The sequence below is a fragment of the Polypterus senegalus genome, chromosome 12 (assembly GCF_016835505.1).
Source record: "Polypterus senegalus isolate Bchr_013 chromosome 12, ASM1683550v1, whole genome shotgun sequence".
In the NCBI taxonomy this organism is placed as follows: domain Eukaryota; kingdom Metazoa; phylum Chordata; class Cladistia; order Polypteriformes; family Polypteridae; genus Polypterus; species Polypterus senegalus.
In genome coordinates this window covers 152,251,992-152,324,080 of record NC_053165.1, presented here as the reverse complement: position 1 = coordinate 152,324,080, position 72,089 = coordinate 152,251,992, and the positions used below count along the sequence as shown (strand labels likewise).

The 72,089-nt window shown below is 42.3% G+C and overlaps 1 protein-coding gene across 6 annotated transcripts in view; it reads right to left on the bottom strand.

Annotated features, from left to right (window-relative positions):
* Window positions 1-1,941, bottom strand: part of sema6dl (sema domain, transmembrane domain (TM), and cytoplasmic domain, (semaphorin) 6D, like) — a 476,052-nt gene extending 474,111 nt beyond the window's left edge. For 4 of the 6 annotated variants that reach the window (XM_039770332.1, XM_039770338.1, XM_039770333.1 and 1 more), the window contains exon 1: window positions 1,692-1,941. The gene's annotated coding sequence lies outside the window, so the exon portion shown is untranslated. The remainder of the gene's footprint in view (window positions 1-1,691) is intronic. The other 2 variants (XM_039770337.1, XM_039770339.1) reach the window with 2 other exon arrangements.
* Window positions 1,942-72,089: the final 70,148 nt, after the last annotated feature.

The following is a 72,089-nucleotide window of genomic DNA, read 5'->3' as shown; positions in this document are numbered from 1 at the left end:
GAAGTTGAGACAAACAAAGATACCGAAGACAGGCGTAGGAGGGCCGCAAATTATCGAGCAATGTTGGTTCTCTAAATACTAATGAGGTAACGACCCGAGTCGCCTTCAAACACGGGAAGTATTCACAAATGTATTCGCAAATGAATACAAATGATGTTTTCAGAGTGTGTAATGAGGGTCTGTCTCCTATTGGTGGTAGCCAAAAAGCGAACAGGAGGTGAGAACGGTGCCACAACATGGAAGAATGTGAGAAGCAGGCATCACAGGAAAACGTTGGAGAGGGGAAGCACTGGGCAATGGAGGTTGATACACACATGGACACCACAAAAAAGAGGTAGGAGGAATGCTGAAAGTATCTGTAGGACCAGAGATATGAAATAGTTTAAAATGAATTACCTGTAAGCGGATCTAGTAGATCAACAGAAATTAATAATAACAAATACAAGTTAGAAGCAATCTAACACATGCAAAAGGTATCAATGAATAAAATGGTAAAGAAATACACAAAACAGGTCAGCAGCAGGACCAAACTGCACCGGGTACTGCCGGGGGGATTGCATTCATTTCAAGTTTCCTCTGCTTCGGCCTCTGGATGGAGTCAGTAGGAAGTGGCGTCCATTTAAAGTTAAATCAGTCCAGCGCAGACTCTGGATGGACTTTGCGGAGGCAAGTATAGATGGGGCTGTCTGGTGTTACCCCGAAGCACCAAGAGGGGAAGCAGAAACTCGGCAGGCAGGCTTTAGTAAGGCACAGATAAATAACACGCAAGCCTTCACAAGAGGTCTGGATTAGATTTTATTTTCTTGATCCTTTATGCCGCTTCCTTTCCGGCAGCATCCGAGTGTTCTCTTTCTGAATGCAGCTCATTGTCAAGATACATCTTTATTACCCGGCTAAGCAGTGACACCTTGGCAAGCTGCTGTTGCTTTCCCGTTGATAAACTACCATGCCACGCTTTGCACAGATCGCCTTTTTCCAGCACACATCAGCTTTAAGGGTACAATAAATTATTCAGGCAGCTGATGGTCATTGTAATTAGACTCTATTGATAGACTGCCAACGTTCACGCCCAAAAGTCAATAGGACTAAGAAACCGGATACAAATATAGCCACACTGAATCAGAACTTAATAACTTTACGTCCACAAGAACAATGCCTGAATGCTAACCTGCAGGATTTGATTAGAGCTCCACCGCCAACTCGTATTGTTTTTGCCACCCTACTCCCCGAACATGTGCTGGCAATTTTCATTTGTGTCTTTATGCCTCTCTGGTCATTGCCTTATTAATTATTCAGCTCAGTAATTTTCATTTGTTTGCCTTTTTTGCAATGAACAAAAAGTATGGGAAACATGAGCTGTTTGGGTGATGCCCTCTGGATGGGCATTATAAAAAAAAATGACAATCACATAGATATGGTATATGCCAGTTATATCAACAGCAAGCAGGATGTCCTAGCTTTGCAACTTTTTTGGAGGGGTTGTATTGCACCTAACTATGAAAAAGCATTGCTTTCACCCCGATGATATAGTGCCTTTTTCCACACCACTTTCAGAAACAGACAAAATATGCCAACAGCAGCTTATATTATCATGTCAATGCAAAAATCCTGACAGCCGAGCCATTTATCTGCAGAATGATCCCCCCGCCAACCCGCCGACAAGCACCTTTATAGATGAATAAAATACTCACTTTGAAACGGCCCTCGGTGGGACACAAAAGGAAGCGACTGCCTGCTCCTTTTTTCCGACGTGCTCGGCCTCTCAGATCTCAGCGTAGATTTGCTGCACTTTCCTGAACGGGCTGCGAGCGATGCTGACTCCACTTTCTCCCGAAGCTCGAGTTGTTTTGGTGTTTGGAGGCGCTGCTCGGTAATGAGCGCCGGTGATTCAGACTCTGCCCATTTCCTCCAACTCCAGGGATTTGAATCCCCCGACCCAGCCTTAAATCTAACAAGAACCGACTGCTGTTAAGGAAAAAAAATAAATAAATACATGTAAAATAAAAGTCATGATGAGGCACAGATTTTCTTGTTACCTATTTTATTTTTCTCAGTGTATTAAAAGAAAAAAAATCAAAGCAGGCAATGGCTTCTAATATTCCAGATATCTCCATGAAGCTGCTGCTTATAATTAGATTGCTTGTTACTGTGAGTTGTTATATGGGGCAATCAGACCTGAGCCGCTGCCGCCGTCGCCACTGCCGTACCCGGCACCCGCTTTACATTTTCAATGGTGCAAGTGGAACTCGATATAAATGAAGCTGTCGAAGGAGAATTTTGCCAATTATGAGAATAAAAGCGGCAAGCAAACAGGTTGCAATTTTCCACACGCTGACAATTTGCTCTCAGCTTTATTAGACAACCCCTTGGAATCATGGCAAATGATTTACTAAAAAAAAAATGAGCAGGGGTGGGGGGGGTGGAGGACACGAGGTGTCATCTGTTTTTATTAGCAGCCTAAAAAGTACTGTGGCCTGTTGGGAGGTGTAAAAGCAATCCAAACTCCAAACACAACTACACACAAACACAATTCAGAAGAGCTCATCCACCTGACGCTAAGCATGGTCAGGCCTGGCCAGTACTTGGATGGGAGACCATCTAGGAAAAGCTTGGGCTGCTGCCAGAAGAGGTGTTGGTGAGGTCAGCCGGGCGCGCTTTTGTGGTCTGAATGTGGATCCCAATGCCCCATTTGCAGTGACGGGGGCACTGTGCTATAAATATGGCGCCGGCCTCCGGATGAGATGTAAAACTGAGGTCCTGACTCTCTGTGTCCATTGAAGATTTCAGGGCATCCTGCAGAAAGAGTAGGGTGTATTCCGATTTCCAGTCTAAATTGCCCTCCATGGCCTACTCATTCTGGACCCCTAATCATCCCCTGTCTCTAACTGGCTATCTGTCTCTTACCCCTTCACCACCTAACAACTAATGTGTGGTGAGCGTCATGGTGCCAAAATGGTGGCTGTCGCATCGTCCATTTGGCTGATACACATTAGTGGTGGTTGAAGTGGCACCCCACTCACAACAACATTTATTTCTATAGCACATTTTCATACAAATGATGTAGCTCAAAGTGAAAGTAAGGTCTGATGGCCAGGGAGGACAGAAAAAAACAAAAAAAAAACTCCAGACAGCTGGAGAAAAAAATCTGCAGGGGTTCCAAGGCCAGGAGACCACCCAGCCACCTCTAGGCATTCTACCTAACATAAATGACCTCGATCAGTCCTCATGGTTTTCAGGCTTCATATGGAAGAACTTGATGATGATGGTCATGTGGACCTCTAGCCTTCAACCCGTTAATGTAGGGAAAGCATGGTGCCCTGATCAGATGGTGGGGGTGAAGATCAGAACAGCAGAGAAAGTAGGGGTTAGTACAGATTTCGGAGCCACCATGAATCACTATGTAAAGTACTTTGAGTAGTGAGAGAGGTGCTATAGAAAGAATTATTATTATTATCATTTATTATTATTAGGATATGTAGTAGTAGTAGTAGTAGTACTATACTAGTATCTGAATCATTGAATGTTGGTGTTTCCCAAGCATTACAAGTGTGTTTGAACACTGATGAGGTTTGGGAATCCCATGTGCTGCTCACATCTCCTCCCTATTGGACCCTCAGCTCCTTCCAATGAAGGAGAAAACTGATAAACTGTAATGACCTGCAAATGTTGCCTCCCATGAAGGCAGGCAGCTTGGGACTGAGAGTAGGTTGAGATACTCCTCACTTGTCTACAATTCTCTCTGACAGGTCCCTGTGCTCAATTGGGGTGAGCGTCCAGGCACAAAAATGGCGGCCATCACATTATCCAGGTGGGTGCTACACTTTAGTGGTGGCTGAAGTGTCTCCCCACTGTCTATGGAAAGAGCTTTGAGTAGTGAGAAAAGCGCAATATAAATGTAAAGAATTGCTAAATCCAGTGCTTTTATTTACAATAACGTGTACCTTCTATAGGCATTCTTCCCTCGATGTCTGCAGAACTTTAAGGACCTTTCAAACTGGACTTGAAGTTATTTTGGAGGAATCAAGTGGACAGAACTGGGCAGGTTCGTTGAGCTGTTCTTGTCCACATTGTTCTAATGTTGTAATATCAACAGTCTCTCCCTTTTGCTCTTTCCTCTTTCTTCCACTCCTCCCAGTCAAGTGTTGTCCGTCTCCTCTCCCGACTCCAACAACAGGCCTAATGAAAACAGATACAAATATGGACACACTGAATCAGAACTTAATAACTTAGCGTCCACAAGAACAATGCTTGAATGCTAACCTGCAAGATTTGATTAGAGCTCCGCCGCCAACTCGTATTGTTTGTGACACCCTTCTCCCCGAACGTGTGCTGGCAACTTTCATTTGTGTCCTTATGTCTCTCTGGTCATTGCCTTTTTCACTCTTTGAGGGCTAATTATTCTTTTTCTTTCTATTTTGACCAAAGGCTGAATATTTTTTCCAAAAAACTCAGTTTTCTGAAAGGCACATGAAGCAATGGTTTCATAAAATGTAATCGACAGCCGGGAATCTTCTTAAGGGAAGAACTGGAGGAAGGAGCTTGCATGGGGCAGTACCTTCCCTGGGACGACAGAGGGCAGTACCCCTGGTTTGCTGCTGTACCAAGAGTTTTGAGCATGGAAATTTAACCCTGCTGGGGGGCCAGTGGCCACTGCCAGGGGCCTCTGCAGGAAGTACGCCTGGAAGGAGATCACGGGACACCTGAGGCACTTCTGGGTGCACTATAAAAGAAGCCGCCTCGCTCCATTTGAGGAGTCAGAGTTGGGAGGAAGAGGACAAAGCTTGAGGGAAGAGTGGAGGCGGAAGAGAGAGGAAAAGACAGAGAGAAGGCTAAATGCATTATTGTGTTACACTGTGCCGTGTACTGTGCATGGGTGGTAGGGAACCAAGGGAAAGTGTTTCCCACCTGTAAATACTGTAAAGTCTTGTGTGTGTTACTGGACTTGGGGCTGTGTCTGTTGTGTTGGGGAGCTGAAGAGCGTGAATCAACATAAAATATTTATGAATGACAAATGTCACTGTGTTTATGTTCCATGAGCCTCTACACCATGTGAATTCACATACCTATTACATAGCATATCCCTGCTAGGTATAATAGCGTTAGAAACAGCCAATGGCGTGCAGTGCTACATTACACTGCTGGCAGAATGTGTTACACTGGGGTTGAGCATCTCTTACTGCATACTGTGACCGCTGTCACCATTCGAAGGCTGCTGATAGCGGCCGCTGACCACTGCGCAGTTGTGTTTGCGTAGATGGCAGCAAGTGGAACAAAGTCGCAACACAAACTCTAAAGTGTAATCAAAAAGGCAGAGCAAAAGGTCACAAAAATCCAGTAATATCAAGAGAACAACAAATACAGGAGAACGCACCGCCAGCACAGGCGCATTCAATGAACCGCAAGGGACTATGGGTTTTCCTAAGTCTTTCAATGGCTGAGGGCAGTCAACTTGAAGTTGATGGGAAGGTGGTCCTGCTGTTTGGGGGACCAATCACAAAACACAAGGAGCAAAATAAAAGATACTTTGATACAAAGAAATTAATATAATTAGCAAAGTTATCATAAAACACAAACCTAATAGACATAAATGAGATTAGGGAACTCCTGGCTAAATCGCCCACCATGACCTGATTTCCTCTGGCCCCATAATCATAACTTGTCTCTTATTGACTAATCTTCATTTCCATGCTTGATTAGAAAAAAATCCTTGCCAATAGCAGACCTTATTTAATTTCATGACTTGTTAGGGATTCAACCCTGCAATGTCAGGTCATTCTTACATCACAGATTTTTTTCCTGTCTAAGGATAACATCCAAGTGATCAAAAGCCTAAAACAGATCAGGAATTTTTAGTCCTCTACTTTTTTCTTTTTGGCAAGTCATTTTTTTCTATCTATCTTATAGTGCCTTTTATGTCTATCTATCTATTATATAGTGCCTTTCATGTCTAGCTTTTATATAGTGCCTTTCATATCTACCTATCTATGTATTATATTGGGCCTTTCAATTCTGTCTATCCATCTATTATACAGTGCCTTTATTATCTATCTATCTATCTGTTATATAATGCCTTTCATGTCTGTCTATCTATCATAAGGAAGTAATGAAAGAAGTAATGAATGATGTGGGCATTTTGTCACGAATGTCACACATAATTGGGTACATAAAGATGAAGGCAGAGTGCTTTCCTTTATCCTTTTTTCGTCTACAGAGAATGGATCTTTAGAAATGAGCTTTATGTATTTATAGGTTGCAATGAATCATGCTAATAGCTTTTTATAGAAGTTCAATGAAATGTTGAGAGGGTCCTCTAAAATACATGGATCTGTGGACGGTCTTTCTCCAGAATTATCAATACTGTTAAAAAACAATCTGATTGCACTAATTGTGTTAAACTGATTTGTAAGCAGAAGACGTGTTCATTTTGTAACACTAGAAATAAATGAATGAAGTGGCCATTTTCCCAATAGAGGGTGATTTAAGAACAATGTGATGACACTGCGGTCTCGGAATCGGACATCTTGATACCTTCACAATGACTTTAATGAAACAAATAAACTTTCCTTTCATTTTTGTAGTTACATTTTTACTGGTGAGACTCACTGAAGGTGCCACACCAGTTGGGACAGTTCTCTCCCTGTTATCAGATCCCAGTCACCCCTGCTGTGGTCAGATGTAATATCATATTCAGGGGTGAAATGACAAGGCGATCACCTCAGCGGCATTTTGATTTGACATTTTTAGGACATGGTAATACTGTAGTGGCCAAGAATCTTACAGGTCCTCACTCAGTTACTTTCATGTTCGATGGTAACTTTTCCCCCATAGCTCAGTTATCATTGCTGTCCCGTGCAGTACAAGAGCAGGATAAGATGGCCAACAGGCTCAATGTGAATGCATGTCAAAGGTGCTCCATACCCTGAACACCAGCAGCGGGCTGTAAAGCAGTGTCTGACCAGCCATGATATTTATGTCTTGCTGAATGCTTCAGGATGCTGCACTGTTGTTTAATAAAGGCTTCCTGATGGACATCATGGACTTGCTTATTCCCACATCAGGAAAACAAAACACGACATGACAATAATCCATCAATTCTCCAGAACTGGGTTGCGGGGCAGCTGGAGCCTAGCCAAGCAAAGGGTGCAAAGCAGGAACAATATCAGGAGAGGGCATCAGTCCAGCACCATCTTTAGGGGATTGTTTACTCAGGCTAAGCCCCACCAAATATCAAGCCGAAGACCCCATCCCCAAACTATGTTGTTGGGCACATACTTACTTTATGGATTTCAGGGAGTTTATCACCATGTGGTGTCTCATTTGGACAAAAAAAGCCCAGAAAGTGAGCTCCACGCCAGACCTGACACGAGATTAATGAAGGCATAGCAGCCCTAGATGTTGCCCGTTTGCGCCATCGAGCGCTGCTTTAGTTGCATTTTCATTCTGTTCCTAAGGAGGCTAGCGAGTACAGATATAAACCCTTTACACATACTTTTAGGATGTACTGTACACTGGGGCAATTCAGGAGGACTGCAAAATGGCAAGTATTCTGTTATATAGGCTAGTAATCTTAACGTACATCACAGGAAAATTAATGGAAGGAATTATTAAGGAAAAGATTGAGCAACAAATGGCAAGAACAGGAGTTTTACTGAACAGTCAACATGGGTTCAGAAGAGGGAGATTGTGCTTCACTAACATGCTGGGATTCTATAAGGATCCAATAAAAGTATATGATCAAAGTGGAGCGTATGATATTATTTATCTGGACATTCAGAAAGCATTTCATATGGTGCCACACGAGAGTGTGGGCATCAAACTAAAAGAAATGGCAAAAGAAATGGCAGTTCAGGATATGGTGTGTAGATGGGTATACAATTGGCTCAGACACAGGAAGCAGAGGATGATGGTGTGAGAAACCTTAGCAGAACTGGGTGATGTTAAGAGTGGTGACCAGCAGGGGGAAGTGCTGGGGCTGCTGTTGTTTTTAATATTTATCAATGATTTAGATAGAAGTACAAATAACAAGCTGGTTAAGTGTGCAGATGATAACAAGCTAGGTGGACTGGCAGATAATCTGGAATTTGTTAAATCATCACAGAGGGACTTGGACAGCACACAGGCTTTGGGCGATTTGTGGCAGATGAAGTTTAATGTCAGTAAATGTAAAGTATTGCAAATAAGAAGTAAAAATGTAAGATTTGAATACACAATGGGAGGTCTGAAAATCGAGAGCACACCTTATGAGAAGAATTTAGGAGTCGTTGTGGACTCTAAGCTAGCAACCATCAAATAGTGTTCAGAAGCCATTAAGAAGGCTGACAGAGTGTCAGGTTATATGGCGCCTTGATGTGTGGAGTACAAGTCACAGGAGGCTCTGCTGAAGTTTTATAACACACTGGTGAGGCCTCATCTGGAGTACTGAGGGTGTAGTTTGGGTCTCCAGGCTACAAAAAGGACATAACAGCATAGGATAAAGTCCAGAGAAGAGCAACAAGGCTGATACAGGGCTACAGGGGGATGAGTTATGGAGGAAGATTTAAAGAGCTGAGCCTTTACAGTTTAAGGAAAAGATTAAGGGAATATTAATGAAGTGTTTAAAATTATGAAGGGAATCAGTTCACTGGATCAAAGCTGCAATTTTGAAATGATTTCATCAAGAACACAGGGGCACAGTTGGAAACTTTCACACAAACGTTAGGAAGTTTTTTTTCCACACAGAGAACCACAGACACGTGGAATAAGTGACCAAGTAGTGGCGTGGACAGTAGGACTTTAGGGACCTTTCCAAACTCGACTTGTTACTTTTTTTAGAGGAATTAGCTGGACAAGACTGATGAGCTTTGTTGGGCTGTATGGCCTGTTCTCGTCCAGGTTGTTCTCATGTTAATTAAACGGGGCAACCAACATTTATTTCAGATCCCATGTCATACCTCGAACAGCCACATCAGGGATGCTAAAGCCAGTGCTTAACTTGTGCTGGAGCAGCTCTAGCGTCTCTAATTTTGAGTCCTGTGAACCACAAGCTCCAAATCCGCTCCAAGATGGTAATCTTTTCCAGTCATCTGCAGCGGCAGACCTACATTTTTGGGTCCCTGAAGCTGGAGCTCTTATGAGGAACCCCTTCGCAAACCAGCAATGAGCTCTGGGTGCCCACTGTCATCTTCTTCAATGGGGTTGTTCCATGTCAGATCACCAAAATTTTTTTTAAAAATTGAACCTCTACATCTTGAGCATGGGAAAGGCACTATATATGTAAAATTATTATTATTATCTCAGATTTTGATTTCAATGGCTATACTGGATTATCTCACATGTCAGACACTGGTGTGAATAAAATGATCCTCTGCCTTACAGGTTTCAGGTTATGACGGGGATGAAAATTAAAGTCAGCCTCCATCCAGCCACCTGTTACTTCAGTTTAGGATTGTTGGTGGGCAGTAATTCAGGATCCCTCTCTGGATGGAACTCAAATTACAAATCCACACACAAATCCATTCCACACTTACCAGTCTGAGTCATGTGATTACAAATGGGTTGGGATTCAGCGGTGAAGAGAAGGCGCCTATCGAGGAAATCAAATGATGTCCACATTGACGTTAGCCTTATAAAAACAGGTTCTCATTTTTTTTTTTTTATTTTGCAGGCCTTTCATTTATTTTAAGAGTGAGTTGATTTCATATTGAATCAGCAAGAAGCAGGCCAAAGAAATAAAACAGGCTGCTCTGATCGATAGTGGTGTGGTGTTTTTTTCGGGAACGGTTTGATGTCGCTGTTAGACATTCACAGAACACAGCTGGCATAATATTGAATTGTAGTTACATTTTTCATTGCACTTGGGCTTCTTCAAATGTCGGCATTTGTTCCGGAGCAAGCTTACAACATTGAATAATGCTTACATATCAGGAATGAACGGGCCAGGACAGCCATGCATCTCCACCCTCCGTGAAAGTGGCAAAGCCTGATTCAGGAAAATGGATTGTAATTTCCGCCTTGTTGTTTAACTTCAGCACTTTTGGACAGATACTGAAATTCCACAGTTGTCTGCCAGTCTTATCCTATCCTAATTAACACTCCTGAGATGAAGCTGGACAGCATTTCTGGGGTTTTTATTTTATTTTCTCTAGGTGTATCAGTCAGGGTTGTAGTGTTACTTCTATTATTATGCAATGCGGCCTGCGCTTTACAAATGGCACTGGCTGACAGCCATTTATCATGTGTGAGGCTTCTAAAATGATGCGCATTCTGATAACCCGTCTTTCTTTAATGCAGGCAATTTTATGCAAAGTGCCTAACTTGACTATAATGGAGCTGGGTGTCATTTTAAAGTCTCTTGGAAAATTATCAGCTTATGAAGCGCATTTATTCATTTGTCTCTCACGTCGAGCAGAGTGTGCCACTACTATTATTTTCCTGCCCCCAGGCACACTGTAAGGTGTCACTGGCACTTCTATAATACGCCAATTTTCCTGAGGTTGTTTTACCCCGTCGATGCGACTGCTACCATTTAACGGGAGTCTCTTCAGAGGAAACAGGGGTGGTTAAGCTGCAGATACCTGCACAATTATCTCTTCCTTAGGGCAAAGTCTCCACTGAGCATGACGTTAAAATCTGGGGTGCTAATGATGGGTTTTCAGAGGATCACATCCGCACGACGTGGGCTTTATAGTGTGCCGGCGCAGGGTATGTTGACATGAAAGAATTTGCCGTTTACAGCTTCCAGCTGCCAAAAGTGGCCACTCGGAACTTAAGAATAACAGTGTTTAAGACCTCCTGCCTTTAAGACTATTCTGCACAAACGCATTCACCTGGATTGGGTTAGAAATGGTGTGGGAAGCTGGCTAAGGAACTGGACTGCAAAACACAAGGATGATGCTTTAATCCCTAATCTTCTCGAGAAAGTATTCAGATTATAAACACATGAGATGTTTTCTGTGGAAAGAAGCCATGTAAAACAAGGGAACGTGGGCCCAGATTAACCACATGTATCCAGCAGGGGGCGCTTGTTCCCTGGGATCATGTTCTTTATTGATGCAGAACAGACATGAGCCATACATATTCCTTTAGCCTGCTGTCAGAGGAGGGCCGCAATCATCATCTCTAATGCGAGCCAACCAATTCACCCCATTTACACTTCTGTTTCACGACTCGCTAAACCCACTTCAGGTCATAAGGTCGCTGAACTCTCGGTAACCTTATCTTACTGCCCTGTGCTGTACCCATCTGTTGGTTTATGACTAATTCTGATGTTTTAACTACTGTTAAAACTGTGTGGTAAATACATCTTAAAAGGTCTGTTTTGTTCTACGTCCATTAGGTTATTCTTCAGTTACTCTTGTTTATTGTATTATCTTACTGCCTGTACAAGCTTCCCTGCACCCAGACCCTCCACTGAGTCAAAGCAAAGTGGAAGAAGAATCAAAGGAAACACCAAAGAAACACACAAGGGTTGAAGATAACAAAATGTAAGCCTCCTGACCTTTCTATTTACACTCTGCTTGGTTCTCCTTACCATTACTGCCTTCTCTCCTCACTTCTGTCCTCTTTATCTATTGAGCCATGGACAATGGCTACCTCCTAACCCTTCCAAAGTAATGATTTTCAAGTGGTTAACCAAGAAGCATTCAGAAATCTTCTGGTACCCTTGAAGAACTTCCACTCGCAGCAACCAGGTTTCCTTTATGGCGTACCAAATCAAATACTCCTGATAACTGTAAGTGTTCTTTAGTGGCCTGGGGTACAATAAGAAGGGTGACAAACCTATCATTACCTGTCCCATCTTCACACCATCTATCTATCTATCAAATAGCACCTTTCATATCTATCTGTCTATCTATCCATCTGTTATATAGTGCCTTTCTATCCATCTATGTATCTGTCAGAAAAATTAGCACTCGTTGGAGTGCATCCCTTTAGTGGGCAAATTCAATATAAGTAAGTAAGCTCTAGCAGGTTGCTCTTGCTAGTAATGATGCCTCCTTCTAGGACACCATGGGGTTTTACGGCAGATGGACCAGAAAGGGCGACATGAAATGCCTTCACCAGGCAGCTTCTCAGCACTGCGGGAAAACGAGATGACGGAGTTTGTGGCAGTGCCCTCCTCTTGTCTCGGCAGGTTATTTCATACCTCGACTGAGCCTGCGAGGGGGTCCTCTGATGCGCATGCACGAGTCATCTGTCTATTATATAGCACCCTTCACATCCATCTTTCTATTATATATGTCCTTTAACTTCTATTTATCTATCTAGCTATCTGTCTATCTATCTATCTATTATATAGTGCCGTATTATAGCTAATTTATTAAATTTATGTGTGGAGTAAAAGGAATGTACTGGGGGAGTAGTGGTGGATTATGTAATAATAAACTTTATTTTTTATGAAATTGTGGATTATTTATTAACTGTGTCTGCGGTGGGTTGGCGCCCTGCCCGGGGTTTGTTTCCTGCCTTGCGCCCTGTGTTAGTAGGGATTGGCTCCGGCAGACCCTTGTGACCCTGTGGTTGGGATATAGCAGGTTGGATAACGGATGGATGGATTATTAACTGTGTATATTGATGTGTTGGTGTTTTCTATTACTAAGCACAATAAAGTTCATTTTAAACATTAATACCTATCTATCTACCTACCTACCATTGTGCCTGAGAGCACACACAGGTCTGCTGTGTTAACATAACAAAACCTGCTGCTACACATTTATGGATTTTCCTGCAACACGCACATTCTAAATGAAGTTCAATGAAACAAAGCCTAGTAATTGCGAAAATATTTCTCTGCTTTGTAAAGGTCAGCCCTTCCCTCGCGTATTGATGTTTCCTCCTACACACATAATTTTTTTAGGGCCTTAATATATGCCAGAATTTATAAGGGTACAATGATGATTTCCTGTCATGATGACAAAGGAAAGTTATTGTTAATTTTATGTATTTATTTATTTATTTGGTTGTTAGTTTATTAATCATCCTTCAGTGAATTCCAGCATGTTTTATTCCTCTGCCCAAAGAAATCTCACTGTGTCACGTTGTTCAACGAAGGTGCAGCCCCGCATGTTCATTTGACTTTGGCATCAACTAGAATAACGGCAGAGTGCTGCATTGAGTCTGTTCAAATTACCCATAAGCCACCATGAATGCGTTGTTTTGTGGCAGCCGTGGAATTTTCAAATTTCCTTTATTTTTGGATTTACCCTCGTGTGTAATTTCCTCAAACTTCTGCCTAACACTGTATCTAGCATCTTGAATCATAATTTCTTGTCAGTGAACTTCCCTTTTCAATGCAGTATTCGTCATGAGATGGCTTACTTCATAAATGTACCAGTATGGCTGTGCGTGCACTACATGAATGGTGTAAGTCGAGTGGGGTGAGGTGGTAGTTGCGGTTAATTCTGCAGACCTCATAATTTCAGAGGACAGAAAATCAAATGTCCGGGAGTTTTCTGTTTCCTCTTACAAAAAGATGTTGTGCAAACTCCACAGAGACACTGAGCAATCAAACACTAGCTCATATAATAAAGAAGCAACACAGCTGTGCCACTACGCTATGTATGAAACAGAATGCTTTTCACTTTTCGATATTTCACAAAATTGTAGTATGGCGCACTATTAATCTCTTCTAATGGAGGATAATTGGATTAAACGTCTCTGCTGACCTGGAGGCACCTGGGAATTCCTTGGGAGGAGCGCCTGACGCTGTTGCTAGGGGCAGAAAAGTCTGATCGGCCCTGTACAGGCCGTTACCACCGCGACCCTCACCAGGAGGAGAAGACGGAAGATGAGACGGAGATCAGGCTTTTTTTTTGTCTAACTAAGGATTTGTTGAGTCATGTGAAACAAAATATAAAGAAGCCAAGTTCGACCCTATCAATAAGCACAACAATTGTAGCCATTTTCCCATTTCCCTGTATAATGCAATTCAATTTATTCCTATAAAGGGTACTCCCTCTTATCAGCTTGGAATGTTCATTCATTTCAATTTACATTCACTTCGGCTGCATCATGTGCAAGAGAGCGACCAACTCTGGTTTGAGACCCCCTCAGCCCACACTTGTAATGTGGGAGGAAAGGGAAATATCTAGAGAAAGCATGAACTCAGAGGGAGCTGAGAATGACCAGACTAGAGCTGAAAATCCATCTCCAGAAACGTGTGAGACTGCAGCAGCTATGCTACCCATTTACAAATGTACAAATACGTTAGAACAGGCCATTACACCCAACAAATCCAATCCACCTAATTTACCTAAAATAACATCAAGTTGGGTCTCAAAGTCCTACCCTCTACCACACAACTTGGCTGCTCATTCCAAGTGTCTGTGATTCTCTATGTGAAGAAAAACTTTCTTACATTTGTGTGAAATTTAACTAGTGTCTGTTTGTCCTTCCTTATTCTTGTTTAACTCATTTTGAAGTCACCGTCTCAATCCAATTTTAAACACTTCAGTTGTGTCTCCTCTTAGTCTACATTTGTTGAAGATGCAATGGTTCAACTCATTCGTCTCTCCTCAGAGCTCAGACCTAGCAGTCCTGAATCAGCCTTGTTGCCTTATCTGTGGACTTTTTCCAGTGCTGTTAGGTCTTTTTTTATAACATGAAGATTAGTGTTGATTGGTGAAATTCGCCCAAAGCATCTGGGGGGTGAGTGCAGTTATGTGGTCACACTCCCAATCCGTAGTGGGGAAGCAGGAGCCGTGCCAGTAGGTAAAGATCTTCATTTACCAGGAGATCCACATCCCTACCCTCACCTATAGTTAAGAGCCTTGGGTAATGACTGAAAGGACGAGCTCATAGGCACAAGCAGCCGAAATGAGCCTTTTCCATAGGTTGTCTGGGCTCTCCCTTAGAGCCCAGGAGAGAAGCTGCTGACACAGATATGGACGCCTCCCAGATGTATTCCCGCACGGGACAGTTGGGAGGAGACCCTGGTGAAGACCCAGGGTCCATTGGGAGATGGCCTGGAAACGCTTTGGGATCCCACAGTGTGAGTTGACAATTGTGGCTGAGGAATGAGACATATGGGCCTCGCTACTAAGATTGTTGCCCTCATGAACCTGGTCTTGGATGGCCTATATAAAATGAGGCAAATTTTTTCACAGTGAGTTGGCTGGGTTTGCGGAGGTGTCATTTGCAAAATTCACCATGCAGTTGGCATAGACAAACGTTTTGTTCCAGTAGCCAATGAATGCTTTATGCGACTAGCATGACATCAGCAGCCATGTTGAACAGGGATGTCACTACCTGCCAGATTTGCATTGCACATGCCTACTGTAAGTACATTATTTTATTTGGGATACATTAGCTGACCATAATAAGAATACTGTTTTTACTCATGTACCATGCGCACCCTAATTTTTACAAAGAAAATCACGAAAATCGTTTTTCTCCGTGTATGACGCACGTTGTGATTGTATAGGAAGCATTTAGAGCACGTTTTTCACGAAAAGCCCTTCTGTTTTTGTTGCATGACAAAAGTTTTTCTTTCTTCCGTCGCCAATCTTGAACACATGACTCTGGAACACCGTACTTGTGACCTGCAGCCCGATTTCCTATCTAATCTGCTTCCAAAATCACTTTTAGTTTCTCTCCCGCCATGAAGGAGTGTAAACACTTGCTACTATCCATGCTGAATGACGACGCCAAACTGATTCAGAAACAAGAGCGAGAGCGCAAGCGAGAGAGAGAGCGAGTAAGAGAGAGAGAGAGAGAGAGTGTGAGCAAGTGAGTGAGAGAGAGAGCAAGCAAGTGAGCCCAAATGGAAGAAAGTAAAAATTACAGAAATACATTTCCTCGTGTATGATGCACACCTGATCTTCTAATGCTAATTTTCAGGAAAAAATGTGCGTGCGGTACATGCATAAATACAGTATTATGAAAAATGCTCCTTTGTTCTGCATAGATCCAGTACATAATGTGTCCTCACTTCTGGATTAGGCATGTTATGTTTCTCGCTATATAGCGAAGATTGGGTAGTGTCAGAGATTTTATGTCAGGGCAGCGTGGTGGTGCAGTGGTAAGCACTGCTGTTTCACAGACATATTTTTGGCCACAATAATTGGTCCAGCATAGTTGGCAGATGCTTCAATAACCCTCAGAGACACTAAACCTCCTGGGGCACAGACGTCTATGTCAATACGGTTATTCCAGAGTCACACTCAGTGTGATGTTTAATGAGCCAATTTATTGTATTAGCTCAAATAACTCCTGGGACTGTACTCTGTCATCTCATGGATAAAACAACATAAAACCATAAAAAATAATGAACATGTCTATGAAGTTTACCACTGTATGGTAACTCATCAGTATTCATGAGTGGGGTGGTGCCTTCAACCAAAACACATAATGGTGTGTAAACAAGAAACTGGCTAAAGAATTAGTTGATTTGCACAATAGTGATGAAAATATGAACTGACTTGGATATGGCTCTGTATGACCGAACTGCCATGATATGTCCAGTGAACTTGGTCACCTGAAGGTTCACCATGGTGTAAGTAGGTGTGTGATAAAAAGGCAAAATGATTGTGATCAAGTAGAATGGCAAGAAAGATGCGAGTCCTTAATCACGAGGGCTTTGAGCTGTGGTAGACCACAATAACACATGGGGCACATCTATCAAGCGGATAAGCTTCTACCATCTAAAGCTCAAGCAACAGAAAAAATATAAGAGAAGTGCACAGAGAAACAGGCTTCTAAGCAGGATGTTCATTTTCTGAGTTTTTCTTCGAGGTTGGGGGCAAAATTTTTTTTTTTAACTATTTGTGTTCTGAATTGAGTCTGGAGATGTTCATGTTCTGAGGTTCTACTGTATCTGATATTAGTTGCATTTAAGTATCAAAAATATAAGGAAATGCTGGATCTCTTCCCATTTTATATCCATCCATCCATCTATCCATTGTCGAAATCTTCTTATCCAGAGCAGGGTCAGAAGAAAACTGGAACTGATCCCAGTAAGCACTGAGCACAAGGCAGGAACAATCCCTGGACAGGACGAAAGTCCATTGCAGGAAATGCACACACACACACACACACACACACACACATTAGAGGCCAATTTCCCATCATCAATCCACCTAACCTGCATGGTGTTAGACTCTGGGAGGAAACCAGAGGGCCCAGTGGAAACGCATGTAAAAAAAGGATGAGAACATGCAAACTTCATGCAGGGAGCACTCAGAACAAGAACCCCAGTCTTCTTCTTACAAGGCAGCAGTGCTACCCCCATATTATAAAGAGCCCGAAAAAAATCTGAAATAATTCAGACTGCCTTCATTTTGTTTGTGAGTCTTATTACAGTCACCCAAAGTCTGGGATAAGCAAACTGCAACACAAGCAGACATCTTAGTGATTGTGTTTTTGATAAAGTGCAGTGTTCAATCATAACCTTTCATCCGATGGCCAAAAATCCCATTGAACTTTCTTCCGTTTGAATTCAGAGTCACTGCTGTGTCTTCGGCAGAGTCGTCCTGTGTGTGTTTATTCTCTTTGCCACTCTCCCATAAATGTGCGACTGGTAAAGTCTCCCAGATTCTGCCTGCACCCTTTCCTGTCTGAGACACTGTAGCTCATTGCTCCTTCAGGGTTCTCTCCTTCACATCTTTTGATGGCCTCCCTCATTCATCTTCTTCAGAGATTTTCAGCTCTGCCATACACTTTCCATTTCTCCTTGATTGATTTAACTGGATATTCTCTGACTTGGATATTTTCTTGTCTCCATTTCCTTGACTTGTGCATTTCATAGAGTGGCTCCGAGTGTTCTGCTGTCTTCATTGTGTAGGTTAGTCCACCATACTAACGCCCTACAAGTTGGGTCTTCCACATTCAGGTGCATTTTCATTTACAGTACATTTATTTGCTTAGTTGATGCTTTTATCCAAAGTGTCTTACAAAGGAGGACAGTCTAATCAAGAAAACATCAATCAGGGCGGTGACTGCTTGGAAAACAAGTGTTACAGGCCAAGGTGGCAAAACTGATCACCACAAGTGAAGACCTCAGAATGAAAATACAAGCAACTTACACTTCCTAGATTACAAAAACCAGCTAATGTCAGTTAGACATAAATTCACCAAACAAGAGGGTCTTCAAACATTTCTTAAACACATAGAGGGAGTCCAGAAGCTACAAGTGAGAAGAGTCCGCATACCCTGCAAATGTGACATCTCCAGACGCCATTCATCATCAGACCTGAGTGGTCAAGAAGGAGTACAGAACCTCACAAGAGTCTCCATATACAGTATATAGATACCACTGACTAGTCCATAACCAAGCTTCATTGATTTGAACTCCATATGTGCCATTACAGGAAGCCATTGCAGGGATCTGAAAAGAGAAGTGACATGGGTGCACCTCCGCTGGTTGAACACCAGACGTGTCCCTGCATTCTGAGTCATCTGCAGCAGCTTGGCGACACATGCTGGTGGCTCCTGCCAGCAAACACTCTAGAGGTGAAAAGGCCAAAACATGGACCAGGAGTTGTGTAGCATACTGTGTAAGAAATAGTCTGATCTTGCAGATGTTGTACAGAGTGGTTATCAATCACCACTGTAAGGCTGCGAACCAACTTGGATGGTGTTAGTGATATTGAACCAAAATGAACAAAGATGGGGTGCACTATAGATAGACGAGCTGGGATAACACGAAGGTCCATCTTTGCCAGGTTGAGCTAAGGATGGTGTTCTTTCATCCACTTTGCAATATCAGTGAGACATGCAGAGATTCTAGATGATTCCGAGTGGTCTGCTGGAGGGAATGACAAGAAGAGCTGTGTATCATCAGGGTAGCACTTATAGGACAGACAATGGCACAAGGTGACAGGGCCTAGTGAGGAGGCATATGGAGAGAAGAGCAGCAGGCCCAGCAGTGGTTCTTGGGGTCATATCTCTTTGCCATGACACATGGTAGGATTTACCAAAGAGGTGGGACTCACATCTGAGGCCAGTCCTAGCGAAGCCAATGTCAGAGAGGGTGGCCAGGTCATCTAATGGTTGAACTGTAGTGAAACCACTAACAGGTGACCTTCAGTGAATGATGATTTAACTTTTAAAACCAATGGGCTGTTCCTGTGATGATGTAGGGGTGTCATATTACACTTACAAGATCAGTTATTCTCTTTTTTGCATTTGTAAATTAATTTATATCACTTTCTATCAGTTTTCAGTTGAAATTTAAGGTTCTTACCCTGTTGATCAGTGTCAAAAAGCCATCTTAAATCCACTAGAATGCAAAAGCTTGCAAGCGGGGCACCCTTTTAACAGACATTTAGTAGACAGGAGCGTCCTACAGATGTGAGTCCAGAAGGGTGGAAAGTTTGCCAAGCTATTCTCAGTTCATTGAGTACTTTGGGTTGTCCTGCTGTTGTGCAGATCTCCCCTACATGGAATTTTATGAAAGGAAAACTCCATTTTGTGCATTTTGGCCTCTGCCTTATTCTTGATATTATTATTCTCGGGGTGGATTAAGATCGCCCCCTATTTGCCAGCTATCCGTCCATCCATTATTGCATGCATCTCCCTTAATCAACTTCAGGGTGGCCTAGTGCTTCAAGTCTTACCCCGACTGAAAGTCTTCATGAGAAGCGTGGCAGGTATCTGATGATGACGATTGTTCTCCTGGGTATCAAGTCCCGGTTCTCCTCCATATTGTTACATTCAGGTTCTTTTTATTAGCCTCATCCAGAGAATTTTCCTGTCATTTCTTGTCAAGATGAATGTGCCGTACATTCATTTGTGTGCATGTGTGAGCACATTTGAAAGAGAAAAAGAAAAAAAATAAATAAAAGACCCATTATTTTGCTCCTTGAGTAACTTTGTAAAATGAAAAAGCTTGAAAACCTTTTTTTCTTTCCTCCATGAAAAGTAATAAAGTTCCTATTTTCCTTGCCTAAAGGAATTACTCCGCTGTGTGCCACCAAGAGTGATGAAAAAGATGAGAGATGTCACCATTTGTAACCCGTGCCTTTCCAACTGGAGGAAAATGGGCCTGGCAGATTTGATGGATTTTGTTAGAAGCTGAAATTGATAGCAAATAAGAGAATATAAATGAGCGACCGTGAGATCTGTCCTTATTAATTAAACCGCGGCCAATATGTGGGCATTGTGGCTGAACAGCTGAGGCAGCAGGGACACGGGTTCAATCACCGCTACCGACTCGCCAAGTGAACCTGATCCGCCAGTGCTCATATGTTACACAAGGCCAAAAAAAAACACGGCAAAGATCCTTGGAGAAGCAGGCATTAATGAAAGGTGCTATACAAGTACGGCTAAAAAAAATAAAGCAGTCTGAAATAAAAGAAAGCATCCTAAGTAACAATCTCCCATTGAGTATACTGTAATGAGCCCCAAATTGGAAGGACAGAGGCCCATACTGGGTAGTGGTTCAGCCCAGTACCAAGCTCATTTATTGAACAACTGTGAGCAGGAAGAGCTGAACAAGAGTGGTGACTTCACCCTCTCACAGCCACGGGAAACAGCAAAATCAACCTGTGTGGATTAACAGCACTTAACAGTTGACCAGGGCAGGTCTTGCAAAGCAGACACTGACTTGTGGCAATGGTGGCACTCTATAGCAGTGCCCTATTTCAACTCACTGAGCTCTTCAAAATGACCCAACGTTTGTCAAAAGAGATGGCGCCGCTATGTTCTTGATTTTTACAATTTGCACTTCGATAACCCGAATATTCACAGAAAACATATTTCTAAAATGCCATGATTATCAGAGGTAGATTTCTCTGCCAATAACCCGAAGATGCGGCCATGTGAACCCAGAGATGGGTTACAGCCACACTACCTGCACTTCAGAAGAGGTGAGCCTGTTTGGGCCCAGCAAGCACTTGGATTTGGAAGACCATCTAGGACAGGGTGGGCAGTGTCTGTCCTGGAGGGCCACAGTGGCTGCAGGTTTTTGTTTCATCCAAGTTTCTTAATGCTTATTGCTGATGAAGCATTTACTGCTCAAGTGATGCTTCATTTTAGTGGTCTCGCATGCCAAGGTTCCCCACCCTTAATTGCTTATTTCAGTCTTAAACGGCTGCATTCACTGCTTCTAATGGCTCCTTATTAGCAGAAAGATGCAAATGACAAAGCAGCCAGCAGTTCTCCGTCTAACTTGTTTTACGTTGATTTATTTGACTGACACCTTTATCCAAAGTGACTTACAACTTTTGAGACACAATTTGTTACATTTCTAACTGGAGCACAGGCAGGTGAAGTGACTTGCTCAGGTTTGCATAGTGTCAATGACAGGATTTGAACCCACAACCTCAAGGTTTGAAGTCCGAAGCCTTAACCACTGCGCCACACTGCCTGCATTTCCACCTGTGTGGATTCATCATGCACTATTTGGATTAGTAAAACACTTGAGAGAAAAATGTGACAGAAAATAATCTGTTTTTAGCTTCAAATCATCATGATTATATCATTGGAAAGGAAAAAATCTAAGATATAAGAACCTAACATAAAATTAAATAAGGTCCAAGATTGGCAAGGATTGGTTTCTAATTAAGCAATCGGGTTGGAACAAAAATCTGCTGCCACTGCGGCCCTCCAGGGCCGACATTGCCCACCCCTGATCTAGGAAAAGCTTGGGTTGCTGCAGGAAGAGGTGTTGGTGAGGCCAGCAAGGGGAGCTCAAGTTGTGGTCTGAATGTGGATCCCAATTATACAGAACAGCGACGGGACACTGTGCTGTTAAAATGGCGCACCCATCGGATGAGACATAAAACCGAGGTCCCGACTCCCTGTGGTCATTAGAAATCTCTGGGCATCCTAGGTAAAGAGCAGGGTGAATCCCGATGTTCTGGCAAAAACTGCAATCCATGGCCTGGGCATTCTGACCTCCTAATCACCACCGTCTCTAACTGACTATTCCTGCCACTACTTCGTCACCTAACAGCTCATGTGTGGTGAGCGTACTGGCACAAAAATAGTGTCCGTCACCTCATCCAGGTGGATGCTGGACATTAGTGGTGATTGAAGTGGCTCCCCACTCACTATGTAAAAGCACTCTGAGAAGTGAGAAAAGTGTTATGCAAATATAAAGAATTACTATTATTATTATTACTGTTAAGGATGTTATAGTCTGCACATGTCTGTTGCACTCGGTCAGCACGCGCATGTACTTACTTCACACACACTTTTCAGCGGCCACAAAATACATTTCCAGAGGAAAACGTTCAGACAATCACATTACTCCTTCTCCTGGCTGAAATTACCTGTCTCGATATTTCGAAAATCGTTAAGAGTTATGTTGATGAGCAGAACGTGCAGTGCTAAACTCAACCACACAATCTCGAGAGCAACAGGGTGATGTGTTAAAAGTAATGTGCGTTAAGTAGTCGGATTACTTTTTAAAGTAACGACTAACCTAACGCATGTCTTACTTTACTGAAGTAAAAGTAGCTGCGCTGTTACTATTATTATTATTATTCAGCAGCACTGAATGTAAAGCATGAAGCACATGTACCGACAGGGCCGGATTAAGACGAAATTGGGCCTGATGCTGCAGCATAAAAAGTCCTATTTTTTCTCGGCATTGGTGCATTCGACACTCACCGTACCTGCGCACTCAGACTGACCAAGGAGCCTTAATTGCTTGCGACACAACCAGCCAGCCTTTATTGAACATGAATAATAATAACGGCGTAGTATCGTAACAACTTGAGATTAACATCAAACTATGTAACATCAACATTCAATAGCAATGGTCTGAAAAGTGCACTTAATGCAGAAAACCTAACAATGAAATACACAAAATTTCACAATTCTCTTATGAAACAGAGTAAGAAAAAATGAATTTGCAGCGAGACGTTGGGTCAAAGTGACTCAGTTCAGGCTCTTGAGGGTAAAAATTTGTCCACAATTTAAATTTCATAATAGACCAGAATCCTGTCGAGGGTTTAAAAAATTCTAAACATCCATGCCGGGCCCGCGGGTCAGCTTTTAGTTTTAACTTTACAGATAACCATTTAAATAGCCATCGATTTTTACTGTACAACTAACTTTCAAGGTGAAACATTTACTGCGTGGCACTTACCGAACAATAATAAAGTGGCAAGAATCCCCAAGATACTGAAAATGCAGCTAAATTACTAAGTAAACTGTTTAACGTAAAATTGATAGCATTAACTTGAAATCTTCAGTTAACAATAAACACAACAAAGTTATAGTTACGTCACAGCACAAAGAACAATAGTAACTGTATAATAAGTAACGCTGTGTCTAGGCGTCCGAAAGTCGGACTCCAAATTTCATTCTAATAATTATTTTGAGGTGAATATAGCACAGGAAAACTGTTCAGCTTCCGGAAAATTCTCATCTGTTTTCATCTGGGCCTATTTCAGGAATGGGCCTAATGCTGCAGCATCAATAGCACCCACCTTAATCCGGCCCTGCATACCGATACACCGCTCCTTTACAGGGCTCAGTCGCATAGTCAAGCAGAAAAGAGATTATGGTAACAGAAGACTATACAGTAAATAAAGAAAGCGTCAATTTGACTAAATAGATTTATAAAACACCAGAAAATGATCACGTGTCAGGTTTATTTTCAAATTCATGGTGGCTGATGATGATGTTGAACTTTTTTTTGTGTAGTTTAATGGCATCAGAGCATTTTGCCAAAGGCAAACTCCCAAAGATCACTTGTGAACGCAGTTTAGGCTTATGTCTTTATCCAGGTTATTTACCATAAACTTACGGAATGAAACACCTCAACGTAGCTTGGAGAGGGGGGTCCACATACTTTTAGACATTTGTGAATTTCCTCTTGGGATTAATAAAGTATCTATCTATCAGTGGCCCTCCATGACTTCTTCACACTCTTTGCTGTACTGTAACTTGCACCCCCCCCAGTTTGCTTTTCCAGCTCTCTTCCCTCTCAATTTCCTTCTCATTGATCAATAAACTTCACTAAAATGTAATGAGGGGCAGGCAGCACTCAGTTTCAGAATTTTACTGAATGCCTCTTGTGTGGGGGTGTTGAATGCTAATACTGCCATTGACTCGTCTAATAATTCATCTAACAAATCAGGTTTTCTTCTTCTGATGCATTCATTGTCAAAACGTATTGATGGATTTGATGATTATCAAAAACTAAAATAGTTTACCAAAGCAGAATGACTACTTAATGCGCCGAGGTTCATCGAGTGCCATAAAGAACCTTAGCGGAGCCCCAAAGCCTGACTGGCATAGCAAATCTTCACATCTTGCAGGATGCACAGAATTCTAATTGCTCGTTTTATCTTCTTTTAGTGAAATGAGGTTGCAACCACATCTATAATCCTTGGCAAGGAAACGAAGATTAAAGACGCTCTTTTGGCACAAAGTGTTGACTTTACAGGCTGAACAAAACCGGCTTGAATGATCATTTTAGTGTACATTTAGAAACATAGTTCGTCATAGCTGCCAGCCTGAGCCAAAATAAAGGGTAAAAAATAGTAAAAACACACAAAAAAAAAAACACACACAAAATCACATACTTAGAAACATCACTCTGGATTTGGAGAAAAAATGGCATCTGATGAATAAAATGGATTCTGAATGGTCCATACAGCACTTCCGTGTAAATTACACTGCAGTGATACTGCAGGAAATCTCTCAACGGAAGATTTTACAATGCAACCCAAACACTGGTACTGCACAATAATCGAGTTACTTACATTAACTTTTATAATATTTACACCAATAAATGAACAGGAAATTTAATCAAATGAACAACTTCAATAATATTGAAATTGAAACTGAACACATTGGGGGTGGCACGGTGGCACAGCGGCAGCACTGCTGCCTCGCAGTAAGGAGGCCTGGGTTTGCTTCCCGGGTCCTCTCTGCGTGGAGTTTGCATGCTCTCCCAGTGTCTGCGTGGGTTTCCTCCAGGTGCTCCGCTTTCCTCCCACAGTCCAAAGACATGCAGGTTAGGTGCATTGGCGATCCTAAATTGTCCCTATTGTGTGCTTGGTGTGTCTGTGTGCCCTGCAGTCGGCTGGCGCCCTGCCCAGGGCTTGTTCCTGCCTTGCACCCTAGGATTGGCTCCAGCAGACCCCTGTGACCCTGTGTTAGGATATAGTGGGTTGGATAATGACTGACTGAACACAATGGCGTAAATAAGCTGCATAGACAGACAGACTGGCACAAGGTGGCTTATAATGTCTGTGTGCATTTCGACCTTTACACGTCTATTATGGTGAGTGTGAGTGTTAATGTGTGTTCATCATCCAGCACGTGCTCTGATTGCATAGAGGTTGAAGAGAAAGGGAGGTAGTTCCCTGAGGTGTACATGTGGTGATGAACACAAACTCCATAGACAGGCTTGGAGCCTCACAATGTGTCACCTGTCAGTCTGATAATCCATGATGAAGGACACTGCAGGGGATCAATCTATCTATCTATCATGTAGCACTTTTCAATCTATCTATCTATCTATTATATAGTGCCTTTCACATCTTGAAGGACACTGCAGGGGATAAATCTATCTATCTATCTACCATGTAGCGCCTTTCAATCTATCTATCTACCTATTATATAGTGCCTTTCACATCTATCTATCATATAGTGCCTTACACATCTATCTATTATATAGTGCCTTACACATCTCTCTCTCTCATATAGAGCCTTTCGCATCTATTATATAATGCCTTTTAGATCTATCTATCATATAGTGCCTTTCGCATCTATCTATGTAGTATATAGTGCCTTACCTATCTATCTATGCAGGTGGTGAAGTGGTAGTGCTGCTGCCTTGCAGTAAGGAGATCATGGGTTCATGTGGCAGGTCCTCCCCATGTGAAGAGTGTGTTGAGTAGTGAGAAAAGCACCATTTAAATGTAAAGGATTATTATTATCTATTATATAGTGCCTTTCACATCCGTGTACCTCTTAGTTTGTGCCTTTTCTGTTAATCCACAGCAGTCAGAGGCAACAACAGAATTCAACCTTTCATAAGTTGAAACAAAATAATCCTTAAATCTCACAAATTTCCCAAAGCAGTTAATAATTGATTGTTTTACATGTTTTCACTGGAGTGGCTCCACTCCTGTGCCGATTGCTGCCAGGATGCTCTCAGGCTCCCTGCTGAAATAAGGGGGATTCATAATTAATTGAAATGATAAAACATATTTTCTATAAAAGTGTAAGCCATTCATTATTTATTTGTACACAGTTTGAAAGACGACGCACAGAGCATTATTTTACGTAGGATCTGTAGGCACAGTATTGACTGGCATTCTTAATAATTTGTAATGTATTTTTGTAAACTTATATTACCCAAATACAGTACTATAATGTAAGGAGCCAAGCTACAATAAGGCACATTTTCTCCATCTTATTTTTATTTCCCTCTTTGAATGAGTGCTTAATTACTACTTGTACAAAAGCATCCAAAACATCTAATTTAGCATTACAAAGTGAAGAAAATTAAGGTCACAGAAATGTACTTTTTCATGTGACAGTAATCCATATAATTTTCTTAACCTTTTGTGATATATACTGCATTTGCAAAGCATAATTTAATAGATTAAGTTGTCATGCACAGTTTATTGTATTAATTAATAATACGGTTCACAAATGGCCAACGTCATCTTCACTGTACTTATTATTTCCTTTACTAAACCATGCCTGTATTTTCCCTTACATTTGAGAATATATACAGTATGCTTTCTTGTCATTTAAGGGCACTTCACATAAAAAATATAACTTGAGGATGTAATTCTGGAAGAATGAACCTTATTCACCAATTAATGACCAGGGTGGGTTTGCCCTGTGATGGCACAGGCTTTTCTGATAAGTTTGTTCAGGCCTTGTGCTTCTTTTGTGCTCAGGTCGCTTCACTCAGGAGACCACTGCGTAGAACACCACACTGCCTACTATGGACTGGTAGAACATTTCGGCAGCTCGGACGCCCTTTGCAAGTCCAATGTGCTATGGCCCTTCATGTGTTGGCAGACCAGTCCAGTTTGCACCACTTCCATGTCCTCCCCCTGAATGGTTGACTGGTCTCAGAGGCTCCTTCGCACACTGGAAGTCCACCATCAGCTCTTTTGTCCTGTTGATGATGAGTTGCAGGTTGTTGTTGTTCCTGCACCACAGCATGAAGTCCTCAACAACCTTCCTGTATTCTGACTCATCCCCATTATTGATGGATGAGTCATCTGAAAATACCTGTAGATGGCAAGCATTGCTATTGTGCTGGAAATCCATTGTGTGAAGGGTAAACCAGAAGGGAGACAGGATGGTTCCCTGAAGTGCTCTGTGTGGAGAATCAAGTCAGAACTTTTAAGGAGTCAACAGTCAGCACCTCTCACAAAAGTGATCGAGTCTGCTGGCTTTAGCTCCACTAAGAAGGAATCAGCGGGTGACGATAACAAAGGTTTGCATACATGTATGTATATTTACTCCTAAATCACCCTCACATACCTATGACTCATATGGTCACTAATGTTAGAAAGGAGTGACATTTTGATTGTTATCCATGTCCACATACATCCAAAAGAGAAAATCCAGCATGTGCTCAGGGATTTACATAAATCTGTGTCTCTAAAAAAAGGATTCAGTCGACAGCCCTGACAGACACTGATTACAGGACTGCAAACGAGAAGAGGGCAGAAGCGAAATAACAGAGAGACAGCAGAGGAAGCAATTCAATTAGTTCTGCTGCAGTGGATTGACACCCCATCCTGCCTTGCACCTGATCGGGACACAATAGGGTTTAGGTGTCACCCGAAAACTGGCAGGATCAAATGACCAGATAATAATAATAATGCTTAGAATAAGAGCATACAGCTGGCCTCGAGAATACACTTCTGTTATTCAACGGTACTAGTGACAGATAATTCCAAACATGGCATGTAAATACACTTTGAGGAAAATGGGCACTTCCACTTGTGCCTGTGGGTACACAGCCATAAATCAACATTTGTGTTTGGTAATTAAAATGTTTCCTCATTGCTTCACTGTCTGCAATAGCTGAATCTGTTTTGGGAGGAACACAAAGCCTGTCCTCAGGTCATCGGCCGCAAGGGGTCATGGGCCAGGCCTACACTGTGGGTACCCTCAATCACACCGTGTGGCCGGTTGACATGACCTGAATGTCCATAATATGTCTAAAGTTTGAGTTCTGCTTAACCAATACAGACACTCTCGGTGTATTTAGGGTTAATATCCAATCTCTGAGATCTTGCAGGCTTCACTCCTTCTGCCCTAAGAGATCTCATCGAGGCAAGTTGTACAATAGTGATGCAAACCTGAAGCAGAATGTCCATATTCATTTGATTTTTGCTTCAACTACGCTAACAGAAGAGTGCTGGGCAAACTAGCCATAAGCCAATGCAAATTAGTTGTTTTGCTGCAACTTAGAACTTAAGAATATAAGAAACGAGAGAAAACCATTCAGTCCGTCAAGCCTGTTTGCTTGGCTCATAACAAAGTTGTCCCAGCATCTCATCCAGATCCTTCTTAAAGGTTCTCAAGCTTTCTGTTTCAACTCCATGCCTTGGCAGTTTGTTCCAAATACTCACAACACTTTGCATAAAGAAGAGCTTCTTGGCTTCAATTCTAAAAGCGCTTCCCCTTCATTTCCACTGATGTCGTGGAGTACAAGATTCACCTTTAAGCTGAATGAAATCGACTGGATCGACTTCATCAATGCCATTGCAGATTTTGAAGATCTAATAAAAAGCAGTCTCCTCTGTTCATAATAACCAGGTTTAATTCTCCGAGTCGGTCTCTTTTGGACATGCATCAAATCAGGAGCTTCAATTCATATTCACATCAGACACCAGAATGGAGAATGAACATGATAAAGAGTGATTTTGACCGTGACATGAGTGTTGGAGCCAGACGGGTTGGTCTGACCATATCTTTAACTGCTGACCTCCTGGGATTTTCATGCACAACTGTCTAGTCTAGAGTTTACCCAAAACAGTGCAAGAAACAAAAATATCCAGTTGAGCATCAGCTCTGGGGAGAGAAAAGAGAAGAAAGGCCGGGCTGATTCAAGTTTGTAACAAATCAGACCCGACATGCTGAAAGTAGGCCAATTGCTAGCGCTCACCTCCCTAAACTGTAAGAACAGGACAATATCACACCCCGCTGTACGTCCCCCTTCCAAAATAATTAACGTTAAAAGAGTCAAATGTACATACTGTATGAAGTATATTTTAAAAGGACAGTTATAAGGCAATTTTAGCAAAGCCAAAATATATTATACTGTAAAGAGGAGGCAAAACAACGTCAAAGTACTGGGGCACTACCCTGATGAACCCGTATAACTGAAATAAGAAAGTAAGGAAAGCAATGCAAAAGGATGCAGATGATATCCTTTCGGACAGAAGCTCGGAATTGAACTCATCAATGGCTGAATTTCCAGTCATATGGGTTCCAAGCAGGAATGAGCGGGTCCAGGAGGGTGGATAACAGAAGTGACATCAGTGGTGGAACAGCCATCCATCTTCAGCTCTGCAGAGAAAGGAAGAATGATACATTAGAACAAAGTGCCAACTTCTGTTTCGGAGGGTAATTACTGTCACCAGCGCCATTAAGTTGTCACCCATGAAAACACAGGTGACAATATGTTTGGAAAATAAAAGACAACGATAAAAACATCAATGGCCTTTTTCCTCCCCAACACACAATAACCCCTATACGTAAATGTGAATAAAGTATATAATTGGGTCAACAACGTGAACCCATATATTATCAAGGTAAACATTTTAATGTCATTTCAGCAAAAAAGAATGTCCCTAAGGACAAGAGTCTCAGATTGACTACAGTAAATAAGATGGCGACACTTCCTGGTAAGTACAGGTCAGGCAGGAAGAGGCGGGTCCATGTGGTGAAGTGGGTCCACAGCTCACGTCAAAGAGGCCACATTTTAAAATAAATAATCGGCGCACTCGTGGCTTAGCGAGGAGGGGCGTGGTGTGTGTGTGTGTTTGTGGCCGAGCTGTTCTCACTTAAGTGCACAGGTGAGGAGTCGTCCGCATCTGTAATTGTTCCCGGGAGCTGCTGATTGCCACAGCTGATCCACGTCCCTGTGATAAATAGAAGCACGAGGCGGCTAGCAGGGGAATCTGAAGAAAAAAAGAAAAGAAAGAAACAGAGGTTGCTGGAGAAGCAGAAGGCAGGAAGCAGGGAGTGGAAAAATGGTGCAAAGAGCGAGCGAGCGAGCACCTGAGCAGAGAGCCTGGGTGTTTGGCCGGCACCTGGCGAGCAGTCGATGTGGTCGCTCCCACTGAGTTTACTGTGAAGGGCGGGAGTGACCACAAGAAGGATGGCTTGCCACGTAAGACCGAGAAGGCAGCGGGAGTCGGGACAGGTATTCCCCAGCGCAAGAGTCCTGGCTGCTGAAGAGCGCAAGTCGCTGTTTGGTGGAGCCTACCGGAGCCAGGGGTCGGTGAGGCGAACAGACCAGCAGGCAGAGCAGGTCAGCTGCAGCTAGGGTGACTCCCCTGGTGCATTGCCTGGATGGGAGAAACAGGGGAGTCGCCAGTCACCAGCAGTAGGAATGCACCAGGCTTTGTTTTTAAAAATATAGCTTGCAGCCACTATTTTAAAGGAAGGTTTTTTTTTTTTCCTATTGTGTCTTTTTTAACCTCCACTAATTCACAGTCCAAGGGCACAGAGACCGGACGTGACGTCAGGTCTGGGACTTCCCGGAAGGAGGCATTGCGTTAAGCACCAGAGTATCCAAGAGATCGGCTAAGCCTTCGATTGAGAAGTCGTAGTAAGGCAAACTCTAAGGCAATTGCCTATTCTTTGTGTTATAGTGCCATTGCGTGCCTGTTTACTTACTTATTTCTTATTTTTTTTGCTGTCAGTGTTAAACACAGTGTCCTGGTTTCACCCCAACTCATTCCGGAACTCATTCCCATTTTGTTGATTGGACCACAAGAATATTAAAATAAAAAAATGCAGATAATGCAAAATAGCTGAGCCACAAGGAAACAGAAAGAAGGGCGACAAGTTTTTTTTTTTTTTTTGTGAATGGCTGCCTCCTTAGCGGCTGCCATCCCGTCAGTTTTAGTGTCCTCTGCGAATTTCACAAGTTTACTAACTACACTGGAATCAATGTCACCAGCTTCTAACGTGGAATTTTTAAATTGCCTTTACGTTTTGATTTACCCTCATAAATATCTGAGCACATAAGACATTTCAAACAACCCTGAAATCTTTGATTACTTCCTGCAGGGTCATGAGGTCAATGGACTGAACACCGTTGTGATAAGCGGGCCGTGGCATTGTGCAAGTTTTAAATAATTGCGTCCTGGGATGTGTGGACTCCAACAGGGTGTGCAGGTATATGAGAGTGCGAGTTTATTGGGGTGCCTGGCTGATCACGTATACACATGTAAAGGCAAGCAGATCAGTCAGGTGCCTCATTCATATCTCGGAGGCAGCAGCGAATCACACCTGTGCCCAATCAGGTCAGAGAGGGACAGAAACGAGAAAGAACAAAAAGGAGAATGGAAAAGAATGGAGATTAAGGAAGAGAGAGAGACAGAGACAGAGCACGAATGAACATGGCATGATTGGGTGCTACCGGGATGCTGAAGAAAGAAGGCAGGCAGCTGGGAGGAGAGCCCGTCAGAGGAACACAGGAGAGACACTTGGGTGCTGAGCATCTTTGAGGGAGCAGGAATGGCCCAATGCCCACTCTTCTCATGTAAGCCTGTGAAAGCGGGAGTGGCAGGGTCCACTCACTGCCCTGCTGGGAGCCCTTGGGACAGCAGAGACCCGAGCCTGTGAGAAACGTTTGACTGTGCCTGTCAGAATGACATCTCCTCTGGCTGTAGGGTCCCGTGCGGGGAGGGCAGAGGAGACGTCGGTTTTAGAAAGAATGCACCGTGGGCCGAGTTTTTAGAATTGCTTCCTGCCTTGGGATTTTAACCTCATTTTAAGAATTATTTATTAACTTGTCTCTAACCTCCACTTCCACAGGAATTTTTATGGATTACTTATTTATAGAAGATTTTGATCACTGCGCAGTGTGGACACTGTTTGGTTTTTGATTGATTTTAATAAATGACCGACACTTTCACACCTACTCATTTGCTGGATGTGGGTGTCCTCATTTGCTCGGCTCATCTCAGTTCATGACTATTGTACGAGGAGAATGGGCATCCTTAACAGAGGAGGATTCATTACCCGGACAGGGAGGACAGTGCAATGATGCAAATGAATTGGCCGATGGGGTAAGAAAATAAATTTGCACACATTGAACCAGCATGGTTTAAATGGAAAGACTTATAAAAGCTAAAGATGGGGAGCTGTTTCATTCCCCATACGATCTGTAGCAGTAGTCCTTATATGGCCATCCAGCTGGGAGTCCAGAGCTGCAGTCCTGTCAGGGTCCCTGGGTATCAATACAGGACACTGTCAGGGGAGGAATTCCCTACTTTTTCCATGTCCCGGAAGTGCTTCCTCGAAGATACAGCGTGACACCAGAAGCATTCCCAAGTCCAACTTAAAAGGTGTCCGCTGCCTCACATCAGAGTCTGGCAGTAGCGAACAAGACTCAACGAAACTAAAAAAGAAAGAAGAATTGAGTAATTTGTTATTGTCGCAAATTGCTGGAGAGGACTGTGAAGAGGTGCTTTGTAAGAATAACTATCTTATTTTATTCTAAAAACGTGTGTTGTATTACTGTGTCTTGGGTTTGGGGCTCAGTGGTGCCCCCTTGTGGCTACACTATTGACGGTTTAGGGTGGAAGAGGCTCTTGAATGCAACAGGGTGTGTGGAGCCAACCCAGAGCGTCACAATAAAATATCCGAATAAAAGAAATGTTATTTTCAGAGCACGATTATGTTTCAAATAGCCAAATATTTTAATGTAACCATGGGCAAAATCAACAAAAAAACAAAAGTTGCTTCCTCTTCACCAAAGGAATTAAGAAACAAACGATTCTGAATTATAGTTCTGTCATAATTTCTTTTTGATAATTAACTATCCCTAATTTAAAATGCCTGTGAAGGGCTTTTACAGCACAATCAACTTCAATTAGTAATCAAGCAGCATATAAACTGTAATAACATGAAGCAATTTTCAAAAATAATGGTTTCTGAAAGAAAAAAAATAGGAATAGTTTTGCTAAATGTCATCTCATCAAGAATTAAAAGAAAATTGCAGCACAAGAACAACCTGTATAATTTGCAAATATCCATTCAAGACATTTGGAGAGACTCCATATTATAAAATGTGCAACGATTAAAGCTCCACAAGATGTACTAGAAAATGAACAAATGTCAAGCACAAGACGCAACGGCTGAACGCCGGAGACACAGGAAGAATTGAACAAAGTGAAATGAATGGGCGGCAGAACGAGGCGACGTGCACAGCACACGTGAAGGGCTAAAGGTTCAGCAGTGAAAGAAGCCATTGGTGAGCTCTGCAAATGAAAACAATAGAAAACATTTTAAACTCATACCGGCCTGGAACACGCTTCATTTTCACATTGGAAAAGCCCAACCTGAGACTTTTCCGATAAAGAGAAGAAGAGAAGAAAAATGCGACAAAATTAAGTATCCACACTTGAAAAGTATCTTGTGGTGAGCAGTTGACACAAAATGAATGAATGTCCTGGAGGAGAAAAGGATAAAGTATGAGCTGAAGAGGAAAAAAAAATTAGTTGTTCACGGCTTCACTTTTGTCTTTTTAACAGGAGCGCACTTGAAAAGAAACCCTTTATTCACAATGAACAATTAGGATTCATGCAAAAACAGACGCCCGCAAGCTCCATGTGCATAACACTGCATGCTGAAAGGCACTATAAGAAAAATCTATTAAAGTGCTAACAAGACACCAAGAGACACACGCACAGGAAAAAACATTCCAGAAGTAAGTGCAAATCATTGCATTTTTTTATATTCTAACGAACATGAGAGCCGTGATACAATGATGTGGATATCGATTGTATGACTAGTCTTGCTGGAGCCAGAACGTTTAACGTATAAATGGTAAAAAAATACAAAAAGACAAAAATCAAGAGTTGGGGCACTTCACAGGCAAACCCCATATAATTGATGGAAAAAGTTTAAAAAAAAAAAGGAGTCAAGTTATCCTCTGACTCAACGATGGTGGTTTTGCTCCTTAAGAGGAAGTCAGACCAGAAGGGGTGGGGAAAAGGAAACAGTGACCAGGAAGTGACATCACTGGGACTGGCAGGAGGAGGAGCATTAGGCAGTAGCACCGACGACCCTGGGCTTGGGGTGGGATTATCATTTAATGAGCCCACAAGTTGGCTAACCAAGAGCAAATATGTGACAATGTGAAACAAAAATGTTTGAAAATGTGTTGTTGCTGTTGAGTGCAGGCGTAGAGCACTGGCCAAATTCAAGCAAAGATTTTACAAATTACCTAACACAGAATTCATACACATAAAGACACAGAATATACCGTATATACTCGCATAGAAGTCGGATCTTGAAACCCGAAAAATCGATCATAAAATCAGACCCCGACTTACACTCACCTAAAGGATTATTAGGAACACCTGTTCAATTTCTCATTAATGCAATTATCTAATCAACCAATCACATGGCAGTTGCTTCGATGCATTTAGCGGTGTGGTCCTGGTCAAGACAATCTCCTGAACTCCAAAGTGAATGTCAGAATGGCAAAGAAAGGTGATTTAAGCAATTTTGAGCGTGGCATGGTTGTTGGTGCCAGATGGGCCGGTCTGAGTATTTCACAATCTGCTCAGTTACTGGGATTTTCACGCACAACCATTTCTAGGGTTTACAAAGAATGGTGTGAAAAGGGAAAAACATCCAGTATGCGGCAGTCCTGTGGGCGAAAATGCCTTGTTGATGCTAGAGGTCAGAGCAGAATGGGCCGACTGATTCAAGCTGATAGAAGAGCAACTTTGACTGAAATAACCACTCGTTACAACCGAGGTATGCAGCAAAGCATTTGTGAAGCCACAACACGCACAACCTTGAAGCGGATGGGCTACAACAACAGAAGACCCCACCGGGTACCACTCCTCTCCACTACAAATAGGAAAAAGAGGCTACAATTTGCACGAGCTCACCAAAATTGGACAGTTGAAGACTGGAAAAATGTTGCCTGGTCTGATGAGTCTCGATTTCTGTTGAGACATTCAAATGGTAGAGTCAGAATGTGTCGTAAACAGAATGAGAACATGGATCCATCATGCCTTGTTACCACTGTGCAGGCTGGTGGTGGTGGTGTAATGGTGTGGGGGATGTTTTCTTGGCACACTTTAGGCCCCTTAGTGCCAATTGGGCATCGTTTAAATGCCACAGGCTACCTGAGCATTGTTTCTGACCATGTCCATCCCTTCATGACCACCATGTACCCATCCTCTGATGGCTACTTCCAGCAGGATAATGCACCATGTCACAAAGCTCGAATCATTTCAAATTGGTTTCTTGAACATGACAATGAGTTCACTGTACTAAAATGGCCCCCACAGTCACCAGATCTCAACCCAATAGAGCATCTTTGTTATGTGGTGGAACGGGAGCTTCGTGCCCTGGATGTGCATCCCACAAATCTCCATCAACTGCAAGATGCTATCCTATCAATATGGGCCAACATTTCTAAAGAATGCTTTCAGCACCTTGTTGAATCAATGCCACGTAGAATTAAGGCAGTTCTGAAGGCGAAAGGGGGTCATTAGTATAGTGTTCCTAATAATCCTTTAGGTGAGTGTATTTCCAAGTCTTCGTGTCTGTTTAATTCTGAACCTAAATACGTGTGGGGAGGGGCTTTGATCAAATGCTCAGGGCGATGAATGTTATTCTAATAATTACTACTAGCCAATGCCCGCCGAAGCATATGGCGGTGTAAGAATAGTAACGGAAAATAGTGAGAAAGGAATTCAGAAATCAAGAAGAATGAAATACTTCTTGAAAGACGCAGCTGTGAGCAGGTGTTTTGCTGGAGAGGACAGATAATGAGTCGAAAGATCTAACCCTAGAAAAAGCCACGTACAACAATAGTTTAGTTGCATGTATCTTGGACTTCCTGGAAATGTGAACGGTAATATGATCATTTTGCCTACACGTACGTTATTTTCAGCCTTTGCTTGCAGTGCGTCTGATAGTCCTTTGTATTATTCCATGCGCAGATCTTGTTGATGTAATTTGAGATAGTTGAGATGCGCGTCCTCTATTTTAACATACACATCTACAACGTACTGTTGGAATAGTTTGCAGCTGGAGAGCAAAATACTAAATTTATTCCTCATTGATAATCTGTACAAGTAAAATTGGCATTTAGTAAGCCTGATTCGGTTGGCGGTTCTTTTATCGGGAACATGTTGTAAATCTTTGTGCCAGCCAATGTCTCCATAAGGGAATAAAAGTGGGTAAGCCATAGGATCGCAATTCATATTGAGCGTGGAAATCTGTTTACAGGAGTTGCCTCTGGGATAGATGCAAATCTCCCTTTCAGCAGGGGATTCACCACCTTCTCCGATGAAAATCGCAGCAACATCGGTGTGACATGTTGGGGCATCGTATCGTCGTAAATCCTACCCAGGGTTTTCCTTGAAAACCATTCGTACAGATGCTGTTGGACTGGACTGAGCGATTTCATGCATGTGTTTGTATGATATAGCGAAGGGGCTGATGGTTCTGAGCATGGAATCCAGCTGGAGAAGTAAATTTTCGCTGCATGCAGAGTTTGCTTTATTTTGCAAGCGTACGTCAGTACCTTGCGCTGTGTCAAAAACATACAACTGCCCATATCCTGGAGAGGTAGAAGTGTTAACGTATAGTGGAGAGATTTGGTGATAAATTTGCCCATGTATTTTAAAACAGTATGGTCCATAGCCAAAAGGCTGAGTTATCTGTGGAAGAGGACGAATAGGAATCGGGAAATGCCGTGTCGGCTGCATGTGGGCGGGACCAGTTAGTGGAAGCAGGATGGAACTAGAAGAGAAATATATACAAGAGATTATATTGCTGTAATTCTGCTCCTATATTATGGATGGTGTTACAACATGGCTTGTTTTGCGAGGTGAGTTCGCATAGAATACATGGTGCGACTATTGAGTTTGGTTTCCCACGCAGCCACATTATTTGCTTTATCAGTGCATATCACATCATACGCTTTTGACTAAGGCTAAGATCGAGGTTCTAGTCCCAGTAGTTGACAAGTAATCATGTGACAGACAGACACAACCCTTAGCATTTTATATAGACAGTGAGGTCGAGTGAGGAACAAAAAGGCAGAGAGAATAAATGTTGGGGTGCCAGCCTGGTCATCCCCATTTAATTTTGGATGGCGTTTTGCAAATTCAAAATAAACAGGTGGTCTATGGCACAGATGTGAGAAAAAAAACCCCATAAAATGTAGATTCCTCATAGGGCTTATATGAGGCGTTCTTCAAAACGTAGGTCACGAGGATGGAGCTAGCTCCGAACTGTGGGGTGCTCTGATCACAGAATGACGTCTCCTTCTGGTGGCCTTGAGACTTATAGACAGCGGAACAGAAGGGGCGGAGTCAGTTGCCCTCACTGGGCGTCTTCGCAGCACTGAGGAGGGAAAGAAAGAGGACATGGTTAGTTAGTGCAAGCGCCCCCTCTTATCTCGGAGTGGTATTACATACCTTAGATGAGCCCGGAGGGTGACCCTCTGATGCGCATGCAAGACAACAGATTAATTTAGACCACTGTGCAGAGATCGTTTTTCATTTTGCCATTAAAGAGTTTTTTTTTTATCTAATTATTGTATTAAGAAAATCCAAATTATATAAAGTGTGATTCTGAATTACAATAAAATGTGAAAAATTCTAATGGGACGAATGCTTTTAACAGGCACTGTACAAGTGGGTCAATGACAACAGAAGTATCCTGGACAGGAAGCAGGGACTCTTCTGCTCCAGGCACTCCCTAATGAACTCATCTACCTAGGTGGACCCCCTTTACAAGCCCAAAGGTCACAACCCCCAGTTAATCAATGCTTATGATCTGTTAAATCACAGAAATGTATTTTTAAGATCCACGTCCTCTGAATTTCAGCAACTTGTAAAGTGGATGGGGAGTGGTGGGGGTTGTTGCTTTGATTGGTTTAGCAGCTGTAGAAGATGAAAGATGGCACTCTGTGAAAGTAAACTGTCATTTTGCAATTTAATAGCAGCATGAGACGCATTGACTCTGACCTCCCGCCCCACACCCACCTCGCCATAATAACACCGAAACACGAAAAAAAAAAAGAAAGAAAATGAAAAGGAAGCGGAGAGGACAGCAGGTACACGCGGGGAACAGGAAGACAAATCGGTGCGGTTAAGTACACGGTGTGCTTCATTACTCTGCAGCATGCATTGTGGAGACTGAAGCAATTTGCACCACATTTTGCAAATGAGTGACTAATAAATTACGAAGACGATCGCTCCTGCAGTAATCACTCAGGATCAGCGAGACGGTTGCTCTGAATTTTGTTCCCTTTAATTATAGGCTTGCCACAGTGCAGCCATCTAACACCGTTATAATTAGTAAGCAATTAACCAGACTGGTTGCTTGGATGCTAAAGAGAAAGAAATGAAGTAGGTCACTGCCCAGTAATGCTGGGAAAAAATGGCCTTTGTTTCCCAGTTGGAGGTGAATGAACTGTGTGGGGCTGGCAGCTGAGTTTTCTCAATCACCTTAATGTTAGGTGAGGAAAATCAATATCTCACTTTAAAGGACTGTCTCCATGATAAAAATGCCTTCACCTCTTTCTGGATTGTCTGAAACATTGCAAATCTGAATATTGAATGTTCTAAGATTTAAAAGGAGGCAGCTGGCATAGCACTGACATGGGGGCATGAGCTCAGGGCAGGGGGTAGTTAAAGACAGGAGTCACCGCTGAAAAGTAGGTTTTGCCCACAGGGCAAACATAACGTAGCGTTACATGTAAAAGTCCACGAGGAGGCAGCATGTCCTCGTTGTTGTAAAAGGTGCCCACTGAAGTGACCCAAACAAAGGAACTGGATAACTGACCAGAGGCCAGCATGACTCCTAAGGGCTGACAAGGTGGCAGAAAAGGTATGGCCATGGTGTGTGCACAGGAAGTGCTGCCTTATAACCCTTAACTAGTCAATTCTCTTACCTCACAAATACCGGTCAAAGGCTTTAAAACATCTCCGTTTTTCTTCTTCAGATTTAAACAGTTGAAATACAATAAAAGACCTAAAATGGTGAAAGGGTAAGAAGAAAACTGCCAGTGGTATAAATTTAAAGTTTGGGGTGGCAAAAACTGAAAAATTAGGAAATATCAGAATATTAGAAATTCTTCAGGTAACAACTCGTAGATGACAACCTACAGACGTTCTGCAACAGTTCAAGCAAATGAAGCCTCGTAAGTTGAAGTAAACAATTTTCACAGGTGTCCCAACTGCTGTTGATTACTTAAAAGCCTTCTGTGTGTCTTAAAGCGATGTTGGAACAGACTGTGTTAGTTAGCACACCCTCTGAAGTACGACTTGGACAATATGACACTGCAGAAAACTGTAAATTCCTGTGATAATGGCAAGAAAATGGCAATTAACAAATCAAATGAGGAGAAGGAAGAGGCTGGGAGACAGAGCATTATTACCCTTCAAAGTGTAGGCCTTTCATTAAGAGAAACTGCAAAATAAATCTAAGAGTCAGTGAGTGCTGTAGTGTCCTACACAATCCAAAGGCAACTGGAAACTGGAAGAAAGGGATCTGGCACAGTCAAAGTCACAAGCCAATCAGAAGACGATCACAGGCGCTTCACAGCATAAAATCTTCAAGCACAGCTTAAAAGTGCCGGGCAACAAAAGCAAGTGTCAGTTTGTACTATGAAGAGGAGACTGCAGGTGCTGCAGGTTTGACAGGGCGAGTGGCAAGAAGAATGACATTCCTAAAAGGACAAAAGAGGGTCATAAAATACCGGCTGTGGACTCCTGCAGACTGGACAACGCACCATTAGCAACAGCGCCTCCTCTCATCTCAAACTTGTATTGCATACCTCACCTGAGCCCAGAAGTGTATATTGCGAGGACACCAGCTAATTCCAAACAGCTATCCTAAGCAGGGACCTCAACTATTGCTTCTTTAACACTAGAATCACCAGAGCATACGAAAAAACTTGTAGATCCGGCCCACCTTAAATCCCATCACACCTCTCCGTCAGCGTCTTTTGTCCTGTAAATGTGCCGATTAAGACAAGCAGCAAGCAGGCAGCGATTCCATCCCCTCACCGCCGCAGAACATGCACAAAGATCTCCCAGCTCATGTCAGTGAAGTGCTGGAGTTTTAGAGTGGAAATAATAGATCGTTATTTGGAACACATGCATTTCATGCGTGTTCCGTTTCTACAGTAATCTGTGTAAACACATTGTTAAAACAGAAACAGAGAGAATTTATTTTTGTGGTGTAATCACTGCTGACTACTAACTGACTGTTGTGAGCTTCACTCATCACCGACAGCATCCAAGTTGAAATGAATCTTTCCATGCAGACTTCCACTTCACATGCACAATATAACGCATTCTACATTAACACATATGCTGACGCATGATGCAAGGTGCAAAATGAACACCACACACCAGGCAGTATTAAGCCAGCACACAGAACGTTTCTTTTAGTATCTGATCGATACAAAGATACCAGACATACATTACTTACTTACTCTCCTGGTAAGACTCTCATGTAAAAGTTTTTCTTATTTATTTTTGTCTCACAGGCCGCAACTGAATTTTGCACAACACCACCCTGTAGAGACCACAGCTGACATACTGTATAGAGAAGGAGTGCCCGATACGTCAATTGTGACCGACCAGTAGATCGCGGTACATTCAAAATATTTTTTTTTTTTAAATGTTAGTCTATGATTGATCCTCCCTATGGTATTGGCCACTTGATTGACATACAGAGTGGACACTCTGAGATCTCTTCTCTTCTAACACACTGGTCACATCCCGCACGCACGATCAAACGCACGAGCTACTGCAAACAGCTATCTAAGTGATCTAGTTAGCCTTCCAATTTATATCGACTAAAGAAGGGATTTAAAAAAAAATTTGTTGGTTATGGGTTGGATGTGGAATTGGAATCTCTCACAATATCACAATCGAAGTGCGTTTGTCTGATCTGTCAATCTATCATTGCTATTCCAAAGAAGGAAAATGCGGAAAGGCACTTTCGAACTGTTCATAAAAACTACGAAACTGACTTCCTTCTGAAAAGTGATCTGAGAAAGAGAAAGGAGAGGGAACTAAAATTGCAGTTAATCGGACAGCCGTCATTTTTCACTCTGAATTCAAAAGCAAAGGCAGACACATCGAAGCATCGTTCCGGGTGAGTCACTCGATCATTAAGCATAAGAAGTCCTTCCAAGATGGAGAGATTATAAAAGATGCCTTCGTTGAGGCAGATGGCTAGGGAGAAATTCCTGCTGAGATTTCAAGACCCCTGGCCGGAGAAAAAGGAGTTTCTCCTTGTCATTACACATGTAGAATACAAGCAACTTAATAACGAATAATGGCACTAACTTGGCTTTTTTTTTTTCCCCCGATCTGACCAACATGTTGAATGAGCTTAATTTGCAGCTGCAAGGAAAAGAGAAAACCATGGACAATATGATTAGCTCAGTTAATGCTTTCAAATGAAAAATGCAACATCTGTCCTCAAAGCTGCAGCGCCTCCATCTCTGACGTCACTTCTGTGTCTGTCTGCCTGGACCCTCCCTTTCCTGACTCATGAACTCATGACCTGGAAATCGGCCATCTTTAGCCTGTTCTATTATGAACTCATGTATGGGAAGATGTTTCTGCAATTGTTGCACCTTTTGAAACACTGTATTAATCCCTGATTGGGAAATTGTCTTTTACATAACCTTGTTGGGTAGTTGGTCAGAGCACAGCATTAGCCATTGTACAGCGCCCTGGAACAAATTTCCAGGTTAAGGGCCTTGCTCAATGGCCCAGTGGCGTAGGACCCATCTTTGATTTAAGCCTTTCAATTATATGGGGGTCACCAAGGTGGTGCCCCTACTCTTTATCATTGTTTGCGTCCTTTTTTACAGTAGTACCTAATTTACACAGAGTATCAGACTTCCTTATCTATCTACCAAGTAAAACTGACATGCAAAGGAACAGATAAGTAAGTACAGAATTTCCAATTTCAGATTTAGATTCTGTGACAACCAAAAAAAAAGTATATTTGGGTGTAAAGTATTACAGATTTAGTTCTGGAAAGTGTGCAATAATTTAATAATGATCATAATTCATAACAATAATACAGTGATCATAAAAATGTTGGTCAGTATATGCTGAACCTAAGCAAAAACAGATGTAACATTTATATTATCATTCTTAATATTATTATTATATTTTTATTTTTATTATATTCATATTTGAATGAATTGAAAGCATTTCTCTTGAAAAGTATCAGATAAAAAGCAAAACATGATTGACATCCAGTTAGGTAGATTTACTGAATCCAAGCACAATAAATAATTGGTACAAGGAATGGTAATCAATCCTTACACTTCCCTTCTATCTCAGGGATGAATATTTGAAAATGCTGACTATGATTAGTGAAACCAGTCATCCCACTACCACCCCTTTCATCACTGCACACAAATCAAAGCACTCTGCGCATGATGAAGTAAAATATTGTAGCATCGGCACCGAGCGCTGCAATGGCTGGATTCTCTGCTCTTTATGAATGACTAAGATTCTCTCTCTTCTTGGAGGTGGCTCGCTGTCCTTAATAGGACTGTTTGCCTTTTGCCGCACAAGTTGGAAAACCATTCAACTCTGCAGGCTTGCTATTTATGTAGGTACCCCTGCCACTGCGGATGTAATGCTAGCTCATACTTGGGTGACTTACCCCTGGTTGATGTAACTTGTCGTGCCATTACAGAGCCCTCCTACTGAAGTCGCTGACCGCTTTAAACACCTTGCAATGGCGCACAAACTCGTTGAAACAATAGCATGGTCTTTTCATCCCACTGCTAACACCAACATATTTTCAGCACTGAGCATTGCAATGGATGCATTCTCTGCTCTTTACATGGCTCTTTGAGGTGGCTTGCTATCCGTAACAGGACTGCACGCCTTTTGCCGCACTAGTTGGAAGAGCATGCGACCTTAAAGGATTGCCGTTTATATAGGTGCTCCTGCCACTGGTGATGTAATGCCAGCTCATACTTGGGTGACTTATCTGTTGCTGATGTAACTTGTCAGTACCGTTACGTAGTCCACACACTGAATGAAGTCACTGTCCCCAGCAACCACTTTAAACTCCTTACAATGGTGTACAAACTCCTTGAAACAGCAGAGTGGTCTTCTGTGTCTCCTTAGTTGTGCAGATGGTGACGAGGGCACAACAGCAGGGATCACATCATCTGGGATGATGAGTGCTACGCTGTCTTGCGGTGCAACAGAGTCGTTCAACGCTGGTCAGTTGTAAGCAAGCATGCAAACCTCCTTATATGGAGATGCAGATGCACTGGACTCTTGGCTGTTATCCCTCACTAAACTGGAGCTACAAATGCCTGGATCTCAATTTTGAGCCTCTCCCTCCACTGCTGCCTCACAACGCCTCAATGATCTGCCTGGTCCTTCGTCTGTGAATTTGTACCACCAGCCCTGCTTCTCACAGCTCACCTGGGGTCAGTGGCAACTCAATCTGCCACACTTTTCCAAAGCTCCATGAGCCCGAAGTGCCAACAGCGTACCACACAGCCAGGCTAATGGACCTTAGCCGATGGTGGAGCTGCAGTTGTGGCAGTCCAGCCCTCCAGATTAGAGATTTGAGCCTAGAGACCTTCCAGCAACTCCTCCGAAGAGCCAAGCAGGTTTGTTTAAGGTCTCTGAATCACTCGGTGCTCTGTTAAGTCAGACAATAGGTCTTCTCATCCCACTGCTAACACCAATGTAAGATTAGCACAAAGCGCTACAAACGATGCATTAATCTGCACCTTACAAGGCTCTTAAGTTACAATATCATAACTATAGGGAACAACTTGCTTTAAATTTCTTAAAACTCTGAACAATTAAACAAAGAAAATAAACAATAAGAACAAGTGTGCATGAACTGCATATGTGAACATTCTCGCAAAAAGGGATCAAGAAACAAGGCTAAAATGGCATGGAAGTTATTTAGTTCAATTCTTCCTAACAGTTGCATTCCAGGAAGCAGTGAAGAGATTTCTTTTTCTATTCTATTTGAGTGTAATTGCCTTCCTTTTGATACACGCAGAGCTCCACCAAGGTTACAGATAATAGCAAACGAAACTGAATCTATGTCCTGCGTGTCGTGGTGCTAAGCTGGGCGATTTGAATCTTTTCAGTAATTGTTGTCCATATGTTAGAACAGGTGGCTGTCGGCCTGTTGTACAGGATACAATCACGCACACACACACCCACACTCACTCACCCCAGGCTATGTCCTGTCAACCGAAAAGCGTGCCGTAGGACTGGAGGAGGAAATCCGAAACAAATGCAAAAGGGAGTATGCAAGTTCTAAACAGAAGGCACCCCAGCTGAGAGATAAAACATGGGCAAAGCTCTGCGAGATGGCATTTCTTTCCTCTGTACCACGGTGCCGCCCCAGGCGCACGAACACAATTCTTTAAATCTTTCTCTGTAATGATCAGAACATAATATGGTATCTCATTCTCACACCAGGCAGGCATTTTGAAGTCCAAAATTTGATGAGCTTAAACCACCATCTGCTCTGCCTTTTCTGCTTATAATCAACTCTTTAAAATATTCTGAAGCATAAACGAGCGACACTGCACTTCTTTACCGAAAGCTTTTCAACACATTTTTTACATTTATTGTATAACATATCTCCTGTATGGAATCTTTCACTTGAGCTAATGAATTCTAAAGTTATTTTTCAACTCTTAGACGTAAAAAAATGGCCAAATGAAAAACTTCCAGAGGCAATACTACTGTATGAAAGATAAGCGCAAGTGTGTGTATGATAAGGGATCCGTTTTTTGCTTGTAACAAGACTTGATAAACCATAGATATTAATCTACCTAAGATTCTTTTGGAGTATTTTCTAATAGACTCCATAAATGAAATTAACTTTTTATGTAGATTCCCATTCTATTTTGTTGTGCCCTGCTATGTGATCCTATAGATGGACTGTTGATCATCACTAGTGATGTTCCCTGGAGTCATCTGGTGTTTCAGGTTTTTCAAAATCATACAACCTCCACCTAGGTGACCCAGCCACGTTTGATCAATCCCCAGGCTCATTGTCTCAGCACCATTGACCCACAACTAAACCCATCCTGATTCATAACCATCTGGAGGATCTCTCAGCAACACTCTGTAGTGATCATGATGGCTTTCCTCTTGCCAGCTCCTGCAATGTCAAGTAGGATGTAAACTCGGCAAAGTGACCAGCCAGCAAAACCCCTGCACCTTACGTTGATGGTCTCTTGACGAGCATTCTGGCCCCATCTCCAGTACAGCTTCAGAACTCCTGCTGTATGCAGTCCTCACAAGCAACTGAAAGCTCGAGAACACTGAAGAAGGGACCACATCCAGCCTCAGTGAACTTGTGTATATGTGTATATATATCCACATGCTGTCAAATAAACGAACTACACGCCGTGGCGCAACGTAAAGAGGCTTCGCCGCTGCCGTCCAAGGTTCGAATCCCCGAGAGGGGGTGCAGTGAGTGGGTACGTCTGATAAGCCCAGAATTAGGGCAAAACACATGTCACGTACTCTTTGCATTGTTTGACAGTAAAACTATTCAAACATTATATATATATATATATATATATATATATATATATATATATATATATAACAGTTACAGTCCCAGCACTGACTCCCTAGTGGACACCACTCTTAACATCAACCTTTTCTGCTAAGGTTCCTCGCACCATAACCCTCTGCTTCTTGTGTCTGATTCAGTTCTGCACTCATCTACACACCACACCCTGAACTTCCACTTCTTTCAGTTTGATGCCCATCCTTTAATGTGGCACCTTATCAAAGGCTTTCTGAAAGTCAAGATAAATAATAAATGTTCCACTTTGATCATATCCTTTTGTTGCCTCCTCATAGAATTCCAGCATGATAGTAAAACACGACCACCTTCTGAACCCACACTGGCTGTTCAGTAAAACTCCTGTACTTGCCATGTGTTACTCAATGTTATCCTTAATACTTCCTTCCATTAATTTACCGGTCATGCATGTTAAGCTTACTGGCCTATAATTGCTTGGATCTGCCCAATCACCCATTTATATGTAAATGGGATAATATTTACCATTTTCCATTCCTACCATCCTGCTGTACCGCTCCTCTTTAACGCCAGCCCACACTTCCTCCAGGACTAGTTGGCATCTGCCCTTGCCTTTGGCCTTGCCTTAGGGTTGTAAATAACTCAATCAATGAACGCTGATAACATTGAAGCTTAGCCCACCATGTAGATCAAAGAGTTTGAGAAAGCCATCAAGCTTGCTTTGCAGAAATGCAGTTTGATATGGTTTTTCATAATCTTTCACACTGGTTTGCTTTTCCTCTTATGTAACAAATATCTCAAATGCTTTATGGGTTGAGAAACCCTTTGCTAGGACACAAAACATTTAAAAAAAACCTTTGAAAATAAATTTAGCCTTTTCTTAAATCCTCCATCTCCTAGTCACCTCTTATTTAAAATACTAAATTCCAGGCTTCGGGATAGCATGAAGAGAGCTAAGACATAAACCAAAAGAGACCTGCTTGGCGAAGGAAAGCCATTTCATGAAGCTCCTGACGCACAGTTCTTGTGCTGTCGTTGTTTCCAGAGGCAGTGAGGAGCTCTGTTGTGAGTGATGTCACGGAGGAGAGGCGATTTTTACAAACATCTGTACTCTGTGAGTTTGGGTCGTCTACCACTTCAATGCTGACCTGTTTTTACTCCTCGATGCTCCTAACTTCACAATAATAGCACATGAATGTTTGAATCCCCTGTGACCAGGTGCAGGAATGACAGCTTCAAGACTCTAAGAAATTGTGGGGTTGCCAATTGAGTCTTCCCATTTTATTGTTCGGAAGGCAAAGTAAAACAAAATGAAAAGAAAATGCTCTTTGGCATATGTCCTGTTATGGAGGAAAAAACAGGCAATTTACCGGTACTAAAGGTTTGGGCTGGATTGCCAAGTCATTTTTGCTAGCAGAGCTCTGTCTGGTGGGTCGCTCAAGCCAGTAAATGAAGGCACAGTGGAGAAAGAAGAAAATGGCAATATCAGCAGGGGGTACCCTCTCTCAGCTCAGTGGGTTATTACATATCTCGACTGAGCCTGTAAGGAGGTCCTCCGACACAGATGTGTGACACCCCCTTCCTATAAGTGCTAACTCCATATTGTGGTCGAGTTACAGACCCAAAAGAGTCCTTAGTAAGTTGGGGTGCCAATCTAGAAGGACAGAAATTGCACATGTTGACTTTTGGTAAAGTTGGCATCCTATGACCGCGCCACGTGTAATGTCTCCGAACTCTTCAGTACGACCTATTCTATTGCCAATGGAGATTGCATGGTTCTGTGCTAATTTGATGCGCCTGTCAACAATGAACCACCCCCCCCACCAAAATCAGTCATGTGAAGGAGCATCCAAGTACGTTTGGCCAAAGAGTGTGTGTTATCAAAGTGCCATTGTGGCTGTTCAAGACTTAAAAACTGACTACAGGCAATTGCAATTTAACTTTAACTTTTACATTAGGGGCTCTTCCATTTTTTTATTTTTTTTGTGAAGGATACCAGGTGAAGAATGGCAGTATATTAAAATGGAAGGATGGTGTAAGGCATCCTTACTCAGGGCACTGCCTCTCCTGACCTGCTAGATGGCAGCCCCACTGGGTTATGGTGCCACCACAGATTCCCACAGGGCACACTGAGAATTGGAGTTGGCTGCCACCAGGGGGTGCAGAAGGGACTGGGGAGCCCTACTTTGTCAGGCAACAGCCTTACCTGACAGTGTTCCCGGGTCATAGCTTTGGAACAGGGGAAGTACTTCCGGGTTTTATATGAAAGGGGCAGTGTCTTATATAAATGGAGCCGCTTCAATGTGGGACCCGGAGTCGGGAGGATGAGGATGAAGAAGCTTGGTGGAGAAGCAGAGGAGCTTGAAAGAAGAAGGCAAAAGTGCTACTGTGTAGTAGTTTTGTACCTATGATTGTGGTGTGGGAAACTCTTCCTTAAAGAGTTTCACATAAAAAGAACCTTTATTTATTGGCAAACTTGTGGTCTAAGTCTGTTGCTTTGGGAGAGCTGCAGTGCCCCCTGGTGACCGCAATTTGTATTACTTTTTTATCTCCATAATCAAAATTTTTATTTTGCTGGGGAAGCACTCAAACTCCATGCCAAATGCACTCCCACCAGTTTAATTCACATGGATGTGGTCCCATTAGCAGTAGCCTCACTCAGAAAGTTGCACTCTACTGTCGATTTCAGAGCATTGTTGAATCTCCTGTTTGTATTCTGCATGCGTCTGTTGCCAAGAATTGTTTTTTCTTTTTTTTTTATGTTGTGCCCACATAGAATTCAAAGATGAGGTGAGATTCTTACTCATTTCTCGACGTGTTCCCTGGTACTTGTTCTGGGACAGTGCCAAATGCCACACTAATCCGCTTCCTTATGCTGCATGTACTGTATAGAAATGTTAATAGAAGCTAAGTAGGAGGCAGCACATGCCAAAGAAGAAGTCATGGAATTCAGAAAATCTGTGGGCACAGATTGTGCTTAACAAAGTGGAAATTAAGTAAATTCGAAAACACTTACAGAAAAATTAAGTTATGGCAGGGACCCAATCACTAGTAGCTTGAAATTGCCCTGAAAATATGCTCTATAATTGATTGATCTGTAGCATCTTCTAACTTTTGACACCCGGGGATCTAAATAATGAATACTGCCCTAATGGCTGTTTTGCCTTGGCTATGGGGGACCTTCAGACTTGAAGTTTGTTTTTCTGTCAATTGAGAAGATTACCCCGAAATTGCTGGATATCATGGCTGGACTGTACACTGGTACTGTAAGTGCTGTGCAGAACCTCTGCATTTTTCCCAATTGATTCTGGGGTTCATCAGGGGTGTGTTCTGCTCCTACCCTGTTCAATGCTGGCATGGACTGGGTGTTGGGCAGGGTCATGGGGTCCAGTGGCTGTGAGGCATCTGACTAGACTTCTAATTTGTCTAGTTTAGACATAAAATCATGTCAAATATTTCTCAAATTATTTTCAGTATATCACACTACCACATTTTCTTTGTTAGCCTGTATGTATGCCAGTCTTGCACTTCCTTATCTTCGTCTCTGCTTATTCTCTTTAGCCGTTGGTTAGATCAATCTCATTTTCTTAACAGGTCTTTCCTACGATCTTGTCTATAACCTGGCATGTGGTAAGAACAAGAAATGGTTTCTAATATTATTATATTTTGACCATAATATTAAATTACACCATCCTTGTAACAGTAGTCAATTAGTGTTATCTTAGTCCCAAAAAATAAGTGAAAACAAAATCAAAATTAAAGGCTAATAAATACAGTGCCAGAAAGAAAAGCCTGAAGACTTCTTTCTATTATAACATTAGAATAATCTGGACGATAACAAGCCATTCAGGCCAACAAAGATCACCAGTCCTGTCCATTTCACTCTTCTAAAATAACATTAAGTCAAAGGCACCAAAGGCACAGATGGATCCAGAAGCAAACAATGTCTCAATATGTAATCAAAGGATAAGAGTCGAAAACAGAGAAGAGATTTCAAATTCCAGTAATCATACTGCAAACTCAATGCAAAGCACAAAAGAGAACTCACCAACAACAAGCTACGATAATGTATCCCATAGTACTGTCTGTCTGCCCAGTCTTTATAGGGCTGGGGGCGGTTCCTAGAGGGAGACGGACAAGTGGCCCGCTTTGTAGGGAATCACAAAACACAAGGAACATAAAACACATACTTCCACTAGAAACAAAATTATACAAAACTGAAGATATTGTGAACATAAATATTATATAAAAATCACTTTAAATTAAATAAAAAATACATTAAATAAAATCATAAACTGAAAATACAGTACATGAACTGCTAGACACAACACACTCCGGTCAATCCCAACCCTTGTCCATGCTCCAATGCCGCGGCATTCATCAGAACAATCTAGAAGAGAACAGGCCATTCAACCCAACAAAGTTCGCCAGTCTGGTCCACTTAATTCTTCAAAAACAACATGAAGTTGAGTTTTGATGGTCCCTAAAGTCCAAATGCCCACCACACTACTTGGTTGCTTATTCCACGTGTCTGTGGTTTTCTGTATGAAGAAAAACTTCCTAACGTTGGTGCAAATTTTACCCTTAACAAGTTTCCAACTGTGCCCCCATGTTCTCGCTGAACTAATTTTAAAGTCACCGTCTCCATCCTCTGGACTGATTCACTTCATAATTTTGACCACTTAAATCATGTCTCTTCTTCATTGTCTCTACAAAGAACTGCAATAATATTCCATTTGTGCATCTTTTAGAATGCACTGGTCAGCCCCCATTTATATTTTATTATATGTGGATGAAGATTTGGGAAGAGGCACCTAAATGCACATCACCAGAGGTGAGGAGCTTTAGAGGCATGCAGCCGGTTCAATAAATATCGATCGGAGAAAAACATTTCATCTGGATGATCGTAAGCTGCTGACCTGGAGATTTACTAATTATGGTAAATTATAGTTGTGTTTGGGAGAATCTACTTTTCCCTGAATATTTATTGACTCGTATCCTACAATTTTAAAATTGCTTTATGAAGTTGCGGATTGTAATTAGTAGAGAGAGCGGCTACCCTATGGACCTGAGAATTTGCTTAATATTTATTTACAAGTGTGTGAGTTTAATTTAAAATGCCAACTGTTGTAAACTGTTTACGATTACAAATGAGGTTGGGTCGCGCTTTATGTTCATTTTCCCTTAATGCACTGTAGAGGAATTGCCCACTGGCTGCCAGTATGACCATAGGGTGAATATGAATGATCTCTGAAAGTGAGTGGAGTCATGCCATTTATCGATGCAGATAAATTTTTGGCAGGGCAGTAGAGTCATCATGTCATTTTCTAACCTGCTTACTCCAGACCTGGGTCATGGGGGCTTCTGGAGCCAATCCCAGCTAGGACAGGGTACAAGGCCGGAACACACCCTGGACAGAATGCCAGTCCATCGCAGGGAAAAACACACACACCCACACCAGACACACAAAAAGGGACAATTTTACATTGCCAATTCAAGAATGGTAAAGTGTTCAATAAGTTTTTTTTAATCGTTATTGAATTTAATTAGAAACAGAAAACATTCCATACATCCATCCATCCATCCTCTTCCACTTATCCGAGGTCGGGTCGCAGGGGTAGCAGCTTAAGCAGAGAAGCCCAGACTTCCCTCTCCCCGGCCACTTCTTCCAGCTCTTCCGGGAGAATCCCAAAGGCGTTCCCAGGCCAGCCGGGAGACATAGTCCCTCCAGCGTGTCCTGGGTCTTCCCCGGGGCCTCCTCCCGGTTGGATGTGCCCGGAACACCTCACCAGGGAGGCGTCCAGGAGGCATCCTGATCAGATGCCCGAGCCACCTCATCTGACTCCTCTCATGCGGAGGAGCAGCGACTCTACTCTGAGCTCCTCCCAGATGACTGAGCTCCTCACCCTGTCTGTAAGAGAAAGCCCAGACACCCTGCGGAGGAAACGCATTTCAGCCGCTTGTATTAGCGATCTCGTTCTTTCGGTCACTACCCATAGCTCATGACCATAGGTGAGGGTAGGAGCGTAGATCGACTGGTAAATTGAGAGCTTTGCCTTACGGCTCAGCTCTTTTTTCACCACGACAGACCGATGCAGAGCCCGCATCACTGCGGATGCCGCACCGATCCGCCTGTCAATCTCACGTCCATTCTTCCCTCACTCGTGAACAAGACCCGAGATACTTGAACTCCTCCACTTGGGGCAGGATCTCCCCCAACCCTGAGAGGGCACTCCACCCTTTTCCGCTGAGGACCATGGTCTCGGATTTGGAGGTGCTGATTCTCATCCCAGCCGCTTCACACTCAGCTGCGAACCGATCCAGAGAGAGCTGAAGATCACGGCCTGATGAAGCAAACAGGACAACATCATCTGCAAAAGCAGTGACCCAATCCTGAGTCCACCAAACCGACCCCTTCAACACCCTGGCTGCGCCTAGAAATTCTGTCCATAAAAGTTATGAACAGAATCGGTGACAAAGGGCAGCCCTGGCGGAGTCCAACTCTCACTGGAAACGGGCTCGACTTACTGCCGCAATGCGGACCAAGCTCTGACACCGGTTGTACAGGGACCAACAGCTCTTATCAGGGGTCCGTACCCCATACTCCCGAGCACCCTCCACAGGATTCCCCGAGGGACACGGTCGAACGCCTTTTCCAAGTCCACAAAACACATGTAGACTGGTTGGGCAAACTCCCATGCACCCTCCAGGATCCTGCTAAGGGTGTAGAGCTGGTCCACTGTTCCGCGACCAGGACTAAAACCACACTGTTCCTCCTGAATCCGAGGTTCACTATCCGATGGACCCTCCTTTCCAGATCCCCCGAATAGACTTTTCCAGGGAGGCTGAGGAGTGTGATCCCTCTATAGTTGGAACACACCCTCCGTCCCCTTTTAAAGAGGGGACCACCACCCCGGTCTGCCAATCCAGAGGCACTGTCCCGATGTCCATGCGATGTTGCAGAGACGTGTCAACCGAGACAGTCCTACAACATCCAGAGCCTTAAGGAACTCCGGCGATCTCATCCACCCCGGGCCCTGCCACCAAGGAGTTTTTTGACCACCTCGGTGACTTCAGTCCCAGAGATGGGAGAGCCCACCTCAGAGTCCCCAGGCTCTGCTTCCTCATTGGAAGGCATGTTAGTGGGATTGAGGAGGTCTTCGAAGTACTCCCCCACCGACCCACAACGTCCGAGTCAGGTCAGCAGGCACCATCCCCACCATATACGGTGTTGACACTGCACTGCTTCCCCTTCCTGAGACGCCGGACGGTGGACCAGAATCTCCTCGAAGCCGTCCAAAGTCGCTCTCCATGGCCTCTCAAACTCCTCCCATGCCCAAGTTTTTGCCTCAGCAGCAACCGAAGCCGCATTCCGCTTGGCCTGCGGTACCTATCAGCTGCCTCCAGAGACCCACAGGACAAAAAGGTCCTATAGGACTCCTTCTTCGGCTTGACGGCATCCCTCACCGCCACGACAGGCACCGACCACCTTACGGCCACAGCTCCGGTCAGCCGCCTCAACAATAGAGGCATGGAACATGGCCCATTCAGACTCAATGTCCCCCACCTCCCTCGGGGCGTGGTCGAAGTTCTGCCGAAGGTGGGAGTTGAAGCTACTTCTGACAGGGACTCTGCCAGCCGTTCCCAGCAGACCCTCACAACACATTTGGGCCTACCAGGTCTGACCGGCATCTTCCCCCACCATCGAAGCCAACTCACCACCAGGTGGTGATCAGTTGACAGCTCCGCCCCTCTCTTCACCCGAGTGTCCAAGACATATGGCCGCAAGTCCGACAACACAACCACAAAGTCGATCATCGAACTGAGGCCTAGGGTGTCCTGGTGCCAAGTGCACATTCCATACAGTCAAAATCAAATTTAACAAATGAAGTGTTCAAGAAGTTTTGATATTAGTTTGGACAACTCCAGGTACCTCCAGTTTTATGAATTAAGTGCAAGATAGCAGTCATCAGGAAAAGTAGAAGGGTGTATTATTAAATCTAATAAAATATACTGTTATGGATACTATCAGAAAGGAGAGAAATGTTTTATTGTAAAGTAAAGTAAAATCCACAAAGGCACTTTAGCCTCCCAAGGTTCTTTTTATTGGTGGGCAAAAGCGAATCCTGGACAAGCCTACATGATATTCCTGCACTTACTAGCATTGTTTCAATACTAAACAGCGGCAGGGCGTGTGATGCGGGGACAAATTCAGTTTTCCCACCACTAAAACTGCTGAACCTGAATACCTTAACAATGGCTAAGCCTGGTCTTGCTCTCAGTTTTCACCAATGCAATGTCTGAACCGTCCTACTCTGGACAGCCACTTTAAAAGGATTGCACGAAATACCCCAACAAATGCCAGGAGCCACACAAACCACCAGCTGCTCCAGGTTTAGCTACCTCTGAAAACATTTAACCTGAACAAGAACAGCTGGTTTTGCTACTGAACCTCTTAACACTTACGTCCTGGGTTAAGAGAACCTGAATAAGTACGCTATCTCAATCCTTCATCCTAGCAGACCTCCGTCCTTCCAGGGAACGCCAGTGTCAGTAAACAACACAGCAGTTTCAGTGAGGTAACAATCTTTACTTCAATCTAAACTTATGTTTATTCATACATAAACCAGGCATATCAAACACGAGAAGTCAAAACAGAAGAACATATGCGACCTGAATAATTCAAATCAAAGTCCTTACAGCAAGCCTTCCATCAGATAGTTTGTTTGGCTCTTTAGTTTTTGCAATTTTTGTCTCCTTATTCCAGCTAAGGTATTCATTTAAACTGTAAGACATCGCTCTGTCGTTTTCCTCTTAGGCCAGTGTGCAGGGGGTTAACCTGACAAAGGTGTCAAAGAAATGCTTTCTAATTCTTTTCTTTATAGAGTGCCCTGATGGGGGAAATTAAGCAAGATTTACATGTAATATATTTTTGGCAATAGTTGTATCAGCTGAAATCAAACAACTGATTATTTCCAATGGTCTTATTGCTTATCCATGAAGCTGCTTTTAGCTCAATACAATAACATGTTGACTACAAGGTCTCAAGAACCTGCAGAATTTCATTTCTTCTTACAAGCAAATACACACTGAGTTACTTTATCTGAGTTTATACATACACAATCTACTAATGTGAATTTCCCCTTGGGATTAATAAAGTATCTATCTATCTATCTAATTAGTATATCGTCTTAGTACAGCAATACCGAGCTTAACGAATCCTGTCACTACCAAGTTTCAGTACAACAAACCCAACTTCCAGCTTTTGCTAACCTTGTGCAACAGCCTTCAGATGATATGCAGTATGGAAGCATAATGTGTTTATTGTGTATATTATGTACAGTGAACTGCACCCTGACAATTCGTTACTTGTGTTGACATATTTAATGTATTTCATATAGTGAAAGCCACTAAATGATAGACATGAAAGGCAGTATATACAGTATTATCATAGATAAATAGATGTTAAAGGCACTATTAGACAGACAGATAGATAGATAGATAGATAGATAGATAGATAGATAGATAGATAGATAGATAGATAGATAGATAGATAGATAGATAGATAGATAGATAGATAGATAGATAGATAGATAGATAGATAGATAGATAGATAGATCTGCATTTCTAAACAAAAACACTTAGGACGGATTGCCTGTTTCTGGTTTTGTTCTCTGGCCTCAGGTAGCTTCTTGTGTTTCTGACCCCTGCCAGTCTCTTAAACCCGATTCTGCTTGTCCCTGTTTATCAGTTCAACTCCTCATCCTTTTTATGCTTTGGTCAATGCCGCCTATGCATTTCCTTTCACTTTACAGTTACACCAATAGCCGGAGAAGAATCCCGGTAATGTGATTAAAGATGGCTGTGAATGGCAAATTGAGAATGACATCTTAAGATGATGTCACTTTATGTGACTTTTTTTCGTGGACTTTGTCCAATTTGTCGGTTGTAGGCGCTGATCTCATAACTGTACCGTGTCAAATTATGCATCTGAAAATCACAGCTCATGTAGCATTTACCAACCAAGCACCAATCTTCTAGAGCAGTCGCACCCGCCCCATTTCTAACAGCCAATAGCATCTTGTCTGACGGAGCCATCACTTTACAAAAGGTTAACAGCTATAGTGAGTTTGCAGCAATTTCTGCCCTTCAACCATTTTTTAAAAGCAAGAGACATCAAACAGACGCGCTTCTCTTCTGTTTGTGAGGCTCAAAATACTCAAGACACCGGACTATTCCATGCTAAATTTGTTGGACTTTAGGCACTCAAGTTTCAGTTATGGTGATGGCAAATGTATTGTGGCCCAGAAATGGCCCTGACATAACCAGCCACATCTGATGATTTTCACAGTATAGAATTTCTGGGTTCAAGCACATGTCTGCCATCACAGTTATGAATCAATTATGGCCGAATTGGAACCAGAACATTCAGGAGTGTTCATGCCATTTGTGTACTAGATCAAATGTAGCCCAAATGCAAACAAGGACATTTAATATATTTTTGGCATTCATTATAGGCCAAAAGTGGCCCAGCTGTATTCAGCCATATGTAAGGTTTATATGCCATTTAGATTCTGGACCACACACGGCCCAAATGCAATTCACCGCAAGTCTAGTATGCCTGACATTGCAGTTTTGGAACAAATAAGGCCTAATAGTAAGCAGGAGCGTTCAAGGGTTTCCATAGTATTTGTGTTCTGCCCCTACCACAGCCCAAATGCAATAAACCATTAAGTAGAGTGTGTGGGTGTCATTTCAATTTTGGGCCAACCATGGCCTGGCTATAACTAGTCAGGTGTACCTGTGAAAGGCCTGTTTGGCTGGGACACGTTAACTTTAACGTCAATGTCTAACAAAACTGTGTGAAAATGTTAGGCACTTGTGATTAAATGCTGTTAAAACTCAGATAGAACTTTATATGAAATCTCCTTAAATAAATTAATAAATAAATTGATCCATCCACCGGCACTTCAGTTGGCCCAATGGTCAGGTGGGCTGAGACAGAGCAGTTTACGTTACAGAGTCGTTGGTGCTACAGATGACTCAGCCATACCATTGGAGCCTGGTTTCTTGACACGCTTCTGCTGAATCATTTGTTGGCTGAAAGACCTCACTGTTGGTGTGTCAAAGAGAGAGAGCAAAACAGAGGATGTTCATGATGGCACTCAGTTTTGTCAATTTCTAAGACCTCCAGGGGATTCCAGAGTGTGTCCCATAACTGAGCTTGCCCTTTAAAATTAATCTGTTGATTCTGTGGGCTTCTCTTGAAGTGCTGTTACCAGTCCAGCATACCACAGTGTAGAAAATCACACTGGCCACCACGCAGCTGCAGAAGATGTGGAGGATGTCACATTAAAGGAGCACGGTCTCCCAAAGAAGAAGAGTCTGCTCTGCCCTTTCCTCTACAGTTCCACTGGAATGGTTATTATTCATTAACAAATGTTCTACAAAGAGTAGTAATGAAAGAGACAACATTCAATCAATATTTGCTGTGACCACACAGCCTCCATTCTCTTAGGGACACTTGCTGTGTGCAGTCTTTGTGGTGCATCAGTGCTTCTCTGAGGCTAGGGATCTGCACTGGCAATCGGAAGGTTGTCAGTTCGAAATCCTGTAAATGCCAAAAGGGACTCTGCTCTGTTGGGCTCTTGAGCAAGGCCCTTAACCTGCAATTGCTGAGCGCTTTGAGTAGTGAGAAAAGCGCTATATAAATGTAAAGAATTATCTGCCCAATATCTACTTCATAGATGGTCGTATTATGGCTAAGCTATAGATGTGCTCTGGCCCAGTTGTGCTTCACACGTTGTCTAAAAAAGGCTCCGTTGCGGCCAATCTGTGGACCAGTTCTGGCCCATAGCATTCCTGCTTAAATTTGAGGCTGTGTTCTGGAAACCAGATCTGGATGAGTTCATCATCGTGATTCCATGGTGGAATCTGGACCAAATGAAAGATGTGCGCATGGTTCAGCATTGGGCCACTACTCATTTGCCATCTGGGAAGCATGTTCCTCAATACTCATTGCCACATACCAAGCATTGTACTTCCGGATGAGCATTCATTGATTTATATGGTTTCAAGGTTTCTTTATTTAGTGTGTATTCACACTAGGCGTGATTTTTCCATACCCTACCCAAGCGCAAATGTCCCCCAGTCCCTACTTCCCTGTTGGCCTACACTCACACTATGCTTGATGTTCTGGGTCCGGGCAGGCTGTCGTCATGACCATGTGACTTTGTGTAAAGCCAAAACAAGATCCGAACATGGAGTGACAGCATGCATGTCAAACTGATTTTCCTTATTTTGTGTACCTTTTTTTTTTTGGAGTTGTGTAGGGCAGGATAACGCTCCACCCTCCTACAGATGTTATTGAGCACGCAGTGCAACATTTTGCCATTAATCCTGCCTCACGTTCGAGAAAATTCTTATAGAAAAAATGATGTTAAGGGAGCAATTTGGAGCTTTCATGCCAACTACTATTCACGTTCAGAATTAGAATCACTTTATTGCTATCAGTGTTCTCCCCAGAAATTTTTTCCAGCCGGGTGGCAAGAAAAAGTAGCCGGGTGGGACGGTATGAGGAAATTTGGTTGTGGGGAAAATTAAATGTGCACTATTTTTATTAGTTAATTATTATTAATTTTCCAAAGTTCAATATGACTTCCTTTCTTTAAGGTTCGACACTTGTCCCAGAATATTTTTATTAAATTTAAGAAGTATCCAATTCAGGATCCTGCAACCCTAGCAAAAATTGTTATGACATAAACCAAGAGGCACAAGTATTGTCGCTGTCGGGAAGAAAAATAAAAAAAACATGAAAAAAAGTATAGGAAACCTAATGAAGAAAAATTTTTAAATATTCTTAAAAGCCAACTTGCATATGCAGAAGGTGTCTTCAGTTAAATATTTATTCTTCTTTTCTTCCTAGAGGCCCAGTTGTCTGAAGCTTTCCCATAATCAAAGTCCCCAGGATCTGGGCCCTCCAAGGAGATCACTCATCACACACTGTCATAGTGACTGTACTGCAAAGTCATGAGACAGCCATCTAGTGTCACTGGCAATTTTCAGCTTAATCTGGGGAATGTTCAGAATATTTTTGAATTTCCGTTAAACCAGCCATCCTAACTGAAGAATTTTGGAACAAATACAATAGCTGCCTTACGATGTTCAGTTTTGTTAAATAAGGTACAGCAGCTGCTGCTTGGGCACTTGCAAGGGCCAATCGGCAGTTTACACAGTGGCAGTTGACCAAGAGTCCAGATGTTTTATCTCTAAGCAGTTTCGCCACACTTTTCTGTTTCCCAATCATAACAGCCGTTCCAGCTGATCCTAGTCCAACCAGATTAGCAGTTTTCAAGCCTAGAGTGTCCATAGTCTCACTCAGTGTGTTGGTTATAGTCTCTGCTTTGCCATCAATCATATTGCGGGTTGATACAAAACTAACTCTGATCTCTTTAGTGACCTGGCAAACATATTTAATGTAAATAATTAATTGTTTTACATCTGAGATATCTGTGGTTTCATCACACAGAATACTGAAAAACTTTTCTGTGTGCATATTCTTCAGTATGTTAGATTTTATTTCTGATGCTAAGACATCCAGCAGCTCTTGCATTATTCTTTCAGAGGTGTAATGTGCATTTTCACCAACACTGAGATGTTGTAAAAAGGAACATCCTATTTCTTTACAGTGTTACAACAGCTTTTCAAACAACATTGTATGTGGGAACTCATTTTTTGCCAACCAATGCATGGATCTTAAAGCTCCCTCTGTAAGTTACTTAACCCAGATACAGATCTTTCAATTTGACCCATTCCAGTTTGCTCTAGTACACGCTTTCCTAAAAGGTCAGCAGAAGACTCAATGTGCGTTTTACTTTTTTCATGGTCCAGCAAGCTTTCTTTTCAAATTCTTGTGTATGGCACGTTTACCCAAGGTAACCCCTCCTTGGGGGGGGGGTGTGTTTGAGTATTTCATGCACATTGAGCACCACATAACATTTTCTTTGACCATTAGCCAATCAAAATCTTTAAACCATTGTTTGTTTATGCTGCGGTGCTTAGATTTATCAATTGGCAGAGCGTGTGCTGAAGACACTTCCCCTGATGGACCAGCCTCTGCAATGTCTTTGTCTGAAATTTCCACATGAGGAGTTGATGCTGCACCGTCATTAGTTTGTGACGTCTCTTTTCTGAAATAACTGAGCAGTGTTGTTTTCTGAACACTTCTTTTGTTCATGTTGGTAAAACGTTTGAAAAAAATTTAGAGTACTTATTTAGATTACTTATGGATACTCAATTCAATTCACACTTGGACTACGGCAGGTATGCATTCTCGACATTTCCACTTTAATCTCGACGCTTATTTGGAGAATAAAGTCGACATTTCCACTTTATTCTCGATATTTCTACTTTATTCTCGCTGTTTATCTCGAGATTAAATTCAACATGTTGACTTTATTCTCGTAGTTTGTCATTTAAGTAGAACATCGGAATCTAAACTTCATCTTAAAATGAATGTTTAATTTACTAGATTTTCTCAAACCCTGTCATAAGTTATGTAGCAACATGTCGACTTTATTCTCGTCATAAGATTAAAGTGGAAACTAAACTAAATTAGCCGGGTGGAGCGCCGGGCTAAAAGACACTAGGAAGAACACTGGCTAGCATGTGAAACTTACTAGATTGACTTTGGTTAGGTGAAAAACATGGAATACAAGACATTACCAACCCAAGACAACACAATTACAGTCCACCATTAACCTAACACTGTGCAAAGCAATATACAAATACAATTTCTTGAAAAAAATAATTTTTTCAAATTTCAATATGTTAACTCAATAATAAGAAAAACTAGACAAAATAGGTATCAGATAGTACAATTTGAGCAAATATTACAGCACAGTTACTAATTAAATGTTGTAAAAGCAGTTAGGAGTAACCCAATGTAAGTTTATTTAGGATCTGCATACTTTGAGGAAAGAAGCTGTGGATATGGCGTGTAGTTTGGGTCGCAATAGACTTGCGCCTCCTCTGTGATGGCAATTTAATGAACAGATGGCTGCTGGGGTGGGTGAAGTCAGCTGCAATCTTTCCTGCTCTCTTTTTCGCTTGGGCGATGAACAGATCTTTTAATATTGCAAGACAACAGGCAATGATTTTCTCAGCTGAACAAATCACCTGCTGCAACTGAATCTTAGAAAGAGAGGAGGCAGAAGGAAACCAAACAGTGATGGAGGAGGTCACAGTACTCTCAATGATGGCTGAGTAAAAATGTAGCAACATACACCAAGCTTCTCACGCTGGCAAAGGAAGAACAGTCTCTGCCAGGCTTTCTTGATGATGGAGGTGATGTGCTTGTCCCATGCTAATGTATTAGTAAAAGTAGTCCCTTGGAATTTAAACTACTAAACCACAGACACAGTCTGGCCATTAATTTGCAAAGGTGGACAGTTAGTGACTTGTCATCGGATGTCAAAACTCATTTCCACTGTCTTAACACTGGAATCCCTGAAGAATACGAAAAACGTCATAATGCCGGGCCACCTTAACTTCCTTCGCACCTCTTCATCAGTGTCTTTCTTTTGCAAATGTGTCAATCAGCACAAGCACCCTGCTATCCTATCCCCCACTGAATTCTCCCACCTGAAGTGTCTTTATCTAGGTGTGCGGTGCCTTGGGTTGTACAATAATCCCTCGCTATATCGCGCTTCAACTTTCGCGGTTTCACTCCATCGCGGATTTTAAATGTAAGCATATCTAAATATATATCACGGATTTTTCGCTGGTTCGCAGATTTCTGCGGACAATGGGTCTTTTAATTTATGGTACATGCTTCCTAAGTTTGTTTGCCCAGTTGATTTCATACAAGGGACGCTATTGGCGGATGGCTTAGAAGCTACCCAATCAGAGCATGTATTACATATTAACTAAAACTCCTCAATGATATGCTTCCCGCGCGGTGGTTGATTGTTTGCTTTTCTTTGTCTCTCTCACTCTCTCTGACATTTTCTGTGCCTGACAGAGGGGCTGTTTGCACAGAGGATACGGACACTCCTCTACAAAATGCCGCCTTATCGCGGTGCTTCGGCATAGGCTACTTAAAAGCACGTATTGATTTTTTGATTGTTTGCTTTTCTTATCTCGCGCTCTCTCTCTTTGACATTCTCTGCTCCTGACGGCGCTCCTTTGAAGAGAAGATATGTTTGCATTCTTTTAATTGTGAGAAAGAACTGCCATCTCTGTCTTGTCATGGAGCACAGTTTAAACTTTTGACTAAAGGGTGTTATTTAATGTCTAGAGGGCTCCAATAATGTGATTAGTGTGGGAGAGTTTATAAGGGCTTAAAATATATAAAAATAACCATACAAACATATGGTTTCTACTTCGCGGATTTTCACCTACCGCGGGGGGGTCTGGAACGCGAGGAGGGATTACTGTATAGGGTAAATAATATATCGTCATTTAGAATACATACAGTTTCAGATGCGTTTCGTGTCTACAACAATCTGGGTAAATGTAGGATGATAGGAAATGCGAGGCAAGAAATGTTGAACACAAAACTAAAACAAACTTTTTTTATGTTATAATAATTGACAAAATGCTGACATGAAGCATAGAATCTGTGAAGTCCAAATATCAAATAAACACTTTCACAAAAGGTATATCAAAACAAGTGCACCTTTATTGAAGAATATAACCAAAGAGAAAGAAATGATTCAATTTACATGCTGTTGTCAATATGTAAAAACCGAAGGCCAAGTATCAATGGCATGGCTGGTGTAGAGGTAAAAACAGGTGCTTATAAATCAAGGGGTTGCAGGTTGGATTCCAGGTCTTCTCCACATTTACCATTATGAGTAGTGAGCTGCTGTTATTATTACTATTATATAATAAAAACATACATTTTCTTTAACAGAAGGTGTAAAGTTTTGCTACCTGTAAAAGGTATTGCTGAATGGATATGAGGAGACACACAAACGCTGGTGAATCATGTCTTCTTGATATCTTGTTCTTATTTGAATTTTTTTTTATTCAGTTATATTCTTGAATAAAAGCACACTTGTCTCATTATACCTCTGCGAAAGTGTAACCACTTCAATGATATCAAATCTGTCTCTACCTCTCTCATGCACGTACACACACAACCATGCATGAAAACGCAATTATTTGAAAACGCTGCGTCAATTGAACATTATTCTTTTCCGATCTTGCCCAATCTTCACATTATGGTGCATGGTACTGGGAACGCAAACAGGCTTCTTCTTTTTGGGTGCATACACCTTTAGCATGACACTGGCAGATCTAAGCACTAGTGTGGTGAATTGCATGCATACTGAAGTGACTTTAGCTGCAGGTAGAAGTCCCACTTTATTTATAGTGCCAAGCAGAGTTGTGTTGCAGTGCAGCAGTCTATTAGCCAGCGAAATCAACGTGAAGAAGTTGCCTGTTCTTACGTTTCTGCCTTTGTCCAGAAACAGCCTTATGACCACAGTCTTGGAAAGTCTCCCATGGGATGACTGGGATCTTTTCCTAAATAAGAAGCAGCATTGCACATGCACATGCAAATCTGTCCTTTTTTCACACATTCTGCACAGGTGTCTTTGTTGTCAAACTGCAAATGGTGCATGATAGTCTGACAGCAGTCACTGTATCTTTGACTGCCGGTACAACAAATAGTTCTGCCCAGGCACCAACCACAGCACCAACTGTGGACATCGCTGCTCTTGTGAAAAGAATGGGGTGGGAGAGGTATGATTCGTTTCAAACCTAATTTTGTTAAACTTGACTTGCTTGTATGGAATGTTATTTGATTTTAATAAAATTAATAAAATGTTAAAAATATATATATATATGTATCTCCTAACTACAGGGTCACGGGGGTCTCTGCTGGAGCAAATCCCAGCCAACACAGGGCACAAGGCAGGAAACAAACGACAGGCAGGGTGCCAGTGCACTGCTGGGCGCACACACACACACACTAGGGACAATTTAGAATCACCAATGCACCTAACCTGCATGTCTTTGGACTGTGGGAGAAAACTCACGCAGACATGGGGAAGGCATGCAAACATTACGCAAGGAGGACCCGGGTCTCCTAACTGCGAGGCTTTAATAAATGCAGCGCTACCACTGCGCCACCGTGCTACCTGTATGTATTCCAAATAACGATATATTATTTACCATCTACAACTCCAGGCACCTCATACCCAGATAAAGAGACTTGAGCAGGGAGAACTTCAGCTGAGTCAGTAGGGGATGGGATAGCAGGGTGCTTGCTGCCTGTGCTGATTGACACATTTGCAAAACAAAGACGCTGCTGATGAGGTGTGAAGAAATTTAAGGTGGCCCAGCATTACAACTTTTTCCGCAGGCTTCAGGGATTCTAGTATTAATAGTATTGAGCTCCAAGTTTTTACGAGAACACCACTCTACAAGACAGCACACTTCTTTTTGATAGGAAGATACATCATTATTAGAAGTGAGACCCACTATGGTTGTGTCATCTGCAAAGTTTAGGATTTTTACAGATTTTTCCATGGATCTACAGTCATTTGTAAAAAGCGAAAACAGGAGGGGTGAAAGAACACAGCCTTGCTAATTGATATTGGATCCAATATATAAGGGCCCATTCTTGCTTACTGCTCCCTACCTGTCAAGAAACTCATAATCCACTGCCAGACATCTTAGGGGACACCAGACTGGATTAGTTTATACTGAAGCAACTCCAGAACATATATAAGGTAAGAATAAAATCCTGTTTTGGACTTGAATGGTCAGGACATGGTATAGTTGGCCCAGCATGGAGCAATCATACTAGTCAAACAAACTAAACTTTGTGCGGTCACATGCAGACAAACGCGTTCAGGTATGGAACAAATTGCAAGTGTGAGTACACAAGAAAACATGAAATTTGCATTCTCAGTTGCATCTAATAACAGACAGAATGAAATAAAACAAACAAAGACAAGACAGGTTCAGGTAAGGCAGTTTAGTTTGATAGTGTATATTTACACAAAAATGGTTACAGGACACATATGAAACCTCTACTATTTTCTCCAATATTCCTTTTTAAAAAGGTGTATGGCACTAGGAAAAAAGGAATTTTTGAAGCAATTTGTGTGGTTTTCAAAGTTAAATTCTACATGTAATAGATGTCTGTTATCAGTTGAGAGGATTTCAGGGTTATTCAGCATTCTCCTCTGACACTCACTTCCCAAATCATCTACAGTATATCAGCTCCAGTAACTTTAGCTGTATGCTTAGTAATCTGCTGGAGCTTTTTTTAAATTTGATTTGCCAGACGGCTAAACCAGGCAATAAAACTGAAAGGTATAAGAGACTGAATCATACGGTGATAGAAGGACAACATGAGGTCGTCTACTTTAAATAGTTTGAGTTTACTGAGGAGAAATAAGTGGTGACTGTATTTAAAGATTTTTTTTTGTAGTAGTATTCCAGTTAAGATTGTTAACTGGGTTAGTTTCTAAGTATTTCTATTCAATCACTATTTCTACATTATCCCCCAAACAAGGGTGGCACGGTGGCGCAGTGGGTAGTGCTGCTGCCTCGCAGTCAGGAGACCCGGGTTCTCTTCCCGGATCCTCCATGTTGTCTGCGTGGGTTTCCTCCCACAGTCCAATGGCATGCAGGTTAGGTGCATTGGCGATTCTAAACTGTCCCTAGTGTGTGTGACTTTTTTTGCAGTCAAACTGAAGTAATTCTTACTGCAAAGATTGTTCTTATGTCAGTTCTCCTGCTCACACAGCCCGCCCTTTTGATGGCTGGCATTATGGGAGTGCGCCGCCGACTGCTTTACATAAATGAAGAATGGATCTACTGTGACATGGGCTTCACTTGCCCTGGTAGCTATGGTGTTATCTATGTGTTATAATGCAGTCATTAGAGACATGAACACTTGTATAAAAAAAGAAAACTGTGACCGATGTTGTGCTCAGTGGTCAAGCACCTGCCTTAAATAGTACAATGAAGAAACTCCTTAGGCTTCAGTGCTGATCACTTTGGAGAGCCACGGCTCCTGTCAGTGCTACTACTAACTTTAATGTGCTTGTCTTTCATGACTTGAACTGTGCCTTGACCTCTTCAACCACAGAAGGTTGTTTCTTTTTTTTTATTGCTTCATTTCTCAGTTCTGCTTCAAATCTTACAATGAGTGCCAACCCGATGATAATGAAAGATCAAAAAGAACTGCAGGCACATATTCATTATGATGTAAAGCTCACGGATAAAGCCACTTTAATGAACCAACATTAGAACAAATTACCGGATGTGAAACAAGAGGAACAAGACATCTGCTCTCATGATTGTGTTCAGATGCTTCATAGCTGAAGAAATGCCTCACCAGAAGGAACCGAGAGAACGGAGTGCAAAAGCAGATCAATTGATGTTTATAACATGGCAATTGTTCACAACAGACTCCTTTAACGCAGCAGTGGGAATTTTACTTTTCGGGGCAAAAAGTAACAGCAGATTGTTTGATGCAGCATACAAGTGACAGAAGTCAGGCTATTTGAAGGGATGGAGCCCCCGATGACATTCTAATGAAACTTTTGCAAATTACTCTTGGAAGTTTTCGATTTGTTATGCCATTCTGTTCAATATTGGGAGGAGCTAACATTTTCCAAGGAGATGGGACAGTCATCAGCCTTGGTTCCTCACACCGCCGGGGAAAAAGGTGTAAGTCCCTCATAGTCCCCCTTAGAGCCCATTCCCCCGCATCTTGAATAGTCTTTCTCCAAGTACTACGGCTTTACTCTGCCGACCCAAAGACATGCAGCTTAGCCTCACTGGAGACCTCAAACTGGACTTGAACTGTATGAGCGAGCGTGTGAGTATGGGTGGGCCGGTGCTAGACTGGGACAGATGTCTGAAATATACCCAACTAGCTAACCCATAATCAGGCCGGTTTTTTAATGATTTTTAATCACAGGGAGAAAATTAACATTTGAAAAATCGGTAATGTAATAAATCAGCAAGAAAAGCAACATTGTAACAATGCACGGAACGAACCAACACACAATCGTCCATGACTCAAAACTGGCGGATCGCCATTGCTCATGTGCCCACCTCCAACTCGTCAAATATAGTCGTTGTCGTCTTTGCACAGTCCAGATGCACCTGTGACTCACGTAGACTTTCCGTGTTCCTGCAGGAGCATCTAAAAAGACGCATGTTTGTCGCGGATGCGAATTGTTGTATGTAGCGTGTAAAACAGTTTGCAATGGTGCACGCGGTCGTGCGTCATAACCGAAAACTCGGTTTTTAAAGACTGCTTACTTCATAGTGTTTTAACTTCAGTTGTAAAGGATTGTTTTAAGGATCCCATGGGATACCCCTCGCAAACCGTTTTACATGCTGCATATGGCGATTCACCTCCGGCGTGGCTCCTTCCTGCGTGCGCCATAGGTGTCTTACTTGTCGGCGGCTTAGTGAATCCACGCCCCTTCCGGCGTGCTTTCCATGGTTGTCTTGCCTTAGTGAATTATATACACTCACCTAAAGGATTATTAGGACCACCATACTAATACGGTGTTTGACCCCCTTTCGCCTTCAGAACTGCCTTAATTCTACGTGGCATTGATTCAACAAGGTGCTGAAAGCATTCTTTAGAAACGTTGGCCCATATTGATAGGATAGCATCTTGCAGTTGATGGAGACTTGTGGGATGCACATCCAGGGCACGAAGCTCCTGTTCCACCACATAACAAAGATGCTCTATTGGGTTGAGATCTGGTGACTGTGGGGGCCATTTTAGTACAGTGAACTCATTGTCATGTTCAAGAAACCAATTTGAAATGATTCGAGCTTTGTGACATGGTGCATTATCCTGCTGGAAGTAGCCATCAGAGGATGGGTACATGGTGGTCATGAAGGGATGGACATGGTCAGAAACAATGCTCAGGTAGCCTGTGGCATTTAAACGATGCCCAATTGGCACTGAGGGGCCTAAAGTGTGCCAAGAAAACATCCCCCACAGCATTACACCACCACCACCAGCCTGCACAGTGGTAACAAGGCATGATAGATCCATGTTCTCATTCTGTTTACACCAAATGCTTTAGGTGAGTGTATATAGATACTGCTCTGGGACCCTGTCATCCTAAATTGAAGGTTAAAATAATAGCATTACTGGACTATCCAAGTAAATGTAATTATACAGCACATGCAGATGAAATCTGTGTTGTGTTTCAGTTTGTTTTTTAAAGAACTTTGCTGTTGGTGTGTACTATCAAATGGGGCCAAATAAAATCTTAAAATGAAATTTCAATTATGGAACACTTAACAGTCCTGTAAAGAGCCTCATGACTTTATGTTCTGCGTTGGTGACAGAGAAACTGAATTTCCTCTTGAAGATCATGTCAGGTCATTTTCTAACCTGCTTATTCCTGAACAGGGTCATGGGGATCTACTGGATCCAGTCCCAGCTAGCATAGGGAGCAAGGTGGGAACAAACCCAGGACAGGGTGCCATTACATCGCAGAGTGAACACACACACACACCCCCAACCACACACTAGAGCTAATTTAGTATCACCTAACTTGCATGTCTGTGGACTGTGGGAGGAAACTGAAGGAAAAGGAGGAAAGAGCCAAAGACACAGGGAGTGCCCTGCAAACTCCACACAGGCATGAACTGGGACACGTACCCTGGTCTCCTTACTGCAAAGCAGCAGCGCTATTACTGCATCACCATGACACTGTCTTGAGAATCAGTTAAGATCTATCAGTCATACAGTGCCTTTCCTATATATCTATCTATTATATAGTGCCTTTCTACCTATCAGTCAATCATATAGTGTCTTTTACTATATTTATCTATTACACTGTGGCTTTCCTATCTATTATATAGCATCTTTCAATTTATATATCAATCATTATATAGTGGTTTTCTATCTATCTAGGCAGAATTATGAGCAGTCTATCATGAAGGGCACGAGTGCCCATGCTGCCTTGTGTCCTGAGGTTAGGCTTGCCCTTTCTCATTATTTTATTATTATTTCTTTTTGGCTCCTTATTCCATCAAATGCCTTATGTTTTTGTCACGTCCGTGTATGAGACCCATTTAATTCCATAAATGAACTAATGTCCTTTACACCTGAATCCTGGCCCGTCCATGCCACTCAGTGTGACGGCCACTTCATTAGCAGCCGTGGCATATGCTCATAATGAGAGCTCTTTGCTCAGCCTCAGGACACGCACTCTAATGGCTCAGGAAGCTAATACCACCTGGGTGTAATTTTTTATTAACTATTATCCTAAAAAATGATTTTGTCTGAATGCTGGTACTGACATTCAATGTAACTGCTGCTCAGATTGTGATAAACGAAACTTGTCTCAAGAAAGGGCTGATTGACAGACAATACGACAACATTAATGGAAGAGTCGAGCATTTTTCCTAGTGACATTCAGGCCGGAGAGTTGAGTTTTCCATATGTATCCCAGCATTAATAGTGCGTGCACATTCATTTCTTTCTCGAGCAGAATATACACATAACTCTGGGCTGTTTGCTGTTAGCTAATTGACTGGAAAAAAGGGTAGAAAGTAAAATTTATTACAGTATAAAAGAGAAGTGATAGCTTGTGTCAGACCAGCCTGATCTTTAATCGTCTCTATTTCAGATTGGAAAATGAAGACATATCATGTCACTAATTTGGCAGACATCCCGGCTGATAACAATGGTCACTTGCATGTGGAAGATGACAGTGGCAATGGGCTATGAAATCAATTCATCATCATCAGCGGCTAAACACAGAACACTCTTTGTGTGAACTTTGTACTGATTGTCCTTCACTCGCCATGACGTGGTGTACGGGAACAGAAGGCTACGCCTGCCACTGAACTGACCTCCAGCTTTTTTTAAATGGAATCCTTTGGTAGAACTTTGTGAAACTGTTTTAGCTGCAAGGCATTGTGGAGCACGGTGGTTTGTGCTAAAGTCTCTCAGGACCAATGTTCTTTTCATGACCAGGGGCCTCATGTATAAACGGTGCGTACGCACAGAAATGTTGCGTAAGAACTTTTCCACGTTCAAATCGCGATGTATAAAACCAAAGCCACGCACTTTTCCACCCTACCTCATGCTTTGTCGTACGCTCAGTATTGCAGACTGGCGGCACCCAGCGTCAAAGCAGTGCTACGGTTCCTGTGTGGTTACACCTTATTTTCCTGACGCGGCTTTATAAATACACTGAAACTAACCGCATATTGTTTATTAGTGTAACACATCTGATTGTAATTAACTTGTAACAATATAATGGTCCAGGAAACAGCCATAGTATTCCAAATACCATAACTGCTTTAGTGTTGTTACTCTCACTTCTTCTTCTTCTTCTTCTTCTTTCAGCTCCTCCCGTTAGGAGTTGCCACAGCGGATCATCTTTTTCCATATTGCTCTCACTGCACGACTCGGAGTATTTATATCACTGTATCTGAGTATGAATCACAGCAGCAGCTGATCAGAAAGAGAATTATCGGTATACAGCTTCAAGCACATGCTGTCTCAGCCACTGCAAAACGTTTTAAAGCCTTTCCTGTATGGACCTCGCGGTTCAGAAACAGTTTCATCCCAAGAACTTTAAATGCACTCCATCAATTGCACCTTGTAGAACTGTGTGTACTTATAAGTACAATCACCCCACTGTAAACTTGCACTACAGTTATAATATCGCACAACCTGAGCCACTTTATAAAGCGCGTATTTACATATGATGACGATATCATTTTTAAGGTGAAATGCAGCAAAATATGTTTATTAAATTATACAGATAAAACTTTAACTTCATTTAAATAATCTATATTCTTCACTGGGAGTGTCGTGAAGGATAGAATAATTAAACATGTACTACGAATATATTTCAATGTTCCTTAAACGTTTTGAAGAATCGGCACTCTAAGCTTACAGATGGCTTAACTTCTATTACAGAGCTGACTGTGTGGCGATCAGTTACTTGGGGAAAGAAAAGCAAGGACTGCAGTGGCGGCTACGCCAATATATATTGAATATAAAACAGAAAGAGAAAATAACAACACAGCTAAAAACGCAGTTTAAGTTAAATGCTTGTGTCATGAGCACGAGGCGGCTATGCAGTGTCTGCAACGGACGTGGCCATCCACTGTGCATAAGCTACCTTACTGACATTGGTGAGCGAAGGAGCCACCGATTCTTTCTCTGCCCAGTGCCACCACAAGCCTAGAGCCGCCCCTGAGTACTGCTGCAATAAATTATTTCATTGAAGTGAAACACATGTTTAATAACGTGCTTTAACTCCTATCATCATGAAAATGATATCACGTATACATCTTAGTATTTTATTTATTCAGAGAGCTTTAATATAATGAATGTAATGGATTCTGTGTCCAGTTGGAGGAAGAGAGCCGGTTTAAGAAGCAAGTAGTGATTCACACACATAGGCACATAGAAGATCAAATACAAAACAAAGCATTTAACGTGCTACTTTAATTATGATGTGGTTTGAGAAACTGGTTAATTAAACGATTTTAAGATGAAGTTTATGATGTTCTACTTTAATGACAAAATAAACTACGTGATTAAAATGGAAATGTCGAGATTGAAGTTGACATTTCGTGCTTTTTCCCCACTGTGTGCCTTTTTTCTCTGTACCCTAATAAGCTTTCATATGACACTCAGACAGTGGGCTTACAACTCGCCTTTTCAGGGCGACTTTGATATGTGACGTCTTTTTTATTTTTTATTTTGTGAACGTGAGCTTTCAACTTTCTCCAACACGCTATGTCACTCGATTAACTTCCTTTTGTTGATTATACCACGGTTTATTTGAACAAATTTTCCTTTGCCTCCACTTGGTATTCGCTGAAATTCTTATATTTTCCCCCGTGCTTTTCCCATTGTCTTTTTACAGAAGGCTGAGTTTAAGGGCGATTTATATTGATTTGCATATTCAAAGAGGTGTAATTCTAGGAGGATTTGGGGCGTTACATAAAGCGCGTGCACGAGTGTTACTTTTCACGCTGATCGGGATTTATGTAGCGGAAGAACGTGGAAGTTGGAGTACGCACAGATTCCTGCATCTGGATTTTTCTGTGCGTAAGCACATTTTGGCTTTTGTGCTTACGCCATGTTATAGTGCAAGTTCTACGCACGGCGTTATACATGAGGCCCCAGGTCTGTAGTATATTGTAAATATGCTGAACTACTGGGGGTTCTGTAGTAAGAAGGAATTATGGGTATTGGGTAGCAGATTATAATGTTAATATGATGTAATATGTACTCAACAACAACCTTAGTAAAAAGAATCTGTTAAAGCTTATCACCTTGAACCTGTCTCCATCTTCCTCCTTTTCGTGAGCGCAATATTATTGTCTACAGATGTAACAAGGTCACGGTTTGTTTGAGGTCTGCACAATTTCACGGTGTCCATGTGGGT